This window comes from Salarias fasciatus, unplaced genomic scaffold (assembly GCF_902148845.1).
Source record: "Salarias fasciatus unplaced genomic scaffold, fSalaFa1.1, whole genome shotgun sequence".
Taxonomy (NCBI): Eukaryota; Metazoa; Chordata; class Actinopteri; order Blenniiformes; family Blenniidae; genus Salarias; species Salarias fasciatus.
Genome location: NW_021941374.1, coordinates 2,384,633 through 2,456,721, shown reverse-complemented (window position 1 = coordinate 2,456,721; position 72,089 = coordinate 2,384,633). Strand labels below are relative to the sequence as shown.

The 72,089-nt window shown below is 44.5% G+C and overlaps 3 long non-coding RNA genes and 2 other non-coding genes across 5 annotated transcripts; 2 read left to right on the top strand and 3 right to left on the bottom strand.

Moving 5' to 3' along the window:
* Positions 1 to 3,535: 3,535 nt before the first annotated feature.
* Positions 3,536 to 4,298, top strand: LOC115385045 (uncharacterized). Its single transcript, XR_003931015.1, has 3 exons — positions 3,536 to 3,598; positions 3,683 to 3,970; positions 4,249 to 4,298. It is a non-coding gene; the product is annotated as an uncharacterized LOC115385045 (long non-coding RNA).
* Positions 4,299 to 26,165: 21,867 nt separating this feature from the next.
* LOC115385043 (uncharacterized) lies at positions 26,166 to 32,709 on the bottom strand. The gene is made up of 3 exons (XR_003931013.1): positions 32,646 to 32,709; positions 32,276 to 32,563; positions 26,166 to 26,225 (listed from the first exon to the last, which is right to left on the bottom strand). It is a non-coding gene; the product is annotated as an uncharacterized LOC115385043 (long non-coding RNA).
* A 192-nt stretch (positions 32,710 to 32,901) lies between these two features.
* Positions 32,902 to 51,652, bottom strand: LOC115385041 (uncharacterized). Its single transcript, XR_003931011.1, has 4 exons — positions 51,325 to 51,652; positions 33,905 to 33,937; positions 33,539 to 33,832; positions 32,902 to 32,960 (listed from the first exon to the last, which is right to left on the bottom strand). It is a non-coding gene; the product is annotated as an uncharacterized LOC115385041 (long non-coding RNA).
* A 19,178-nt stretch (positions 51,653 to 70,830) lies between these two features.
* trnad-guc (transfer RNA aspartic acid (anticodon GUC)) lies at positions 70,831 to 70,902 on the bottom strand. The gene has a single exon. It is a non-coding gene; the product is annotated as a tRNA-Asp (tRNA).
* Positions 70,903 to 71,036: 134 nt separating this feature from the next.
* On the top strand, positions 71,037 to 71,107 carry trnag-gcc (transfer RNA glycine (anticodon GCC)). The gene has a single exon. It is a non-coding gene; the product is annotated as a tRNA-Gly (tRNA).
* Positions 71,108 to 72,089: the final 982 nt, after the last annotated feature.

The window sequence follows — 72,089 nt, the reverse complement described above, 5'->3', positions numbered from 1 at the left end:
TAAAAAGAATTTGTTTATAGCTTAGCAAGCTACATTTCCAGGCCTTCAGAGATTGTTCTGATTTAGATTTACGCCACAGTCTTTCTAATTGCCGAGTTTTTTGTTTGAGAACACGGGTTTCAGAATTAAACCATGGAGCAACGCGCCTGGGTCGATTGGTTTTCAGCTGCAACGGGGCCACTACGTCAAGGGCAGATTTTAGTGAGTGCATAGCACTGTCAACAAACTGATCACTATTATCACCACTGGTCAATAAGCTCATTTCTGTGAGTTCACAAGATAATGCAGCAAATGCAGGCTGGATCAATTCTTTGTACCGAGCCACAGATTTTTCAGATAATGTCCGTATCAGCTGAATTTTATCTTTTTGAGCACAGTAGTCTTCAATCAAAACCTGAAAAGTAATTAAAAAATGGTCTGAGAGTATGGGGTTCTGAGGGAGAACATTTAGGTCACTGACTTCTATCCCATATGTTAAGACCAGATCCAGGGTGTGCTTGTGACTATGAGTGGATTCATCAACATTTTGAGTGAAACCGATACTATCTAATACTGCAATAAACGCATTACTCAAACTGTCACCAGAATCATCCACATGGATATTAAAGTCACCTATTATAAGGATCTTGTTATGAGTCAATACTATATTGCTTAAAAACTCTGAGAACTCAGTTAAAAAGTCAGAGTAAGGACCAGGAGGTCGATACACAATAATTAATAGCACAGCTTTTTGATTCTTCCAATTTGGACAAGTAAGCGTTAGTATTAAGCTTTCAAAAGAGTTGAATTTAACATTAGTTTTGGGTTTAAAAAGAAGACTGGAGTGGGAAATCACTGCCACACCTCCACCTTGACCTGTTGATCTAGCTGTTTGGAAATTAACATAGGTTGGAGGGGTACATTCATTGAGCCTCACATAATCATCTTGCTGGAGCCAAGTTTCTGTTAGAGCAAGGAGATCAATGTTATTGTCACCGATAAGGTCATTAACTAACAGAGATTTAGTGGAGATTGCTCTAATGTTTAGTAGACCACATTTTATGTATTTCCTACTGGAAAAGTTATTCTGTCTTGTACAGATGTTAAGCTTTTTACCCATTGACTTTTTTTTAATGCTTTGAGCACTTTGGACAGACTCAGTCTCTGTTAGCCTAGGTAAACCTCCATGCTTGACTTGTAAAAATCCGGGAGAAGGATTAGTGACGAGATCAACAAGATCAACAGAGGAGCGTTCTACACGACTGCTCTGCGCCCGGGGCTCATAGCTGGATTGTCAATTTAGAGTTCGAAGCCGATCAGCCATATTGTGAGCTAAAAGGGCTGCACCATCCAAAGTTGGGTGGATGCCGTCCCTGCGGATGAGCCCAGGCTTTCCCCAGAAGGTGCACCAGTTGTTTAGAAAAATAACTCTGTTTTCCTCACTCCATCTAGACAACCAGCGATTGAATGATGAACGTCGGCTATACATTTCATCATTGACCAAATTGGGCAGGGGACCAGAGAATATTACGGCATCAGACATCGACTTAGCCAATTCACACACCGAGGCTACTTGTAATTTGAGCACCTCTGATTGTCTCCGCCGGGCATCATTACCGCCTGCGTGAATCACGACTCGACGGAATCTCCTACCTTCCTGTTTTAAAAGCCTAAGGTTCCCCTCGATGTCCCCCACTCTGGCCCCTGGGTAACACCTAACCTTCACCGCTGGCAGCTTCACGTCTCTAACTATAGAGCTGCCAATCACCAGCGTGTCCAGTTCAGCCGGCGTGTCGTCGCTGAGGGGAGAGAACCTATTGCAGACGTGAAGCGGTTCTTGGAGTGCTACGTGGCGGTGCTTAGCACTAGCCTTCCTCCGGACTGTCACAAACCGGTCCTGGTCTTGTCCCGGCTGCTCGGGACACGCTGCGGGGCTAGGCTTGCTAACACTCCTCTCACTGCGGGAACGGGCTGCGAGCCCTGCCGCTACCTCGCTATAGCTAGCGCTGCCCTGCCCCTCACATCTGCGCAGCCGCTCCTCTAACTCGGTTACCCTGGCCTCCAGCGCTGTCAATACACTGCACTTTACGCAAATACCCCTATCGTCAAGGGAGGCAGGGTTCTGACTCAACATACGGCACACTGAGTAGGAAAGAAAAGAAGACAGAGGGGAGGACGCCATAGCGGTCCCGGCGGACCAAGCTAGTTAGCACGCTAAGCTAGTTAGCACGCCGGTGGCGCTAACGGCGGAGAAGAAATGTAATTCACGAGAGATCGCTTGGTCAATCGGGGGCGAAGTAACCACGGGGGCGTAAATAACCCCGATTTTTGATTGCTTCGTGAATTAACAGTAATAGCAAGAGAGAGACAGCAAGCACTTCAGTCGCTCGCAGGCTTCAGCAAGCTTCACCAACACGGAAAACACTCACCGGAGTGACGTCAGACGCTTTGGGTGTCTGTTGACACGATCTTTCAGTCAGGAAGTCCAAGATTCAGCTCCAGGTGGGAGCTGGGACACAGTTTCTCTGACTGAATGGTCTGAAAGAGGAACTGGAGTCCAGACGGATTTACAGATGTTGTGCTGCTGTCCAGGTTTTGTTGGGTGTGATGGAAGTTTCATAGCCGCCACAATGTCCACTGATCAGTTGGGGATGGAGGAAATCTGGAGAGTTCACAGTGTTCAGAACCATTTGGTTCATATGTGTGAGGACCAGTTGTTCTAAGCACTTGATGGTGCTGATGTGAGCACCACTGGTCTAGAGTCATTCAGGGAGGATGTGTGTGTTTTGTTGCGGGGCAGTGAAGTGATGGATGAGTTGAAAATATGAGGCTGGACTGTCTGAGATAGACATGTTGAATATGTCTTCACACACACCTGCTAGATCGTCTCTGAAGGACTTCAGGACTCTCGAAACAAAACCATCTGATGCTGAACCTGTGGTTTAGTTTGCTCTGAGTTCTACTGTTTCCCCCAAGTTTCTCCTGTTTCCATTGTGTTTCTGATGATTCATATTAGTTTCTACTGTTTCCTCTCAATATCTATTGTTTCCTCGAAGTTTCTACCATTTCTTCGGAGTTCAACTGAATCCTCTGAGTGTCTCCTGTTTCCTCTAAATTTCTACTTTTCCATTGAGTTTTTTTTTCCTCTGAGCTTCTCCTGTTTCTTCTGAGTTTCTCCTGTTGCCTCAGTATCAACTGTTTCTTCTCAGTTTCTAGTGTTTCCATTGTGTTTCTACTGTTTTCCTCTGATGTCTCCTCTGAGTTTCTGCCATTTCTTCTGGTTGACCTGCTGTAATGTGTCCAGACTCAGTGCGGCTGCTGAATGGATCCAGTCGTTGTTCAGGCAGACTGCAGGTGAAGACTAACCCGTCTGACCAGACCTGGTCCTCAGTGTGTGAAGCAGACCTGGACCTGCAGGATGCACAGGTGGTGTGTCGGGAGCTGGGCTGCGGGGCTCCTTCAGTCCTGCAGGGGGCGCTCTATGGAGACGTGCACACTCCCAGGTGGAGCCCAGAGTTCCAGTGTGGAGGCCATGAGTCTGCTCTGCTGAACTGTAGAAGCTCAGGCTCAGCTAGAAGCAGCTGCTCACCTGGTAAAGCTGCTGGACTCACCTGCTCAGGTAGAAGAGGAGCTGCAGCTTCCACCCCTCTTCTCTTCACACTCACTTCATCCTCTCACTCCTCTCTCTCTGCTCTGGGTTCAGAGGTCAATGAGATCAGGTTGGTGGGAGGAGCCAGTCGCTGTGCAGGAAGTCTGGAGCTGAAATTTCTTGGTCAACAGAGACCTGTGGATCCCCGTTTCTTCACCCTGAAGACAGCAGCTCTCATCTGTGAACATCTGAACTGTGGCTCTACTGTTTCTTTTGAACCAACTGATGTGTCACATCAGTCTGTGTGGATTATCCATTCATATTATGTTCAATCCCATTCTGATCTGTGGAACTCTGTGACATCAATTAACTCCCCTTTCAGCTTGAAACTCACCTGCTCAGGTATGTTCCACTGACTTTAAAAAAATGTATATTTTCTTCATTTTCTTCCTGATCTCACAGCAGATTTATTTTCTGCTGCTTCTCTGCTCCTTCAATTTGTTACTCAAACCATAGATCAGCTGACTGCTTTCCAACAAAATCATGTTGTCAGAAAAAAAACCTTGAATCCACAAAGATCTGAGGAGAAAATACTACAACTGCTGGAGATGAACTGAACTTCTACTGTCTCCTCTGAGTTTCTCCTCTCTCCTCTGGTTGACCTCCTGTCCTGTGTCCAGACTCAGTGCGGCTGCTGAATGGATCCAGTCGTTGTTCAGGCAGACTGCAGGTGAAGACTAACCCGTCTGACCAGACCTGGTCCTCAGTGTGTGAAGCAGACCTGGACCTGCAGGATGCACAGGTGGTGTGTCGGGAGCTGGGCTGCGGGGCTCCTTCAGTCCTGCAGGGGGCGCTCTATGGAGACGTGCACACTCCCAGGTGGAGCCCAGAGTTCCAGTGTGGAGGCCATGAGTCTGCTCTGCTGGACTGTAGAAGCTCAGGCTCAGCTAGAAGCAGCTGCTCACCTGGTAAAGCTGCTGGACTCACCTGCTCAGGTAGAAGAGGAACTGCAGCTTCCACTCCTCTTGTCTTCACCCTCACTTCATCCTCTCTCTCTTCTCTCTCTGCTCTGGGTTCAGAGGTCGATGAGTTCAGGTTGGTGGGAGGAGCCAGTCGCTGTGCAGGTTCTCTGCAGATCAGGAGCTATGGAGTTTGGAGACTAACACATATCTCTAAGTGGTCTTTGGAGAAAGCAGCTTTTTTTTGTTCATATCTTCAGTGCGGCTCTGCCGTGTCTGCAGATGAGACATATTCAGACAACTCCACACTTTCAGTGACGATCATGGATGACTGCTTTAAGTCTGGATCTGATTTCATTAAGTGTGCAGTCTTCTTTAAAAGTCTCAGTACTAATCTCATCTGCTCAGGTAAGCTTATCGGTGGTGTGTTCCTCACTCTGCACAGTCAGAATAACAATTCTTTCAAAACAACTGTGTGTGTGTGTGTGTGTGTGTGTGTGTGTGTGTGTGTGTGTGTGTGTGTGTGTGTGTGTGTTCCAGACCTGCTGCTTCATCCAGTCATCTCCGTGTCCTCCTCCTCCTCCATGCTCGGGGTCTCTGAGGCCCAGCAGCAGGGGCTCCAGGTGATCTGGGGCTCCAACTTCACCATCAGCTGCTCCATCCAGCCACAGTACCCAGGAGGCTCCTTCCAGCTCACCTTCACCTCCTCCAACACTTCCTACAACTCCACCCAGCCGGCTGTCAATCACTCTGCACACTTCCTGTTTCCTGCCGCAGAGCCCGCCCACCAGGGAAACTACAGCTGTGTTTATCATCTCCATGTTTTTGGACACGACTTCTCCTCAGAGAGCCGCCTGCTGTCTCTGTCTATGTTCGGTAAGAAGAAGCTGAGAACTCCCTTATATGATGTTTGTCCATCAGTGGTGGTGTGCAGGACCACCCACTGCTATTAACTTGGGATGATAACTGAGCGTGAAGAGAGATTCAGTGGCAGCAGTCACAGACAACCCAGTCTCATGACATGAGTCACGTCAATTAATCTATCGAATCATGTCCAGGAGCATGTTTTGTACAATTATTTCCTACTTTTATTTCTCTGATTTGTAGCCCGGCCAGAAATAGTGTGAGATCTCATGAAATTCTCCAAGTCCTGTGAGATCTTGTATTCTCAAAATACTGCCACCCCTGCTCCTAAAATAAGTGGGTTTTTGTCTATTGACCATCTATAGATGGTTTCAATGCATTGTTCCAGGCAGATATGGACACCCAGATGATCTCGTACCAACACCTGCCAAACAGATGTGCATCTGAGATGCTCGCAGAATGTTATTGTGCATATGGGACCACCCGGTTGTCAGTCTGTGTTGTTTTGACTGCGGTTCCCATAATGTTTTGCGACTTGATCACATGAGCAAACAACCTCTGCTTGCTTGTAGCTAAGCTAGCCGGTTCAAACAGAAAGGCAACCATAAAGCCTGTAGATTCTCCTGCTCCACCCTCTCAGTCACCATCCTCACACCATCTGTTGCTGCGATGGCAGTCCATCCTCCAGTCTCCCCACCGGGGAGCTCAGCCTGGCCAGCGGCCGCCAGTGGAGCTCCTCACCAGAGCAGCCAGTGATGCAGGTAGCACCGCAACTTCACCTCACCGAGGCCAGCTGGGCCCCGCTCGGTGGAATCACTGAGGAGGAGCGCACCTCAGTCAAACTCTCTTCAAAGCTGAAGTTCCAGGCCTGCTTCAACTGCTCCCACTGGAGTCTTTGAAGCTGCAGCTACGGTCTCAGTGAGCTAATAGACACTGTGACGTCTTACATCAGCTTTTGTGAGGCTTGTGCGTGCAGACAAAGACCATCTGCACACACAATAACAATAAGACCTGGTGTTCACAGCAAACGTCCGGAAGCTGCGCCAATCCAAGGAGGAGGCCTCCTGGAGTGGAGATGAGGTCCTGAGATCTGAGGCCTCCTTCCTTTGTTAGCCATTAGCAAAAAAGGCTTCACATGGCCGGGGCAGGGTGCAGCCTGACCAGTCACGGTTCATTACCTCCTTTCAGAGGCAGGCTGCAGTTTCAAAGGTGTATCCATGTTCATGCAGTCCACATGGGTCTTCATTACACCCTGGACATCATGATGACTCCTCAGGGACATACGCAAGGATCCTATTCGTGGACCTCAGCTCGGTGTTCAACACCGTCATCCCTGAGATCTTCCAGCAAAGTCTGACCTGAACTACCAGTGTTCTGACTGACGCAGCAAGTAGACGGAAGCAGCAGGTGAGGCTGGGGAGCTTTACATCCAGCACTCTGTCCATCAGCACTGGCAGCCCTCGTGGCTGTATCCTCTTCCCACTGCTCTTCTCCATCAATATCAATGACTACATCTCCAGAGACCCGCCTGTGAAACTCCTGAAATATGCAGATGAGAGAGTCAGAACCAGTTTCTTCCCCCAGGCCATTACCCCTGATGAACTCTCAGTGAACATCTCAGGATCCACTGTGAAAACAAACACTACAATACTGCACTACCCAAGAACCCTGCCTGTTGCACAGCACCAGCACTGTGAACATTGCGTTAAAGAGGTTATTTTACATTTTGTTGTTTTCTTTTTTGTTCATAATGGTCATATTATTTTAAAAACAGTGACTTCTTGTTCTCAGAATATTTATAGTCATATAGAGAGTGAGCAAAAAACCGAACTCAATTTCCTTGGTTGTCATGTACCATGGCCATTAAAGCTGATTCTGATTCTGACTGAGCCGAAGGGAATCATGGAGGGTGGAGGGCATCATGTGGCATGTGGGGCTGGAGGGCATCGTGTGTGTGTGTGTGTGTGTGTGTGTGTGTGTGTGTGTGTGTGTGTGAGACTTGGAGTCCAACCAGAAGAGCTGGAGGAAGATGGAAGGGACAGACATGTCTGGAGGGTTTTGGTCTCTATAGCGCCACCCAGATCTGATCCAGACCAAGAGGGAGCCCAGATGGAAGACTCTGATTGTCTCACTACCAGCAGTCCACAGACAGATGGCTGATTGTTCTCTGTGTGTTCAGATCCAGCAGGTGTGATCATCAGAGCGGTGGTCCTGCCGCTGTCTCTCCTGCTGCTCTGTGGTTGGACTGTGCGTCTGTGCTGAAGCTCTGGGTGGAGTCTAACTCTCCATCACTCCTGTGTGTCGTCATGTCTCTGCAGGCCCTCAGGAGGAAGACCAGCAGACCGGGTGGACAGTGAGCTGAATGCAGTGGAGGGATGAAGTCAGTCCTCTGAACCATCCTGCTGTGGAAGACAAGATGATTTTTTAATTCTCTCAATATTTAGTAATCTTTATTACAATCATTAACTGTGATAATGCAATACCTTTACAAACCTGCATTCATCCCCACATTCAGCTGCACCTCCTAGAATCCCATCCTGACCAGACCACTCAGTAAAAAATAATGAGTTCAGATTGAAGTCAGAAGAAATAAAGGAGTTTAATGCAATGTTCTGCAATGCAATGTTCTGTACATTCTCATCACACATTTCTATTGTCATCAGTGAAATCTTGTGTTTCTTGTTTGTTCTGGTGACTTTACACAGGCCTCACACCAATCTGTGTCATCAATTCCTTCCAGTAGATTCATTCTCCAGGCTTTTAACTGATCTAATGTTGAGTCAGGGATGTAATCCACTGACATGTATAGTATTTGGATCATTGGCCTCTTCCTTCATTTGTGTTTATTTCCTCACGTTTTGTTGGAGGTGGCAGACACATGATCTGTTTGTATTTAGAAGATATGTAGCTTTTCAACCGTCAATAATCTCCCTTAACTGATGCATATGAGATGATAATAAATCTAAGAAAGAAACGTTTTATTATTCCAGTGGCTCTCTGCCTGTTTTTCACTCTCGGCTCTCCAATAGCTGTCTTTAAAGGTTTAATAATTACCATTATCTTTGCCAGTTTTGACTTCATGTTCCAACATTTTGAGTGTTTTCCTATATGAGTGTATAATAGGAATACACTTTCAGATCAGCAGTAACACACTAGTCTACTTTCTATAAAACACTGCTGTCTTTCATTTTCACTGTTTTTATTCAGTTCCACACAAGGCACATTTCCCCACTAACCAGAAAATGAAATACTTAGTTTAAAGTCATTACATTTTCCAAATGCATTAAATTCAATTAAAGGAAAAATAAAACAACTGTAAACAGAAAAACACAATTGCATGGAAGTGGGCTTATGGATCCTGCAGTCTGATGGCGTCTGACCACAGGACCTCATCAACATCAGAGCACCCCCAGAGCTGTTCCACTGCCTGCAGAAGAGGCAAACAGGCATGTAGTTATTGTCATATACGCACCATCTCCAAGAGGAAAAGAAATTCCTCTGTAGGATGTAGAAGTAGCAAGTAAAGGCTCATGTATACAACTTCAAATTGGTCATGATTGGAAAACCAGTTCTGGACCTGAGCAGCCTGATGTAAACTGCCATTATCCAAAACAACAACAGGCCTGGGCTGCTCTGGTCTGTCCTGTACCGCTTCATGAAGTGCATCTCGAGATGTGATTGTATGTTGTGCATTGTAGAGACGATGTTTGGCACGATGGTGCAGTAGCAGTTCACCGCACTGCCCCAGGAGCACCTGAGCCTCTGATCCCACACCATGACAAACACGTTAACACTGAATGTTTCACAAAACACAAGGCACTTCAGCCACCCTGCAGTACACATGGAACAGTACTGTAAATACTCCAGATACAGTCTGAGTAGAGAGTTGAAGACATACCTGTTTTCCAGTCAGAATGTCCTTATTAAGGATGATACTGTGAAACAGTTTAGATGAGGGTGGACTCTCTGCCCAGCTTCCCTCATAGTCAGGCCATGGTTTATGACATGGTCCACCACAGCTGCTCTTATGTCATTTCAGATAATGGTCCGTGTTCAGTTTTATGAGTCAGTATTTTTTGTGTGTTTTCCCATTGGTACCCTGAGATTTCAATTTGAAACTGTCTTATGTATGAAACAGTTTGTAGAGTGCAGAAATAAGTGTGATGCCAGAGAATTGTGACTAAAGTGCAATACTTTAAGGCAGGGTTCGGCAACCCACGGCTCCGGAGCTGCATGTGGCTCTTTAGCGCCCCCCAGTGGCTCCCTGGAGCCTCTTCAAAAATGTATGAAAATGGAAAAATGTGGGGGGATGTATTTTTTGTTTTAATATGGTTTCTGTAGGAGGACAAACATGAAAAACATTCTTAGCGTTTTACAATGCTGTAAAGGTGTGCATAATAAATATAAATTTCAACATTTCTGTCAACGAAGATTTACGTCACAGCGCCGTGCCAGGCAGGTGGCTGCTGTAAACAAACCGGCGGGTCTGTCATGGGCCATGGATCCCTAAGGAAAAAAGACAAAGATAGATATTCACGGAAGAATAGACTGAATCATTTGCTTTCATTGCCAATGTGGAAGGATTGCCTGCATGTTTGCTTTGTAACAAGAAATTAGTAATTTGGAAAGACATTTTCAGGGAAGGCATGCTACATTAGCAGTTCACAGAGAGAGAAAAAGCGCTTCTGAAGAAATTAGAGGAGCGCAAAGATGGATTTAAGAAGTATTGCATCTCCAAACTCCACTACTGCTGCAAGTTTTGTTGCAACCCAAGAGATAATAACGCGAGGAAAACCACCTCTCTCCGCAAAGACGGTGAAAGAAAATGCAGGCGCAAATACCCCCCCGCCTCAGAGGAGAGCTGCAGTCCTGTGTGAAGATTGAAGTTTCATTTTACATGCCCAATGTTGAGAAGCTGTCCAGTGATGTCCGAAAACAGAAGTCACATTAAATGGGTGAGAACACAATCCTGTCAAAGGCACATATTTATCATCAAAGTGCCTGTTTTTAAAAAGAGATTTCCGATTGTTGTCAGTATTCTGAATGACACGCAGGGATATTATTGTGTTTTATTGCTCAGGTCCGAGGATTGCTGCTGGTGTTGTGCTGTCTGTTGCTGAGAGAGGAGGAGGAAGAGAGGAGGATGCTGCTGCGCTGCACCCTTCACTGAGTTAGTTATTTGCAGTAAACTAAAGAGAAGATGATAATGCACAGAAATTGAACTTAAACTGCTTTATCTTAACTTTATGCTTTACATTTTCAGAAAGCTATTCTACTGTGTTTTACTTTTTTAAGCAAGCTGCCTTTTAATTGCAGGCTGTTTTATTACTCGTTTGCAATTGTGGCCTTTTCATTTGTGTCTGTTGGGACAAGGTACCTTTTGTTAGTTTGATTTCCTGTCAAACTGACATCATCAGATTCCAATAAACGGGTCATTATATAACCTATTTACCTTTTCAAAAGGCTGCTGTTCTTTTTGTGTAGTTGCAAACTGTGTTTTAACTGCAGGTTATTTATTGCACTGTTACCCAGATATACAAATGTTACAGATATACAAATATTACAAATGTAAAAAATATACAACATAAATGTCACAAAGGATTAATATTCTTTTTTTAAGTGTGAAAGAATTTTGAATAACAATGTAAAAAGGTGAATTGTACACTTTAGTGTGACTGTATTGCAGGAATTGAGTGGATATGACTCAGTGAACAGCAGCAGAGACACAGCTGCATTGTATTGTTGAGCAGTAGTTTCATGGGAGAGTTTAGGATGGTGATGGCTCTTGGAAAGAAGCAGTTTTGCAGTCTGTCTGTCTTCACTTTAATGCATCTGTAAAGCCTCTCAAAGGGCAACAGGTCAACGAGCTGAGAACTGGATGTGATCTGTCCTTGATGAGGTTCTGAGTTCTGCTGAGGCACCAGGTACAGTCGATATGAGGGAGGGGGGGGGGACAGCCAGCAGGCCAGTGTTACTGATATATGCCATAGAGGTTTTAGAATATACAATCATGTTAACCCAGATTACCAGTATTTTTGCTTAGAAATTAATAAATCAGAGACCCCATGTGGCCAAAGACCAAAACCAACCATGAACCCAACCTGGATGAGCAGCTCCTCAAATCCTCACCAGGTCAAATTGTCTCTTTTAACCAAGTTGAAACTAAGAAAAGGCCGGTTGTTTGCAGTGCTGTCAACAAAGCAAATGGTGCAAACTTTGAGAAAAGGAAAATATAAAACATGCTTTGTCTTATTTCACACTCCATGTGTATTCATTCATAGCTTTGATACCTACACTGAACTCCTATCATGTAGACAGTCATGAAAATAAAGAAAAGAAAAAAACACTGAACGAGAAATGTGTCCAAACTTTAGACTGGTCGTGCTCCTCAATGTCAAACAACCACTGCAGCTTCCTGTCTTTGTTGTCACTACTGGAAATATCCTGATTAGTTATATATTAGTTATATAATTTCCTGTCATTTTTCACAAACAAAATTGCTGCTCTCAGATTAGCTTCTTTGTCCGTAGAGGACCCACCGGCTCCATCAGTCTGTCATTCCAGCTTCGACTGTTTTGAACCTGTGTCTCTAACTGAACTGACTAAAATAGTTCAGCAGCTGAAACCCTCTTCTTGTCCTCTGGACATCGTCCCAAGTCGCTTGTTTAAGGATGTGTTTGATTGCATTAGTCCTTGTATTCTGCAAATGGTGAATGTCTCTTTAATGTCTGGATGTTTTCCGTCATCACTGAAACATGCTGTTATACAGTCACTCATCAAAAAGATGAACCTGGATCCAAATGTGTTGTCTAACTTTAGACCCATCTCAAAGCTGCCCTTTGTATCCAAAGTTTTGGAGAAAGCTGCCTATAACCAATTGCAGACTTACCTTGATTTAAACAAAATTGGAGAAAAGTTCCAATCAGGGTTCAAACTGCGACACAGCACTGAAACTGCCCTTTTAAAAGTTTTTAACGACCTTCTTTTAACTGTTGACGCAGGAAAATCTGCTGTCCTTCTGCTTTTAGACTTGTCCGCCGCTTTTGATACTGTGGACCACAGCATCCTCCTGGCCCGCCTGAAGACACATGTAGGCATCAAGGGTTCAGCACTAAACTGGTTTCGATCCTATCTCTCTGATCGAAGCTTCTCTGTAAATCTGGGCCAATACTCATCCTCTGTGTCTTCCCTGAATTATGGCGTTCCCCAGGGTTCAATACTAGCACCTGTCCTGTTTGCTCTATACATGCTCCCTTTGGGTTTTATCTTCAAAAAACATAAATTCTGCTTTCATTGCTTTGCAGACGACATCCAGGTTTATTTACCTGTTACGTCCAGTAACTGTCAATCTGCAGTAAAAAAACTGCAGGACTGTCTCAGTGACGTCCAGACATGGATGAGTGCTAACTTCCTGAACCTAAATAAGGACAAAACTGAGATTTTGGTGTTTGGTCCCAATAATCCCCTGCAAGGACAAGACAGTGCTATTGGTCCTCTGTCCTCCTTCTGCCGTCCTTTTGTGAGAAACTTGGGGGTGATGGTCGACCCTTTGTTTAAGTTTGACAAACACATCAGTTCTGTCATCAAGACCAGCTTCTTCCATCTGAGGACTCTGGACAAAATCAGATCTTATCTTCCCCTGGCTGATTTTGAAAGAGTGATCCATGCTTTTATAACTTCTCCTTTGGATTATTGTAATGCGTTGTATGTTGGGTTGGACCAGGGCGCCCTGCAGCGCCTGCAAAGTGTACAGAATGCTGCTGCCCGGCTCCTGACTAAAACAAAGAAGCGGGAGCACATCACCCCTGTGCTGTGCACTTTACACTGGCTGCCTGTCCGCTTCCGAGTGGAATTTAAAGTTTTATTAATCACTTTTAAGTGTTTTCACTCCTTGGGCCCCCCATACCTGACTGATATGTTGCAGCCCTACATGCCGACCAGAGACTTGAGGTCAGCTGACCAGCTCCGGTTGGTTGTCCCGAAAGCCAGGCTCAAAACCAGGGGTGACAGAGCCTTCTCTGTAGCTGCGCCCCCCCTCTGGAACAACCTCCCCCTAGATGTCAGGTCCTCCCAGTCTGTGGGACAGTTTAAATCCAGACTAAAAACACACCTCTTCTCGAAGGCCTTTAAACACTAGCAAAACCGGAGTATATTCTTGGTGTCTTATTTGTCTTTCTGTGTTTTTTTTTTTTTTTTTTTTTTTTAAATTATGTTTAGCTGAGCCTGTTACTTTATTTAGTTATTTTATCCTTTTCTTTTGCTTCTGTATTGCTGTGCAGCACTTTGGTCAACGGAAGTTGTTTTTTAAATGTGCTATATAAATAAAATTGAATTGAATTGAATTGAATTGAATATATCAAAGTTTCAGACTTTGCACATGGCAATTTCTACATTTAGACAAACTCCATAACTCCTGTTAGAGCTTAAACTCTTTTTGCAGGCAACTGACACTCCAAAGGAGTGAGATAAAAGATAGAATTTATTAATTTATTGAATGTTCATGTGATTAGAAATATGCAAAAGATAAATAAACACATGCAAATTGGTAGGGGGAGAGTTTGGGATTGAGTCTTTGACTTTAGAAAGACTCCATCTACATAAATCCATACCACCACCCTACACACCACCAGGATGACACAGTCTGAGAGCATGGGTTCACACTGCTGACATGAGACGACCATCAGAATGGATACTGACCATTCCCAAGCACATTAAGAGGACTAATACTGACTCATCCCAGATATTATTATGGTCCGGAACAAGGGAAATGTAGTACTGTTATATTTGTTGTGCCTGCACTGGTAAGAAGAAATTCTCCAATCTCATTGTACACTGTACAACCACAAAAACGAATATTGTGATTCTGATGGCTCCAGTTTCGTGTTCATATATGTGGAAATGAAGTTCTAGAAGTTCTGTTTGAAATATGTATTGGAGACAGATTTTGTACTGGTTTAATGATATTTATGTGGTGAAACATGAAAATAAAAATATAACAATAATCTTTTTTTATTTGTAGTGTATCTATCCACATTTCTATTGATTAAGATATTGATCACGGAACACGGAGTGATGAGGAGATCCACGTAGGGCGACTCCTGCTGGTCATTTTTTTAACTACTTTCCTGAAGTCAGGTGTAAAAAAAAAAAAAAAATGCAGTTTAGCGTCTAACAATCAGGACAAAAGAGCAGTACAGCACAGAGTGAGCTTGTGTGTTTAACACTAATGCAACTGCAGTACTGACAGGAGGCTGGAGCGTCAGTCAGACAGTCATACATCGTTTTAAGACAGACCTTTACTCTGAAGAGCACGGTGCAAACATGAGCCAATCAGGAGCGAGAAGTGTTAAGCCCCGCCCACCTGTCAAAAATGAAAAAAACAGTGGAAAATCCGTTTTGTCAGTCAGAACGGAAAAACGAGAAATTGAGTTAAATTCTCGTTTTTTCGTTTTTGCCCAAAAACGAAAAAACGAGAAAACGACCTGTTTATTGGAATCTGATGATGTCAATTTGACAGGAAATCAAACTAACAAAACGTACCTTGTCCGTACAGCAGGGTCGTCATGTGGTGTTTCATTCTCTCCAGGATGCTGCAGAGAAAATAAACATTCAGTCAAGATGCTCATTATGTATTTGTAGCTTACTTACTCATTCTGATAGTAGGCTAATATAGCTATTAAACACTTACAGCTGTGTTGCCTTCATATAAGGCTTATATAAGACTTTTAATTTTTTGCGGCTCCAGACAGATTTGTTTTTTGGGTACCCTTTGAACACTTAAGGTTGCTGACCCCTGGCTTAGTCCAAGTGAAAGCAATACTGACGCCCTCAGGCCGTGACAGAGGGGTCATTCAACTAGTTGTAAGTCCATGTATCATCCCAAAATTTATTAAAATGTTTTATTAAGGTTGAAAAATTCCTTAGTGTCGCTTTAAGAGAGCAAAAAAGTTAGAAGTGAATTTTCTGCCAGACTTTGCTGAAGGGACAACCCAAAGTGACTATGACATGAACAGTCAGATGAAGACAAGAAAGGTTGAATGGAAGCAGATAGATGAAATGATGAAAAACACCCTTCCCTTTGTGCTGCAAAGAGCTAGTGGAAGATGAACCACCTGTGGCAGAAGTCAAACACAGATGGCCAGCCTTATTCTCTGAACTTGTTTTCTCAAAGCAAACTTTACTACAGGGATTTGATTCTCATTTTGTTATTTACCCACATCAACAGATTGTAGCAGAATTTGTTCGCCTGACATCTGTTGACCTGAAGGGCTCCCTTTGTGCTGGGCTGGACCAGCATCTCAAGAGGTTCTTGGAGATGTATAAAGCAGAGACTAACAATGTGGGTCTGAGGAGGCTTCTGGAAAATCTTAAAGACAATGTAAGTTTTGGAATGTTAATTATTCCCTGCATTTTTTTTTTATCTTGCAGCCCATATGTTTGACATTTCAAAATAATATTATCATATTTTTGATGATATTTGAAAAACATAAAGATAGGGTTTTATCGTCTTAAGAATATAACCAGAGTTCACCCGTTTCTGTCTCAGCCAGCACGGAGGTGTTAATGCAAGCTTTTATCTCCTCTTGTTTATATTGCAATGCCCCGCTCTCTGGTCTTCCCAAAACGAACTTATTAAATCTTCAATTATTGCAGAGTTCCTTACTCAGTCCTCGGTGCCCAGCTATGACTCTGTTTTATAATAGTTTGTGTGCATGGATGGGTGTGTGTGTGTGGATGTGTGTCTATGTTGATGAGTGTGTGTCTCTGTATGTCCCTGTTTGTATTTAGGGGGGTGGGATGGCCTCTGTTTCTTTTGTCTTATCTTCTTATTTGTTGTTGTAGTTAGTTTTTTTTTTTTTTTTTTTGGTACACAAAGTTTGATTTCATTTCATTACTGGTTCAAGGTAATGGTTTAACGATGCACACAGCTTGTTTCATGCAGGGTGTTTCTTGTCACCATTGATCTATGGTCAACTTACTTGTTCTGTTTGTCATCAGAGCTCAATCAGCAAGAAGAGGTCCATTGTTCTGATGGGCCTTCCCCATTTTCTGAAGGATGAACCTTCACACTTTGTCCAGATTGTCGAGGTAAGCATTTCTTTTCTGTGGTCTGTGTTATAGAAATACATAGTCATAGTTCACTATGCCTTTAACCACCTGAACATACATACCATACTTCCAAAAATATTAGCCAGGGATACTAACTTTTGCTTTCCTTGTATTTTTTGTAGGTCACAGACGATGAGAACAAGTACACAAAGGGAGTGAAAGTGGGCGTCGTTATTGTCAAAGAGGGAGATGACATTATCAATGCTGCGGTGGTCCTTGAGGAGGCAGTGTATGGCAAGCCGTTTTAACATGTAATGCCCAGACTGGATATTCGCTAAAGATATCTGTAATTCAGTTCTTCCTAGTTGAAAAGAACAATAGAGATATCAAAAACTCTATTTCTCCTATCCGTAATTATCATTTCAGATATTCACAAATACATTCTTCCGAGGAGAAATGATGTCACTTTTGCCATTCATGTGTATGGGTTACGTCATTCCGCCTATCCATAATTTAGTTGTAGATATCCGCAATATGAGTTACAGATATCTGCAACTGAATTACAGATATCCAGAATTCCAGTTGCAGATATCTGCATCTGAATTACGGATAGTCAAAATTCCAATTCGAAATATCTCCAACCCCTCCTCAATGACAGATATCTACATGTTTCTTTATGGATATCCATAACTCAGTTTTGACTAGGCGGAATTTGTTGTAGATATCTTTAAATACACTAACACCTAGTCAAAGTGATGTTGTAGATATCTCAAATGGGAATTACAGATAGGCAAAACTTGATTGTAGATATCTAAAATTATGTTAGAGATATCTTTAATTAATTTTGATTAGGGCTATCAAATGATTAAAATTTTTAATCAGATTAATCACAGCATACAAATTAATTAATCATGATTAATCACAAATAATCGCAATTTCCAACTACCGTATTGGCCCGAATATAAGACGATGTTTTTTTTCCAGAAATTCCATCCTCAAAAGTGGGGTGGTGTTATAATCGCGGACTTACGGTAGATGGTCAATACCCATCCGCACCGCTAGATGGAGCCAAAGTATCACTGACCAGAGAGCGAGTGGAGCGATGAAATGAGATCAAATGATCTGATGAAAAATGGCGGATCATCTGGAACAAAGGGGCTGAACGCTGGACAACTGAGCAACAACAGAGGAGAAGTTATGATACCAACTTTAAACTGATGGTGATCAACGCAGCAGAGTCATCAAACTACTGCCAAGCCGCCAGGAGGTCTGGTGGAGCAGAGCCTCGTTCTTATTGGAGAGCACAGAAAAAACACTACAGATGCTAACGCTATGAGAAAAGCTTTCCGTGGTCCTGAGAGACGCTTCAGAGAGACTGATAGAAGGGAGAGAGAATACGTCTCTGAAAGACGGAAAGACCACCACCAGAGTCTGATTCAGCTGAAGGACCTGGACAGTTATTTACATCATTTATGCAGTTTGGACCCCTTGAGGCTTCTTATTTTTTCATTTTATATCTCGTGAAATGTTATCTCAGTAGTGAGTTTTTGAGTTTATAATAATTGTATAATAAAAGTTTCTTTTATGGGTGACCTTATTGTCTTCAGAATTTTTTTTTTTCACAAAATGATCTTTGAAAAATAGGGGTCGTGTTATAATTGGAGTCGTCTTATATTCGGGCCAATACGGTATGTCTGAAATACACCCTTTTCTCCTGTACTATTGCATTAACAAAAAACGACAGGACATGATTATATATAAATATGTAAAACGTGATGTGTTTTATATTTAAGGCTCCTAATAAAATAAATATTCAAAAAACTAAAACATGCACACCATAACATATTGTCTGTGTGTGTGCAGCGCTCCCTCTGCAGTCCCTCTAAAGTTGGCTTTTGGCAGGAGTTACATTTTAAGGTCTGTAACAAATGTAGTATCACAAGAAAAGTAAAACTAAGAGATACCACACTTTTTTCTTGGACAATTAAACAGGGCATTCTTAGCCAGTGTTTTTTTTTTTAGTGTGGAAAACAGAAAACTGCTTCAACATTTTTTTAATCAAACTAGTAGAATCCATGGGGCCAGCCGGCTTATTTCCCTCCATACTGCTTTCTTCTTCTGTTTTGACAAATGAGTTGACGCCAGGGCTCCTCTGCCTCCTGTCTGCTGCCCGTCCATGCTCCACATGTCCGCGTGGGTGTGCGTTGGTCTGCATGACGTAAAAATCGTCATGAATTCCTGTCTGCTAGGGTCCGCGCGGACCGATCTGCGGACGTCTGCGCAGCTGCCAGACTGTAGTTTGGGAGAAAGCGCGTGCGCATCGGTGGTGCGCGGACACTCCAAAGCAGACGCGGAAACGCGTACATGTGAAGCATGGACGACCCAAGGCTGAGGTGAGCTGCTTCTTCTTCTTCGGTTGCTGGCAGCTTGCATTCCATGCGGGTGCACTACCGCCACCCGCTGGTAGAGGTGAGGCTTGTCATGATGCGCATGCGTTAAACTGCGTTAAAAATTTTAATCAGATTATTTACATAAATTAATTAACGCGTTATTTTTGACAGCCCTAATTTTGATAGCGATATCTAACACTGCAGATATCTGTAATTACAATTCTGCCTAGGCGAAATGTAATTAAATATATCTTGAAGTGAGAGACAAAAAAAAAAAAAAAGCAGACATGCAGAGAAATACAGCAGAAATATAGTTTGCTTCTGTCCAGCTGATCAGCTGTTGCAGCTTCCGGCGTTCCAGGTCATCACCACTGTTCATCAGCAGAAGGCTTGGGGGAGGGAGGGTGATGGGTGCTGTGTGTGGAATTAGTTCATGAGTTAATTGTATGTGTGTGAGTAGGTCCGTCCTTCGTCTCTGTTATTTCCTTTTGTGTCCCAGCCTGCAGATGGTACTTGCCATGGAAATGACTTCGACAGGAGCAGTCCAGAGGTTAGGCAGGTGGAATTGGGAGAGAAAGGGAAGATATAGTTAAGTAATCTTTTGACCTTGGGTCTTTCAGGGGGTTGTTCTAAATTGCAAGGGGCGCAAGATGCAATCAGTTGGTATCTTGTTTTGGTGTGGAAGGAGCTTCCTCTGCTCGGTTCCCAACTTCTCAGACAGCAGTTGCGTTAACCCTTTTGGTGGTGACATCCAACTTGCGTCTCAAATCGTTCACAACCCCAGTGAAATTGTCAATCTTTCGATTGAGTTCACCAGAATGGTCAGCAATCCGTGTATCACTCGTTCAATTGATATTCAATTAAGAATCAAAAAACAAAATATTGAAAAATGCGCTGACAGAGCAATGCCGATGTGAATGAATGAACTGAGGGAATGATTGGGTTCTCCACTTAATATTTAAAGTGGAGATGAATGTTAAACAGAGGAATGAAGGGAAACTGCACAAAGTCACGTTGGACTATACGCGAGATTTGGAAGAGTGAGGAGCCGATTCTCGGCTGAAGAATCTGCGTGTGTGTTCTGCTCCAGAGCGACACCGCACACTAGACGATCAGGAGAGGAAGATCCGGTGCGATCTGTCCTCTGTTGTCTTCTAGTGTGTGGTCTCTGAATCGGGAAAGACTGAAAAAATCCTGTAGTGTGTGCTAGCCTTAAACTGACCCACAGGCCGACGTGACCCGCCCACTTTCCCGCTGGCAAAAATCAAAACACAAACGATAGAACTTCCGGGTCACGGAGATAGAAGAAATTGAAAAATCACATTAAAGTCTGCTCTGTGGCCGTATTTCAACTTTCCTTTATTTGATCTGCATTAACATACGGGATATTGAAAAACAAACCAATTTCTGTTTATTTGTTTTCATTTTAAAAACAAAAAAAGGGAAAACGACTTATTTTTTTTAACATTTTGTTTTTTGATTCTTAATTGAATATCAATTGAACGAATGATACACAGATTGTCAGCGTCAGCTTTTGCTTTTGATTTGAAAAGACCATCATCTGTTGGACGTCTTGGTTGTGGTCTTCTTAATCTTCCAGAAGCTCAGGCCGCAGCACAGGCCGATCAACAGCAGGTCTGTCATCATAAATCTCCACATATGGACATCTTCCACATCCTCCACACACAGGGGCGCCAGGCACATGACCCCTCTCCACTTGCCCCGGGTGTCGATCACATATCCAGCATGCCGGGTCCCGACCAAGCAGGAAGGATCCCCTTCACCTTTGCCCTTTGTTGAAATGATCGTATCAATTGTGTTGAGAGACCAGTTGATCAATTCCATGACTGGTGTGTTGATATGTTCAAAAATTCCAAAGTCAAGTGATTGCTCAAGTCAAATAGAAGAGACAAAGCTTCGCAGCAAGCAGAAAGACCAGGGAGGAGAGCAGCAAGGAGAGAACGATAGGAAAAGCATCCAAAATTCTTAATAATTCCCATCCCCACTGACAAGCTCAACCATGACATTCATCCACAAGTAGTGAACATGAATTAAAAACCACTGAGATTACCTATAAAGACCATTACAGCATTATAATAAGCATACTCACAAATATCCATCCATCCACCCATTTTATACCACATATCCGGGACCGGTTCACAAGGTCAGCAGTCTCAGCAGAGATGCCCAGACTTCCCTGTCCCCAGACACTTCCTCTAGGTCTTCCGGGAGGATCCTAAGGTGTTCCCAGGCCAGCCGAGAGACATAGGGCCAATTCCAATTCTCCCCTTTAACCCTCAATCTCAACCCTCAATCTTAAAAATTGTTGTTATTACTATTATTGCGTGTATATAATACACACACCTGTATCTGAGTCATCAGTGCTGTCGTGTGTCTGAACAGTCTTCTCCTTCGCACCGCTTTTCTTCTTTCTACGGACAATCTTAAAAAGATTCCCAAAGCCCACGCAGCTGGAGTTTCCAAGTACATTGTTCTTCTTGTTTATTTCTGGGTTTACTTTCTTCTTCTACGTCACGTAGTGCTGCGATTTATCTGATATAGTGCTGCCCTCTTCAGTCTAAGGGCGTAACTGCGTTTAAGTGGTGTTGCATTTCCAAGTCAAATTATATCCCTCAACTCTCATTTTTGAGGGTCCCTCAAATTGAGCTTTGAGCTTGAATGTTGAGACTGAGGGTTAAGATGGGAATTGGAATTTTCCCATAGTCTCTTAAGCGTGTCCTAGGTCTTCCCCGGGGTCTCCTCCTGGTGGGACATGCCCGGAAAACCTCCGCAGGGAGGCGTCCAGGAAGCATCCTGAAGAGGTGTCCGAGCCACCTCAGCTGGCCCCTCTCGATGTGGAGGAGTCGCGGCTCTACTCCGAGCTCCTCCCTGGTGATAGGTCCTCCCCCGATCCCTAAGGGAGCGCCCAGCCACCCTACGTAGGAAGCTCATTTAAGCCACTTCGGGATCCGGCATCTTGTCTTTTCAGTCATGACCCAAAGCTCATGACCATAGGTGAGGGTGGGGACATAGATTGACTGGTAAATCGAGAGCTTCACCTTTCGGCTCAGTTCCTTCTTCACCACAACGGACTGATACAACGACGGCATCACTGCAAACGCTGCACTGATCCGCCCGTCAATCTCACCTCCATCCGTTCCCCACTGTGAACAAGACCCCAAGATACTTAAACTCCTCCACTTGGGCCAGAGTCTCTCCACCGGCCTGGAGAGGGCATGACACCTTCTTCCAGTCGAGGACCATGGCCTCGGATTTGGAGGTGCTGATCCTCATCCCTGTCACTTCTCACTCGGCTGCGAACCGCCACAGTGCATGCTGTAAGTCCGGGTTCGCTGAAGCCAACAGGACAACATCATCTGCAAAAAGCAAAGATGAAATCCTGTGGTCCCTGAACCGGACCCCCTCCGGCCCCTGGCTGCACCTAGAAATTCTGTCCATAAAAATTATGAACAGAACTGGTGACAAAGGCCAGCCCTGCCAGAGTCCAACATGCACCGGGAACAGGTCCGACTTACTACCGGCAAAGCAGACCAGACTCCTACTCCGGTCATACCAAGGAGCGGTGCAAATTAATATGTGGTCAATATAAGGCTACACTGCCACAAAAAGATTAAATTAATCCAGATTAACAGTTAAAACTATATTTTCAAGAAGACACACTCAAAAAGATGGAACATGAAGTCAAAACTGGTAAAGATAATGGTAATTAACAAACCTTTAAAGACAGTTACGGTAATGGAGGGCCAACAGTGAAAAACAGGTAGGGAGCCGCTGGAACAATGAAAGGATGACAGTGGTTTCTTTGGTCGATTTATTACCACCTCATATGCATCAGTTAAGAAACACTTTTTCAAATACTTGCAGTTCAAAAGCTACATATCCTCTAAATACAAATAGATCATGTGTCTGCTACCTCCAACAAAACTTGAAGAAATAAACACAAATGAGGGAAGAGGCCAGTGATCTTAATGCCAGATGTTTGTGGATTACAGCCCTGACTCAACATTAGATCAGTTAAAAGCCTCTACAAGAAGACATTGATGAAACAGATTGGTGTGAAGAGTGTCTAAGGTAACCACAACACACAAACACAAGATTTCACTGATGACAATAGAAATGTGTGATGAGAATGTACAGAACTCCATTAAACGCCAGCATGTGACTGCTAACACCCTGGATGGATGAAACAAATGTAGAAAGGAAAAAGGAACCCTGTTCCATTGTCTGTGGGAACGCAATAAGATTCATCATTTCTGGAAAAAGCTCAACAAATGATTGTATGCTTGTCAGACATGGATCATGCTAAAGATACCATCCAATGCCAAACTACGTGCAAAGGGAAGATCCCCAAAAACTTTGGACAAAGCTCCAAACAGTGAAAAGTTGTGGACTTTGGACTCCTTCAGGCCAGGAGAGCTATCACACTCTGTTGGATGAGTATAGACCAGGGGTCCTCAAATACAGATCTTGAAGGTCCACATTTGTTTTTTATATACAAGCATGGGTCCGGGCTTCAGCGCCCTGTTGGGGGGGTGGGGTGCGAGGGATGCCCGGGCAGTGCCGAACAGTGCTGAGCAGTGCGGTGCAACGGAGCGCACGCCACACGCAGAGCGGCGCGGAGCTCACATGGAACACAGAGCGTTTAAAGAAAGATTATTTTTTTCTTTTTTTTTTTCCATACATTTGCCCTGGTTCCGCAGCAAGGTGTGCCCGGTATAGACCCTCTCCAGTGAAAATGATGACAAGGGAACATTCCAGGAGTGTTGGACTTAAAAGACTGACAAACATCACAAAGGGCAAGCCAAAGGGATGTTTTGAAGTTTGGGAACCAAACATGAAGGTGATTGCAGATGAAGACATGATGTGATTCCAGAGCATCTCTGAGACACATCCTGATCCTTGTTTCTTCTGACTTCAATCTGAACTCATTATTTTTACTGACTGGTTTGGTCAGGATGAGTTTCTGGGAGGTGCAGCTGAATGTGGGGATGAATGCAGGTTTGTAAAGGTATTGCATTATCACAGTTAATGATTGTAATAAAATGACTAAAATATTAAGAGAATTAAAAAAAAACATCTTGTCTTCCACAGCAGGATGGTTCAGAGGACTGACTTCATCCCTCCACTGCATTCAGCTCACTGTCCGCCCGGTCTGCTGGTCTGCTGGTCTTCCTCCTGAGGGCCTGCAGAGACATGACGACACACAGGAGTGATGGAGAGTTTGGCTTCACCCAGAGCTTCAGCACAGACTCACAGTCCAACCACAGAGCAGCAGGAGAGACAGCGGCAGGACCACCGCTCTGATGATCACAGCTGCTGGATCTGAACACACAGAGAACAATCAGCCATCTGTCTGAGGACTGCTGGTAGTGAGACCATCAGAGTCCTCCATCTGGGCTCCCTCTTGGTCTGGACAAGGTCTGGGTGGCGCTATAGAGACCAAACCCCTCCAGACATGTCTGTCCCTTCCATCTTCCTCCAGCTCTTCTGGTTGGACTCCAAGTCTCTCCCAGACCAAACTAGAAAGTCCTGGACCCCCCTCGGGGCCTCCTCCCAGTGGGACCTGCCTGCTAAACCTCTGAAGGGGGGGACCAGGGGACCAGGGGACATCCTGACCAGATGAACCTCCTCAAGTGGCTCCATCAGTAAACAGAGAGCTCTGCATTCCAGCTCAGCTCCTCTTTGATATGGAATAATGCTTTGTTTTCAAAGTATTCAGGAACACAGTGTGAAGGCCGCTCTGTTTTGTCTGAAGTCACTTGGAAACAGCGTCTGCTAGTCTCGTGAGATCTAGCTATATGAGATGGCGTGGCCGGAAGTCTTGCCAGAGTCGGGTTGGATTCTCCCCGGAGCAACAGCCTTGCTCTCAATCAGCTGATTTGTGTATGCTTCCTCTGCAATCCTCAATAAATCCTCCTTGTGCAGCGTCAACACCTTGACTCGTCATCTTTGGCTCTGATTCACCAAAAATTCCACAACACTCTTCACCACAACAGTCCAGTACAGAGACTGAATAACTGCAGCTGTCTGTCTGGATCTGTGGACCATCTCTCCATCACTGCTCCATCACTGCTGCAAAGAGCAGAGATGCAAACCTCCACCCACAAGAAGTCCCCCACCCCCCATGATCACCTCCACCTTCCCAGAGGAAGTTTATCTGAAATTAAAATGTAAAAACGATACATTTTCTCTTGAGCCGTGATGTAAAGGAGCCTCAGCTTCTTCTTACCGAACACAGACAGAGACAGCAGGCGGCTCTCTGAGGAGAAGTTGTATCCAAAGTCATGAAGGTGATAAACACAGCTGTAGTTTCCCCGGTGGGCGGGCTCTGCGGCAGGAAACAGGAAGTGTGCAGAGTGATTGACAGCCGGCTGGGTGGAGTTGTAGGAAGTGTTGGAGGAGGTGAAGCTGAGCTGGAAGGAGCCTCCTGGGTACTGTGGCTGGATGGAGCAGCTGATGGTGAAGGTGGAGCCCCGGATCACCTGGAGCCCACGCTGCTGGGCCTCAGAGACCACGAGCATGAAGGAGGAGGAGGACACGGAGATGGCTGGACGAAGCAGGAGGTCTGGAACACACACACACACACACACACACACACACACACACACACACATAAATACACACGCACACACACAAGTAATTTCAATTTTGACTGTGCAGAGTGACGAACACACCACCGATGAGCTTACCTGAGCAGATGAGATTATTTCCAGTGTAACCATCAGAGAAAAAAGAACACTTCTGGAAATCAGATCCAGACTGAAAGCAGTCATCCGTGATCATCATTGAAAGTGTGGAGCTGACTGAATGTGTCTCATCTGCAGACACGGCAGAGCCGCAGTGAAGATGTGAACAAAAAAATGCTGCTTTCTCCAAAGACCAATCAATGATATGTGTTGGTCTCCAGACTCCAGAGCTTCTGATCTGAAGAGAACCTGCACAGCGACTGTTTTCTCCCACCAGCCTGAACTCATCCCCTGAACCTAGAGCAGAGAGAGAAGAGAGAGGATGAAGTGAGAGTGAAGAGAAGAGGAATGGAAGCTGCAGCTCCTCTTCTACCTGAGCAGGTGAGTCCAGCAGCTTTACCAGGTGAGCAGCTGCTTCTAGCTGAGCCTGACCTTCTACAGTCCAGCAGAGCAGACTCATGGCCTCCACACTGGAACTCTGGGCTCCACCTGGGCATCTGCACGTCTCCATAGAGCGCCCCCTGCAGGACTGAAGGAGCCCCGCAGCCCAGCTCCCGACACACCACCTGTGCATCCTGCAGGTCCAGGTCTGCTTCACACACTGAGGACCAGGTCTGGTCAGACGGGTTAGTCTTCACCTGCAGTCTGCCTGAACAATGACTGGATCCATTCAGCAGCCGCACCGAGTCTGAACACAGGACAGGGTTGGGGAGAAACGGATTACATGTAACAGAGTTACGCAAATTGGATACAAAAGAAATATAACTGTAATCCTTTACAGTACTTAAAAAAAGTGTAACTGGTTTCAGGTATATCTGATAAAATCATGGATTACTGAGCAGGATTACACTTGAAAATCAAATGGAATATTCAAGACATATGAACTGTCCACAGACACTGCAACACTTTACAGCACTTTTAACATCAGTGTCTTGCTCAACACTGATAGAGCAGACTCTTGCTCCAGACTGCATTTGAATTGACTGTTCTTCCCTGTGCCCACCCGTAAGTAAGTAAAATTTATTTATATTGCGTTTTTCACAGATCATCAGTCACAAAGTGCTTCACACTGGTAGAAAAACAATCATATGAAGATCAGAAATATAAAGATAAAAGAACATTCAACAGAGCATGTAATATATAAGATATAATACATTGCACTGTACATACAAGCAGTGATAGAAATCATATAGACAGTCCATGGTACTGCCAAGACACTCTGTGTCACTGGGTCCAGAATGCCTTCTGAAACAGATGCGTTTTTCAAAGGCATCCACTGAGTCCAAGGAGTGCAGGCCTGGAGGAAACTGGTTCCGGAGGCGAGGTGCGGTGGATGTGAATGAGCAGTCACCCCTAGTTCAAAACGAGTCTGGGGAACTCTCATCAGGTTCTGTGCCGATGACCTCAGGCTTTGGGCCGAGCTGTAGGGCTTTGTTATGACCGTCACCGTATTGTCTCGCATTTTCCCTCCCTGAGTGTGTTTCATGTGTCTGAGTGAGTGTGGTTTCCCAGGTTGCTGCTGCTGCAAGAACCAACCAATTGCCTCATCGCCTGCACCTGTGGAGCCTGGCAAGAGAGCAGCTCGTTAGCCAATCCTGCAAAGCCATACAGTTTGGTCGCAGTATATAGAATATGGGTCTTGATTTCACATCAACATTACTGAGTGTGTTTATGTTGTTTCTTTACCATTCCTGGTATACTGTTCATTACCATTGTTGGTATACTTGTATTCAAGTCTGTATATGTTATCGGTTACCAATGGTAACGCCACCTTGTTTCAAATTTTTCATTATGTAGATCCAAATCAATGAATTATTAGTTTCCGTGTGTATATACAACTACGAAAGTGATAATTTTTCTGATTATATTATATTAAGGATAATCGGGGGTGGTATTAAATAAGTTTTCTTCTTCCCACTCCCTTTCAGGCATAATGAAATCTTCTGTTATTTAGTTATTTGTTACATTGTTTATTGCTTTTGTTAATATGCTTCCTTTACCTTGTGCATTATTGTACAGCAATTGCCTGAAATGAACGAATAAATACAAATACAAAATACAAGCCATAAAAATAAAAGCAGCTGGCAGGACACTGACCGGCAGCAAGCTGCAACCAACCATGCTCATGTGCCTCTTGTTGTCAGTCATACTTCATTAGTTAGTGTGACACTCAGTTCTGTGTTTTTGGTTTCAGGAATCTTTGCTGTATTTCCCTTAGTTTTAGTTACCTTTTGGCCTTTGTGTTTGTGAATTGACAACTCTAGTTTAGAGTCTATTTTTGTTCCCGTTTAATCTTACTTGTGTTAATAAATAACTATCTTTACCTGTTAACACCTGCGGCCTTTATGTTACTGCCTTTTCCCCTTCTCCTAATGAGATGTTCATAACAGTTTGATAAAGTCTCTGATGTACATGGGAACCTGTATGGCTCGGAAGGTCAGCACCAGGATTTTAAACTGGACACGTAACACAGCAGGGAGTCAGTGGATGGATTTTAAAACAGGTGTAATGTGGGGGTTCACCTTAGTTAGGAGACACAACTGATAAAAACTCGCTCAGACCACGCTATCAATCTGTTTGTCAAATCTAAAATCACTGTCAAATAGAACACCGAGATTTCTTACAGTGGATTTAAAATGATCAAGACATCAAACCAAAATCTCCAGGCAAGGAGTCACCAAATAAGTTTTTGCTTCATTGAGATGAAGGAAATTCTAACATAACCACCGTTCTATGTCAGATATACAGTCCGTTACTTGTTTGACAGCATCACTCCTGTGTGATGACACAGGCAAATTCATTTGCAGGTCATCTGCATAACAGTGAAATGATAATTTGTGATGCGCAATTATTGATCCCAAAGGCAACATATAGACAGAAAACAAAATAGGACCCAAAATAGAGCCCTGAGGCACTCCATAGGTTAAAGGGGCAACAGAAGAAGACAAATTGCTGATCCTAACAGAGAAACTTCTATTTGATAACTAGGTTTTTAAACCATTTTAACAGTGTACCACAAATGCTGACCATCTCTAGGCATGACAAAAGAATAGTATGATCAATATTGTCAAATGCTGCTGTTTGATCTAAAAGTACTAGCGCAACAGGACATTTAGCGCTAATAGACAGGGCAATATCATTGTGAACCTTCAACAGAGCAGACACTGTGCTGTGTCTTGACCTAAAACCAGATTGAAATTTCTCAAGAATGGAGTTATAATGTGGGAACACATGGAGCTGTGCAAAAACAACTTTCTCAAGAACCTTTGAAATAAAAGACAAATTTGATACTAGTCTAAAATTAGATAAGATACTAGAATCAAGCTGAGGCTTTTTTAGCAGAGGTCTGACAACAGCATGCTTAAAAGCATCAGGGACACATCCATAGTTGAGAGATGTGTTGATTAAGATCAAGAGGGAGGGCCCCACAATGTTAAAAACCTCCTTCAGCAATTTGGTTGGGAAGATGTCCAAAGAGCAGTTGGTGGTCCTCATACTGTTTACAATGTCTGTGAGGGACGGAAGTGAGGCAGGTTCAAAGTGATTGAACACTGCCGAGTGTGAGCCCGTCAAATCAGACTGGTCTGGACAGTTACCACTGCTGCACAGGGCTCTCACAGACTTCACTTTGTCCACGAAGAAGTGCAGAAAGTCCTCGCAGGTAGAAACAGTGGCATCCATTAGAGATGATGTATGAGGGCTCACCACAGAGCTGATGGTACTGAACAACACTCCAGGACAGTGAGAACTTGCAGAGATAATATTGGACAGGTATTGGGACTTTGCCTCTGTCACTGCCCTCTGATACTGGGTGAGACTATCCCTCAACGTCTCCAGTGATATGTGTAGTTTGTCTTTTTTCCATTGTCGTTTGGCCTGGCGGCAGTGCCGTCTTAGGGCCCGTGGAGAGTCATTCAACCAAGGGTCAGCTCTTGGTCTGGAGGACCTACGCTTGAAGGGAGCTATTAAATCCAACATGCTGGTGCAAGTGGAGTAGAAAGAAGACAACAGGCTATCTGGATCAATATTATCAGAAACAGGAAGCTCCATGTCTATGAAAGCAGCAGCAAACTCCCCTGCCGTTGAAGAGGTAATTATCCGACGGAAAGAGGCGGGGACAGGGGTGGAGGGGCGAGAACATCAAAGGTGACAATCGAATGATCGGAGATGGGCATGTCTGATATTTCCATTATAGATACAGACAAGCTATAGGAAATTATCAAATCCAGCGTGCGCCCGCCCTTATGTGTGGGTCCATTCACAGACTGAGTTAGATCAAAAGATGATAGCAGGCTTTTGAAATCATCTACCTGCTGACTGGATGGACAACAGATGTGTATGTTAAATCTCCACAGATCAGGATATGTTCATATTTGGGTGCAACTTCTGCTAAAAATTCAGAGAATTCCTGGATAAAAACCCTGTTGAATTTCGGAGGTCGATATACAACAGCACACAAGATTGGAGAAACAAGATCCAATATGAACAACTGCACAACTGCATGGTGAGGCCAAGGTATCTGGAGGGAATCCACGTGACAGGGTTGCATGCCGAAGACCATGCCAGGTAAATCCTTAGATGGAGAAGCACACCGCTTCGTTTGCCATGCTTTCTGCTGTGGTGTTTGCGGGGCAGCGGAGTGGGTAGGCGCTGCAGATAGTGAGGCAGAGATGCCAAGAATGGTGGAAGCATCTTTGATTGATCGCTGCAGCCAGAGATCGTGGATTTTGTCACGGAATTGCGAATATCCAGAAGGGTCTGGCGATCATACAACAGAAGCGGTGACACATGTTCAATAAAAACAGTTAAAAACAACAATAGGGTTAAATATACTGCGCAAAGGTAGACAGCCAGCCGGATACAGTGGCGCCATCTTGCCTGTTCATATGAACATGCAACACACAACATACATGGACATGTGGCAGGAGACAAGGTGGTCCAACAGCATAAAAAGCAAGTGAATCATCATTTCTACCTGTGATTATGAGGAGGAGGAAACCTGTGTGATGGAAATTTTTGGTGTAGCTGTCATTGTATTTTGATGCAACTTTAAGTAGACCTAAAGTCCTCGGCAGACACCCCCCTGGCCTGTGGACACCCATGACCGGGTGTACTCTCCAAAAGGTATCTATGGTTTCTATGCAATTCTTCTAAAGATGCACCGCCAGGCAAAGGGGGCTGAAGTGGCTTGGGTTGTTAGAGTTTTTGTTCCTTCGTCACTTCACCTGTTGAATAGGTGTCCCTCCCTGACTGAGTACAGCCTCTAAGACATGTTAATGACATTCTGTTGTACCCCTGGCCGCAGAGGTACAGGTGGGATAGCAGGAGAGGGCATAAATATCAGCCTGTATTTCAGAACTGCAGAGTTCCCACTGACCGGAGACAGTGGGCCTGTCCTTGCTGCAGCTGGAATAAAGTAATCAAGGAAGTCATCGTTGGTGCATTTATTTAAGAGAATTTCCACAATTTTATCGCTGTCCGATGGGCAGTGCTGCAGCCTCATGACGTCCGAGAGCATTGGCGAAGAGGGTCAAATGTCGCACTCCACTGGCGGATGAAGACAGCAGGCGTCCGAGCAAGGGTGAACAAAGGGCTGGATGTACCGCGGACAAACGGATCGCTAGGGAACGGGATCCCATAGTGGGATGGGGACTATTCCAGCAGCTGGACCGTCTCAGAGCCTTGAGTTTTACCAGGGTTCCAGGTCTTTTCCCGCGTCTCCTTGGGCGCTTCCGCCATGGGATGATGGTGGGCGCACGCAGCAGGTAAGCTGGCGCAGACCGCATGTGAGGAGGGAGACATGATGTTTGATCATCCAGATGAAGCTTCTGGTGTGCTTCTTGGGATGATCTATTGCTGAGGAGCATTTGACGATCATATATCAACAAAGTCGACGAGTCTTGGTAGAGTAAGCGTAGTAGTTCAACAGCAAGGAGCAGGTACAATAGGGCAGGCAGAGAGCAAGACAGGCTGGCGCCATGTGCGAGAAAAGTGAGTGGCACCAGGGGATGCAGGAAACCAAAGCAGCTCCGATAATTAATCTGTGAAGACCACCCTGCTTCCAGCTGAACAGTTCACCTGTATGGAGGACAGCTCTTCCTTCAGTGATTGCTTCCTGGGTGCTTGTCCACACTGACCACAGCAACAACCATTGTTGGTATGAACTGAGGCTGAATGCAGAGTTCAGCATGAATTTAGAATAGCAAGAGCATTTTGTGTTTGTGGTGAGTGGGAGTTGTAAGAATACTGAGTGGATGAGACACTGTATTTGTCCTTGTCTTTTTTCTACATTTACTGGTCTAAAATTAATTAAAACTGCTCTGGTACATCACTTTATTGTTTCAGTAGTTAGAGTAAGTTGATGGTAAGAGGTCAACCATAGGAAACAATAGAATATCAGACAAAACAATGGAAAATCTGAGGAAAAACTAGAAACTCAGGGAAGAGAGCAAAAAATCAGAGGAAATACAAAATCTCAGGAACAGTAGACATTCAGAGGAAACAGGAGAAACTCAGAGGAAACAGCAAAAACTCAGTTTAACTCCAGTAATTGTTTTTATCCTCAAATCTTTGTGGATTTGAGTTTCTTTTTTTTTCTGACAACATGATTTTGTTGGCAACCAATCAGCTGATCTCTGGTTCGAGTAACAAACTGAAGGAGCAGAGAAGCAGCAGAAAATAAATCTACTGTAAAACCAGGAAGAAAATTTTGATTTTTTTAAAGTCAGTAAAACATACCTGAACAGGTGAGTTTCAGGGTGCGAGGGTTACTCCATGATTCCACACAGTTCCACAGATTTGATTGAGATCGAACACAGTCTGGGTTGATACCAAACACAGATCGATCTGATGCATCAGTTGGGTCAACAGAAACAGCAGAGCCACAGTTCAGATGTTCACAGATGAGAGCTGCTGTCTCCAGGGTGAAGAAATCGTTCATCACAGGTCTCTGTTCTCCAAGATATTTCAGCTCCAGTCTTCCTGCACAGCGACTGGCTCCTCCCACCAACCTGAACTCATCGACCTCTGAACCCAGAGCAGAGAGAGAAGAGAGAGGATGAAGTGAGAGTGAAGAGAAGAGGAGTGGAAGCTGCAGCTCCTCTTCTACCTGAGCAGGTGAGTCCAGCAGCTTTACCAGGTGAGCAGCTGCTTCTAGCTGAGCCTGAGCTTCTACAGTCCAGCAGAGCAGACTCATGGCCTCCACACTGGAACTCTGGGCTCCACCTGGGAGTCTGCACGTCTCCATAGAGCGCCCCCTGCAGGACTGAAGGAGCCCCGCAGCCCAGCTCCCGACACACCACCTGTGCATCCTGCAGGTCCAGGTCTGCTTCACACACTGAGGACCAGATCTGGTCAGACGGGTTAGTCTTCACCTGCAGTCTGCCTGAACAACGACTGGATCCATTCAGCAGCCGCACCGAGTCTGAACACAGGACAGCAGGTCACTGTAGCTACAACCTCAAACACAAACACTGCAGCTCCAACCTCAGAAAACATTATACATACAACCACAAACACTGCAGCTACAGTCTCAAATGCAGGAGAGAAGACGGGATCATAACACACAAAAAATGTTTTGACAACAGTTTTTCTCTGTGGCAGGGAAACTGATGACAGCTGAGATGGAAATATTATTTTATGTGTATGAGCACACACACACACACACACACACACACACACACACACACACACACGTGTCATTCGTTGTCATTCCACAGCGTCTCAGGTCCTTTTTTGATTTTATTCTTGATTTCACTCTTGGTGAGTGTCTCTATTTAATTCTATTTTTAATAAAATATTTTGTTTTTCATTTTTTTAACTTGAGCTCCACAGAAACTCCTCACATGAAAGCCTGTGTGTCTGAGCTGTTGGTTAAAGTGAACAAATGGAAAATAAAAACCTTGAATCTTTAAAGATTGTTCTGCTCTGATGTTCTGTTAAAAGCTTTATGTCTGATTTCATGTTGAGAACATGTAGGAAATGAAACCACACTTGTCTTACCTGAGCACGAGAGATGAATGAAAGAGGAAGCATCAAATGACCTGAAGCAGTTCTTTAAATCTGATAGAGACTTGGAACATTCAGGTTTGACACTCCACACAGATCTGCTTGATGACTCAGATGTTCTTTTCATGGAAACAACAGAGCCACAGTCCAGACGTTCACAGACTGCAGTTGATAACTTCAGGTTCCAGAAATCGTCGCCCACCAGCCTCCATTCTCCGAGGTGTTTCAGCTCCACTCCACCTGAACAGCCAGAGCTTCCTCCCACCAACCTGAACTCATCATCAGCCTCTGAGCAAAGAGCACAAAGTCAGCAAGAACAAAGATTCACTTTCTTTTTTCATCTCTGAGGACTTTCTTTACCAGCTGTCTGGTTTCTGTCTTCAAGATGGACTCCTGTGGGGAAAAATAGAGTGTTCAGTATTAATCAGCTTTCAGTGATTCTCACTTCTGATCATGCAGCTTGAGTTCAGAGTCAACATTCCAGTGAAATATGTTTGATCTGAAGATTAACTGAAAGTATGAGGAGTCCAGCTCAGGTCAAGAGCATCCAGACTGGGCGAAGAGAGGTCAAAGTTTGAGAATTTGATTATTTCTAATAACAAACCGAGTCTGACCTGAAGTCTTAAAGTGTGGGACATAAAACACATTTTCAGTTTGGAATTGACACTAAGGCTCTGTTTACCTCACTTTTCAAGGGAAAGCCCATCATTGTGTTTTTGTTGTTCTCGTCCATCTACTGAGCATGAACAGAAGAGCTGTCGACCCCGGCTGTGCTGTGCATGTGCAACTGCAGAGTTTTCCCAGTCAACCAGGAGAAGCCCCAAGTATTTCCAAAAAGTCTCCCTTTCTCTCCTCTACAAGGAGACAGAGCCCAGTGTTTTCAACAACTTCCACCTTGGAAGCCATTTCCACAAACTTCTGTTTTCAGTGACTCCGAGCATCATTGTCGTGTAAACAGAAGCCCAAAAGTTTCCAAAACAAAAACTCAAGAATGACTTGTTTCCATTTGAAATGTTGCTATGTAAATGGGACCAGAGAAACTAAATCTGGGAATACGTCTGAAAACGAAAGTTATGAATGTAACTACGGTTCTATGATTCCCAGATGACTGCCAGAGGTGGTGCTCAAAGCACTGGAATGTTCCCTTCGCACATGCGTAGTTCGAGTATGTATACCAACAACAACACTTGTGAGCCCTGGGTAAATGGTAAATGGACTACACTTGTATAGCGCTTTTTACCCTGTATTACAGAGCCCAAAGCGCTTCACACTGCAATATCACATCAACCCTTTCACACCATACTCTACTCAGTGGTGGTAAGCTACTATTGTAGCCACAGCTGCCCTGGGGCAGACAGATGGAAGCGAGGCTGCCAATCTGCGCCATCAGCCCCTCCGACCACCACCAACCATTCACTCTCACAACTTTCATACTAGGCAAGGTGGGTGAAGTGTCTTGCCCAAGGACACAATGCCAGTTTTACGCCTGCGGGAGGAGGGATCGAACCGCCAACCTTCCAGTTATAAGACGACCCGCTCTACCAACTGAGCTACTGTCGCCCCTGGGTGACCCTGGAATTACTATAAATTCCGGTCAGTGAACCAGGTTCAGTTCCTACAGAATCTTCTTGCGTGACCACTAGGATTCTGAGTGACAGAGTGCTCTGGCGCTCATCTGGGATTCATAGAACCGTAGTTACATTCGTAACTCTCGTTCTATTTCATCCCGACTGACCGCCAGAGGCGGTGCTGAAAGTACTGGAATGACGTATGCCAACTTCCCAGAGACCAACCCCACTGAGAGCCTGTGCAGGGCTTAGAACCACCCACAGTGGATGCTGAGGCACAATGTTCAACTTGTAGAATCTGGAGAAGGTGTCGTCCAGGAGGCGGCAGCACACAGTTCATCCAGGGGCACCCCGTTCAGGGTGGCCCATGATGTAGACAGCACCCTGGTGGAATGGCAATGCACCCCCTGGGGCGAAGGCTGGCCCACAGCCTGGTAGGAATGGCGTATGATGTCCATCACCCAGTGGGACAGGCGCTGCTCAGACAGCGCAAAGCCCTTCATAGGGCCCCCGTAACAAACAGCTGGTCAGATGTCCGCACACTGCCGTCGCCGCCACGTAGCCCCTCAGGGCCCTGACTGGGCACAAGAGTGGCAGCCGGTCCCCCAAGCTGCTCGGCGGGGGATCATATTGGACAAGTCGAATAGGCTGGTTGCCCCCGGCCTCGACCAGACTTTAGGCAGGAATGCGGTGTTCCGGGTGGAGGTGCCAGTCCCCAACCGGGGGGCCCTGGCGGGAGAGGGAGTCCGCCAGTCAATTGACAGTCCCCAGCAGGTACGTCGCCTGCAGGCTGGCCAGACGTGAGGCCAGCCTGGAGTAGTAGCCAGGCAACCTGCAACAGGCCAATCTGGTCCCGCCCTGGTGGTTGATTTGATATACAGCCGAGGTGTTGTCGGATCGTATGACCACATGCTGTCCCCTCAGGTAAAAAGGAAAGTGTCTGAGGGCCAGATGCACTGCTCAGGTGATCTGCCCGGTCCCGGACCAACCATCGTTCTCGCACAGTTCTGTGCCACCAAACAGCGCCCCATCCCCCGAGACTGGTGTCCATGGTGATGGTCTCGTGGTGGCCTGGGGCTGCACCCAAGGGTACACCCCGTAACAGCCAAGCCCTGTCCCTCCAAGGGACCAGGGCTGAAAGACACCGCTGTGACACTCTGAGCCGCCGATGGTGATGCTGCAATGACAGCATCCCCAAATGGACTACCGCCGTCAGTGAAGTCAGCTTCCCCAAAAGCCACAGGAAGGTGCCATATCGCACGGTGGCATTCCATCGGAACAACCCGTGGAGACTTAGGACATCATCCATCCCGGGAGAGGAAGGCCAGGCCCTCATGGCCGCGGCATCCAAGGTCACCCCTAGGAAGGTTATCCTCTGAGCCGGCACCAGTCAGGACTTCAGACAGTTGACCCTGGGGCCCAACCGCCCCACATGAGCCAGGCGCTCGAAGGTATCCCAGGCCGCCTGTGTCTGTGATGGTGCACAGACCAGCCAGTCGTCTATGTATGTGAGCACCGTCAAGCATTCTTTGCTGCCTCTTGGCCAGGACTCCCTTGAAAAAGAGGTTCTTAATCTCAACGGGATTCTCCTGGTTAAATAAAGGTTAAATAAAATGAAAATGCCCCATGCCTGTAAGGGGGACAGGGCCGCCTTCACCACTTGGGTAAAAACCTGCGGTGAGAGGGAGAGACCGAATGGGAGCACCTGAAACTGCCAATGGTGGCCCCTGTAGGCAAACCGAAGGAACCACCTGTGCTGAGGTGCAATTGGGACATGGAGGTACGCGTCCCTCAGATCGACCGACGTGAACCAGTCCCCTGGCGAGATGGTCCGTAACACCTCCTTCAGCATTAGCATCTGGAATGGCAGCACCGTCAAGCAGCGGTTGAGGCCCCTCAGATCCAGTATAGGGTGAAAACCCCCAGTTTTCTTGGGCAGGAGAAACTGCACCGAGTAGAACCCCCCGGGTCCAACAGGGGGTCTACCGCCTCGATCACACCCTTGGCCAGGAGGTTGGCCAGCTCCTGGTCCAAGGCTAGAGCCTTCACTTTGTCTCCTCCAGGCTGGACTACTGCAATGCACTCCTCATCGGGATCTCTGGAAGAAGCCTTCAACGGCTTCAGTCGATCCAGAACTGTGCTGCCAGGATCCTGATGAGGGTGCCAAAAAGACACCATATCACTCCCATTCTCCATAACCTTCACTGGCTCCCGGTTAGGTTCAGGCTGGAATACAAAATCTGCCTCCTGACCCATCAGTGTGTCTATGGTAGTGCACCAGTGTACCTTAAAGTGTACCTTAAAGAACTTCTCTCTCCACATGACCCGACCAGACGCCTCCGCTCCGCCAACATCAATTTGCTGAAGGTCCCCAAAACCAAACTGTGTTCCATGGGGGACAGGGCTTTTCAGGCTGCAGCACCCCGACTGTGGAATGCCCTACCTGTCCACCTGAGGGCACCACAGTCGGTGGACTCATGTAAATCTTGCCTGAAAACGTTTTTGTTTTTGAAAGCTTTTGAATGATTTTACTGTTTTCTGTTGCATTTTATGAGTGTAAGTATGAGTGTTTTTAATGATTTAGCCTGTATTTGTTACTTTTAATCGTCACTGTTGTTTTAAATTCCATTGTAGCACTTTGAGATTTGTTTTACAAATGTAAAGTGCATGACAAATAAAATTCATTATTATTATTATTATTATTCACTGGGTCCCTGATGACTGTCACGGTAGCCTGGTTGGGGTTGGGGGGCCGGCATCAGAACTGCAGCCTGAAACCCTGGGACAAGGTGGAAACCACCCAGGGGTCTGTAGCCGTAGTCGCTCAGAGCCTCAGCTGCTGGTTGAAAAAAGATCCGACGCCCGGCCCCCAGCCCCCTGGCTGCCCGGCCCCTAGGGGCACCAGAGGGGCGACAAGAGGACCTGCTGGTGTGGTAGCCGGCGGAGCGGCCAGCGGGGCCAGTGTTAGGGGTACGCCTAGAGGATGCGGGGGTGGGGGGACCAAAGGCCCCCGCCGACCCCTGCGGTGCCTGTCCAGAAGCAAAGTTCCCCGCTTGGTGGGGCCCGGGAGGTGGGTGAAAGCGTGACCATCTCGAGGAGCCCACGGAAGCCCTCTGCGGGGCATGGCCCACCAACTGCCGCCAGTACCTCTACTGCGGCCGAACCAAAGAGCTGCCCAGGTTCCACCACTAACCCCCAGAGCGCATCTCCGAGACGCCTCCAATAGGGCTGGAAAAAATTTCGATAGCAATATATACCGCGGTATGTTTTTGTTCAATAACGGCGATATGAGTTTTAAACAAATTTTTGATATAGTGCTATATGCATTTCACAATCATTAACTCAATTTCAATCAATCAATCAATTTATTTTTGTATAGCCCAGTATCACAACAACAGTTGCCTCAGAGGGCTTCAAGATGTTACATTTGTCGGTAAAAGTAAAAACAGTGAATAAGCATAATGGTAATATGTCAATATTTACAGTAACGAGACAGAACGAAGCAACCACCGCCTTCGACCCTCACATCCGGCAAGAAAAACTCCAAAAACCCAGTGGGAAAAGAAGAAATCTTGGGGAGAACCACAGTATGGAGGGATCCCTCTCCCAGGGACGGACAGCTTTGGCAACAGCTAGCATGAGACAATAAGAAGTAAAGCCTAGGACTATGTTGAGGACAGTCCGTTGGACGGTCCAGCACAAGAACCACGGATCCCAGCAGTAGAACCGAAGCCAGTCCACGGGCAGGACCGACAGGGGTGTCCTCCCGGTCCGGACGGAGCTTGTTCATAGGCCTTCGTAATAGTGGAGTCAGCAACTGAAACTGGAGAAGACTCCCCCTCGAAGGGGGGGACAACAGGTGAAAAGCAATGAACGGACTAAAGGGAATAACATTCAGACATTAGAGGAGGACAGGGCTCAGTGCACCGTACTTCCCACAGCATTCTAGCTCCTGGGGCAGCTTTGTGGATACTTAACCTGTTTAAACTAGTATTTAGTTAGTATAGTTTAGTTTAGTTTAATTTAGTTTGGTTTAGTTTAATTTTGTTTAGTGTAATTTGGTTTGGTTTGGTTTAGTTTAATTTAATTCAATTTAGTTTAGTTTAGTTTAGTTTAGTTTAGTTTAGTTTGGTTTACTGTAGTTTGGTTTGGTTTACTTTAGTTTGGTTTGGTTTGTTTTAGTTTAGTTTAGTTTAGTTTAGTTTAGTTTGGTTTACTGTAGTTTGGTTTGGTTTGTTTTAGTTTAGTTTAGTTTAGTTTGGTTTACTTTAGTTTGGTTTGGTTTGTTTTAGTTTAGTTTAGTTTAGTTTAGTTTAGTTTAGTTTAGTTTAGTTTAGTTTAGTTTAGAATCCCTAGCTGACCTGATCATAGGCTGCATCGAAGAGAAACGTCTTGAGCCTAACCTTAAATGTGGAGACTGTGTCTGCCTCTTTGACACCACTTGGAAGCTGGTTCCATAAAAATGGTGCCTGATAGCTAAAGGCTCTTCCACCTAGTGTCCATTTAGAGACTCTAGGAGTCACCAGTAACCCTGCATTTTGAGAGCGAAGTGCTCTGATTGGTTGATAAGGCGTTAAAGCATCTTGGAGATAGGTTGGAGCCATCCCATTTAGGATTTTGTAAGTGAGGAGAAGGATTTTAAATCTAACTCTAAACTCGACTGGAAGCCAGTGAAGAGATTTTAGAACGGGAGTAATGTGTTCACGTCTTCTAGTTCCAGTTAATAATCTGGCGGCTGCATTTTGAACCAACTGAAAGTTTTTTAATACACTTTTTGGGCAGGCTGCGAGAAGGGAGTTGCAGTAGTCCAATCTCGCAGAAACAAATGCATGGATGAGTTTTTCTGCATCGCTTCTAGGTAAAATGTTTCTTATTTTAGCTATGTTGCGCAAGTGGAAATATGCTGTTTTACAAGCCAGGTTGATGTGTGCTTTAAATGAGATATCCTGATCAAATAAGACCCCGAGGTTCCTCACAGTAGAGGAGGAGGATACACTGACGTTATCTAAGGTAATAATCTGTTTGGATAGACACTCTCTCAGTTTATGGGGGCCTAGTATAATGACCTCTGTTTTGCCAGGATTCAGACGGAGATAGTTCGTAGTCATCCAGTTTTTAATTTCTCTGATACAGTCACTGAGTCTGTCTATTTGATTAGTTTGATCAGGTTTCATAGATAAATACAGTTGTGTGTCATCTGCATAGCAATGAAAATTGATATCGTGACTTCTAATTATGTTCCCTAAAGGAAGCATATATAACAGAAATAAAATTGGCCCGAGCACGGACCCTTGAGGAACCCCATAACTGACCTGGGAGCACGGTGAGGACTGTTGGTTAACGTGAACAAATTGGTACCTATTAGATAAATAGGATTTGAACCAGCAGAGGGCTTTTCCTCTGATGCCAACCTCACATTCTAACCTCTGCAGGAGAATATTGTGGTCGATTGTATCAAAAGCTGCACTGAGGTCTAGGAGAACCAGGATTGAGACTAGACCTGCGTCAGCCGCCAATAGCAAGTCATTAGTGACTTTAACTAACGCAGTCTCAGTGCTGTGATAAGCTCTATATCCTGACTGAAATTTCTCAAATAAACTATTGTCCTGTAGGTGGCGGTAAAGCTGTTTAACCACAACTTTTTCCAGGACTTTTGAAATAAAAGGCAGATTTGATATCGGTCTGTAGTTAGCTAGAATATCAGGATCGAGATTAGGTTTTTTCAGCAGTGGTTTGATTACTGCGAATTTAAATGACTGTGGCACATAGCCATTTTCTAGAGAGGTATTTATTATAGTTATGATCGTATTTAAGATAACTGGAAGGATATCTTTGAAAAGCTTAGTTGGAATTGGATCTAGGAGACAGGTTGAGGTTTTAGAAGACATTACAATTGAAGTAATCTCAGCCCCATTTACTAATGAGAAACTATCTAGTATTTCAGGTATTTCAGGTGGAGGCAGTGGCTGGATTCCCTGAGCTTGATCTGAGGAAAGCGCTTCACTGATTTTACCTCTAATGGTTATGATTTTATCATTAAAGAATTTAAGAAAGTCATGGCAGTTTAAAGATTCTGGGATTACTGGTTCCACTACAGTATGACTGGTTGTCAGTCTGGCTACAGTGTTGAATAGAAACCGAGGGTTATTTTTGTTTATTTCTATTAAACGAGAGTAATATAATGTCTTGGCTTTAAAGAGAATTTGTTTATAGCTTAGCAAGCTACATTTCCAGGCCTTCAGAGATTGTTCTGATTTAGATTTACGCCACAGTCTTTCTAATTGCCGAGTTTTTTGTTTGAGAACACGGGTTTCAGAATTAAACCATGGAGCAACGCGCCTGGGTCGATTGGTTTTCAGCTGCAACGGGGCCACTACGTCAAGGGCAGATTTTAGTGAGTGCATAGCACTGTCAACAAACTGATCACTATTATCACCACTGGCCAATAAGCTCATTTCTGTGAGTTCACAAGATAATGCAGCAAATGCAGGCTGGATCAATTCTTTGTACCGAGCCACAGATTTTTCAGATAATGTCCGTATCAGCTTAATTTTATCTTTTTGAGCACAGTAGTCTTCAATCAAAACCTGAAAAGTAATTAAAAAATGGTCTGAGAGAATAGGGTTCTGAGGGAGAACATTTAGGTCACTGACTTCTATCCCATATGTTAAGACCAGATCCAGGGTGTGCTTGTGACTATGAGTGGATTCATCAACATTTTGAGTGAAACCGATACTATCTAATACTGCAATAAACGCATTACTCAAACTATCACCAGAATCATCCACATGGATGTTAAAGTCACCTATTATAAGGATCTTGTTATGAGTCAATACTATATTGCTTAAAAACTCTGAGAACTCAGTTAAAAAGTCAGAGTAAGGACCAGGAGGTCGATACACAATAATTAATAGCACAGCTTTTTGATTCTTCCAATTTGGACAAGTAAGCGTTAGTATTAAGCTTTCAAAAGAGTTGAATTTAACATTAGTTTTGGGTTTAAGAAGAAGACTGGAGTGGGAAATCACTGCCACACCTCCACCTCGACCTGTTGATCTAGCTGTTTGGAAATTAACATAGGTTGGAGGGGTACATTCATTGAGCCTCACATAATCATCTTGCTGGAGCCAAGTTTCTGTTAGAGCAAGGAGATCAATGTTATTGTCACCGATAAGGTCATTAACTAACAGAGATTTAGTGGAGATTGCTCTAATGTTTAGTAGACCACATTTTATGTATTTCCTACTGGAAAAGTTATTTTGTCTTGTACAGATGTTAAGCTTTTTACCCATTGACTTTTTTTTAATGCTTTGAGCACTTTGGACAGACTCAGTCTCTGTTAGCCTAGGTAAACCTCCATGCTTGACTTGTAAAAATCCGGGAGCAGGATTAGTGACGGGATCAACAAGATCAACAGAGGAGTGTTCTACACGACTGCTCTGCGCCCGGGGCTCATAGCTGGATTGTCAATTTAGAGTTCGAAGCCGATCAGCCATATTGTGAGCTAAAAGGGCTGCACCATCCAAAGTTGGGTGGATGCCGTCCCTGCGGATGAGCCCAGGCTTTCCCCAGAAGGTGCACCAGTTGTTTAGAAAAATAACTCCGTTTTCCTCACTCCATCTAGACAACCAGCGATTGAATGATGAAAGTCGGCTATACATTTCATCATTGACCAAATTGGGCAGGGGACCAGAGAATATTACGGCATCAGACATCGACTTAGCCAATTCACACACCGAGGCTACTTGTAATTTGAGCACCTCTGATTGTCTCCGCCGGGCATCATTACCGCCTGCGTGAATCACGACTCGACGGAATCTCCTACCTTCCTGTTTTAAAAGCCTAAGGTTCCCCTCGATGTCCCCCACTCTGGCCCCCGGGTAACACCTAACCTTCACCGCTGGCAGCTTCACGTCTCTAACTATAGAGCTGCCAATCACCAGCGTGTCCAGTTCAGCCGGCGTGTCGTCGCTGAGGGGAGAGAACCTATTGCAGACGTGAAGCGGTTCTTGGAGTGCTACGTGGCGGTGCTTAGCACTAGCCTTCCTCCGGACTGTCACAAACCGGTCCTGGTCTTGTCCCGGCTGCTCGGGACACACTGCGGGGCTAGGCTTGCTAACACTCCTCTCACTGCGGGAACGGGCTGCGAGCCCTGCCGCTACCTCGCTATAGCTAGCGCTGCCCTGCCCCTCACATCTGCGCAGCCGCTCCTCTAACTCGGTTACCCTGGCCTCCAGCGCTGTCAATACACTGCACTTTACGCAAATACCCCTATCGTCAAGGGAGGCAGGGTTCTGACTCAACATACGGCACACTGAGCAGGAAAGAAAAGAAGACAGAGGGGAGGACGCCATAGCGGTCCCGGCGGACCAAGCTAGTTAGCACGCTAAGCTAGTTAGCACGCCGGTGGCGCTAACGGCGGAGAAGAAATGTAATTCACGAGAGATCGCTTGGTCAATCGGGGGCGAAGTAACCCCGGGGGCGTAAATAACCCCGATTTTTGATTGCTTCGTGAATTAACAGTAATAGCAAGAGAGAGACAGCAAGCACTTCAGTCGCTCGCAGGCTTCAGCAAGCTTCACCAACACGGAAAACACTCACCGGAGTGACGTCAGACGCTCAGGCTCTCCTAATCCTCTCCGCCTCTGTTTTGACGGCCGGGGCTCCTGAGCAGCTCAGGCTGTCCTTCAAACTTCAGTGGGTCTCGTCTCCTGCAGACTGGACCGGGTGGAACTGCTGTCTATGGCACCGCCGATTCAAGCCGAACAGAAAGCGCCGCAAGAGAGTGATCACTACTCGGCAGCACACCACAGCTGGCTGTCCTCAGCTCATGCTACAAGCTAAGCTCCACCGCAGTAAGTTTGAGCTCCAAAATGAGAACTTGTGATGTAAACGCGACTGAACAAGCTTCCACAAGCTAATTTGTGGCCACAAAATAATAAATTGTGCGCACGAGATACTGATTCGTGGCCACGAATAATATAATTCACGGAACAGTCCAGTAAAGTGAGCAGCATATTGATAGATGCAGACTTTTGGTCTCAATAACTCTTTAACAAAACGTCAGTAACACACAAAGGGTGCCTCCATCCCATCGTTGTGAGGTGGACTACATGCTACAAGCTCATTTTTATTAAAAGTGTCTGTCTATCAAGCATCAAAAACAATATTGATTTCCACGAGTAGCTGTAGTGCTGCGGGGTTAAGGGACCATCTACAATTTACAAGACGCTGCAACAGTGAAGACAAATATCACAAAAAAAAAAACAAAAACAAAAAAAAAACAGTAGTACAGGGATTTGCTGGAGTGTCACCATAATCACTACAACCTTAAGTAATTCTGTACTTAACCTGAGGCTCCATTCGTCCAGCAGGAGTGCAACTCCCTCCTCAGGAAAATCGTCTGAGGGAGGGACCACGAACACGGACAGGACCGGCAGGACCGGAAGAAGAAGCTGACAGGGCCAGGCTGGGCTGGCTGCGGAATCTCCAGCTGCAGCTGGGCCAGTGCCCCCCGAGCCCTACAATGACCGGAGGGACTCCTGCTCAGACACCACAGACCCGCGTTCAACGACCTCCTCCGAAAAATGCGAAGCAGACGCTGCCAAGGACATAACGCACTGTGGCCCACTGTGCATAGCGCATATAGCTGCAATCCATACATGGATTATCCCACAGCGCATCCCTGAGGTGAACAGGGCCAAAACAGCTGGGGCAGAGGTCGTGGCCATCAGCCTGCAGGGGGCTCCACAGGAAACACAATGGTGAGAGCCGTCCATCTCCGCACGACCAGGCAACCACCAGACAACGAGCAGAACCACAATCGACAGACAGAGCGGTCACCAGGCAGCTCTCCCTCCTCCTGCCTGACCGTCACGCCACGCGCACGCAGCCGGTCAGGGTACTGACAGCAGGGAAGCTGAGGGAAGGGGGCACAAGCCAAAGCAACCATATCTGTGTCCGTCGGAGGTACGGGCACCTGGAGTAGTAAACGTTAGCGCAGTAAGCCGAGGGAAGGGGGCAGACGCCACTGGCACGGCAAACGCAGAGGGAAGCTAGCAACCGGGCAGCACCACAAGAACAAACAGCCAACCGGGGACCTGCTCCCCACTGCTGCGCAGTGGGATCCATCAGAGTGTCAGGCACCTGGGACAGTGGTGCGGGAAACCGAGGGAAGAGAGCATACGCCATCTGCGCAGCAAACCAGTCGGTGCGAGGGAAAAGGATTGCCCCGCTGCTCCCTCGGGAGGGGAGCCACACGCTGAGCAACAAGTGTGGAGAAAAAGGTAGGGTGGCAGGCCAAACGTCGGCCACACAGCTCATTATACTAGGCCCCCATAAACTGAGAGGGTGTCTATCTGAGCAGATTATCACCTTAGATAACGTCGGTGTATCCTCCTCTTCTACTGTCAGGAACCTCGGGGTCTTATTTGACCAGGATATCTCCTTTAAAGCACATATCAATCTGGCTTGTAAAACAGCATATTTCCACTTGCACAACATAGCTAAAATAAGAAACATTCTACCGAGAAGCGATGCAGAAAAACTCATCCATGCATTTCTTTCTACTAGACTGGACTACTGCAACTCCCTTCTTGCAGCCTGCCCAAAAAGTGCATTAAAAAACTTTCAGTTGGTTCAAAATGCGGCCGCCAGATTATTAATTATTATTATTATTAACTAGAAGAGGCGAACACATTACTCCCGTTCTAAAATCTCTTCACTGGCTTCCTGTCGAGTTTAGAGTTAGATTTAAAATCCTTCTCCTCACTTACAAAATCCTAAATGGGATGGCTCCGACCTATCTCCAAGATGCTTTAACGCCTTATCAACCAATCAGAGCACTTTGCTCTCAAAATGCAGGGTTACTGGTGACTCTTAGAGTCTCTAAATGTACATTAGGCGGAAGAGCCTTTAGCTATCGGGCACCGTTTTTATGGAACCAGCTTCCAAGTGGTGTCAAAGAGGCAGATACAGTCTCCACATTTAAGGTCAGGCTCAAGACGTTTCTCTTCAATGCAGCCTATAATCAGGTCAGTTAGGGACTCTAAACTACACTAAACTAAACTAAACTACAAACTATACTAACTAAATATTAGTTTAAATACTAAACTATCCACAAAGCTGCCCTAGGTGCTAGAATGGTGTGGGAAGTACCGTGCACTGAGCCCTATCCTCTAATGTCTGAACATTATTCCCTTTAGTCCGTTCATTGCTTTTCACTAGTTGTCCCCCCCTTCGAGGGGGAGTCTTCTCCAGTTTCAGTTGCTCACTCCAATATTACGAGGGCCTACAAACAAGCTCCGGCCGGACCGGGAGGACACTGCTGTCTGTACTGTGCCCGCGGACTGGCTTCGGTTCTACTTCTGGGATCCGTGGTTCTTGTGCTGGACCGTCCAACGGACTGTCCTCAACATAGTCCTAGGCTTTACTTCTTATTGTCTCATGCTAGCTGTTGCCAAAGCTGTCCGTCCCTGGGAGTGGGATCCCTCCATACTGTGGTTCTCCCCAAGATTTCTTCTTTTCCCACTGGGTTTTTGGAGTTTTTTCTTGCCGGATGTGAGGGTCTAAGGTGGTGGTTGCTTCGTTTTGTCTCGTTACTGTGAATTTGACATATTAACATTATGCTTATTGCCTGTTTTTATTGTGTTAACATTATAACATTACTTAGTTCAGTCATTGACGAGCTATTGTGGACTGTTCATGCCACCATGTTTATTGGTCTGATGTCAACGTTCTCACTCTGTTCTGTCTGTGGAATGTTTATATGGACACTACACTGTAATTCATTGTTATTATCAAAGTCATTATCAATCTTTGAAATGCTTACCAATCAATGTAAAATCTTGAAGCCCTCTGAGGCAACTGTTGTTGTGATACTGGGCTATACAAAAATAAATTGACTGATTGACAGCACGCCCGCTAACACACCAGCCCGCTACGCAAAGAGCATAGGCACACAATTAGAGTAAATCCACCCCAGCGGAGACACCGTAACCAGCGGGGACACCACAACCAGCCAACAGCGGAGATAGAGCGTAAGCACCACCACAGCGGATGTACCGCAAATAATGTAAGTACCACCATGGCCGGGGCACGCAAGCAGCGTAAGTACTGCCACAGTGGGACACCGCAGCAGCAGTGTAACGCAAACAGTTTAAGCACCACCACAGCCACCAAAACACAAACAGCATAGAATCACGGCAGCAGAGACACCGCACCACTGTGGAATTTCCGCACCGCAGTGGAGAACACAAACGGCGGGGATACCGCCCACAGTGTAGAACCGCTAATAACGTCTCACCACCAACACTGCTAACCATGTAGCACTGCTGTGCCGTAGCACCGCTAATGACGTAGCACTGCTAACAGCGCAGTACCGCTAAAGGCGTAATAACGCTGAAGGTGTAGTACCGCCAAGGTGTAGTGCCGCTAATTACGTAGCACTGCTAACAGCATAGTACCACTAAAGGAAGGAAGTCATGCCAGAGTCGGGTTGGATTCTCCCCGGAGCAACAGCCTTGCTCTCAATCAGCTGATTTGTGTGTGCTTCCTCTGCAATCCTCAATAAATCCTCCTTGTGCAGCGTCAACACCTTGACTCGTCATCTTTGGCTCTGATTCACCAAAAATTCCACAACACGTAGTATCCCTAAATGCGTAGCACTGCAAACAGCGTAGCACCGCAAACAACAAGCTACCGCACTCACTCCTCAAGGCCCAGCGCCGCAGCGGGGTCAACTACTGGGGAACCCTGACGCGGTTGACCAAACCGGACACGTACCGACAGCCCGGCAGCCTCGCTTGGCGGAGGAAGCACAACGGCGTGTCTGCGCCGAGGAGACGCACTCCGCATGGGCCGACGGCCGTAACAACCACCGGGAGCGTTCGCATCCCGATGCCACGTGTGCTCCCCTGATTACAGGTCGACCGACTCATCGGTTTGGCCGATCAATCGGCCCGATAGGATGTTTTACAAACTATTGGAATTAACGGCAAATGGCTCCGATAGTGGCCGATGGCTGTTTTTTTTTTTTTTTTTCGGCAGCACGAACTGCTCCTTCCCTCACCTGCTGCTCTCTGTCTCTCTGATCACCGAGGGGAGGGGCTGCTCTGCACACACAATGCACGGGACAGGGAGGGAGAGAGAGAGAGAGAGAGAGAGAGAGACACGGAGTGAGCAGCGCAGCAGTAGCAGAGAGAGGAGAAGGACGTGGAAACGCCGATTAGCATCAATGTAAGTGTATTAAAATCTTCACAAGTTGAAAATCAAAATACATAACCTTTTATTTGCATAAGTTCCACCTGTTCAGCAAGCATAAACATGCATCATACGTTAGCATAACAGTGATGTTTCCACAGCCAAGTTTTACACAACCACACATGCTTGTTAAGCTAACAGCTAGCAGCTCGTTGAAAACACCCTAAAAGAAAGCTGTCTCTGTGAGGGCAGTTCATCTTAGTTTGCCATGAATCTTAAAATTTGGCAATTTTAGCCGCTGTTTGAGACAAACCAGCTACCACCCCACCCCCCGATTTTTTCCCACAGATATTGTGGAGGTTATAGTGACTTTGCTATTGGAAACTTTACTATTCCTGCAGTGGGTTAGACAGGCTATATTTGGAAATGAATTCTGAATTTGTTCTTTCAAAAAAGATAGCCGAATTAAACAAACCATTCTTTAGTAGTGATAAAGAACACAACTGTTTAGAGCAGGGGTGGGGAACCCTGGTCCTGGAGGGCCGCAAACCTGCATGTTTTCCATGTGTCCCTGCTTCAACACAACTGATTGCAATGAGGCTCGTTATCTGGCTTACTGCTGGACTTGGCCATGAATCTTGATTCGTTTCAGGTGTGTTGAAGCAGGGAGACATGGAAAACATGCAGGTTTGCGGCCCTCCAGGACCAGGGTTCCCCACCCCTGGTTTAGAGTATATAAGATATAAGTTAAGGATAAAGGTTACAGCTTATGGGAGGATGAGAAAACCACAGTTCACATCCCTTCACTCTAGATGCCGTGTCTAAGTAGTGTTATTTTTTTATGGCATACAGTGTCATTCACAAAATGTGAAGTCACCCCCCCCGTACTAAAGTGTAACAAAACTATCCTTGTCAATTTTAATAGATACTGAATACACATAAGTTTCAATTAAATATATTGATTTTTATGTTTTCTTTGCAATTTTATACGTTTGGATAATGTTCAGTAGTGCTAATAAAGTCAGAGAGTGTTAATTTCCAACAGTGTAGAATTTTTTTCTTGGAGGGGTGGGGCTGGGCTATCGGCCAATTAATTGGCTATCGGCTTTTTCCTGCTCCAAACTATCATTATTATATCGGCCTCTAAAAATCCACTATCGGTCGACCTCTACCCCTGATAATAACCGCACCTTACCGCAATCCAGAGGTTGAAAGATCTCACCAGGAGATGACCACCGCGACAGCCAAGCGTCGGGGGCGTATGGACTCGGGTTACCTTCGGTTACATCCTTTGGAGGACGTTCCGCAGCTCCAACTTGATCAGTCGCAAGGCTCCCAGCAACCAAGCTAGAAATCGCCAAGATAGGCACGTCCTGATTCTCCAAGTCTTGAACCAGCGCGAGAAGAAAAAAAGAACTGAACCTGGCTCACTGACCAGAATTTATAGTAATTCCTGGGTCACCCAGGGTTCACAAGGGACGTTGTTGGTATACATACTGGAAGTACGCATGCGCGAAGGGAATATTCCAGTGCTTTAAGCACCGCCTCTGGTGGTCAGTAGGGATGAAATAGAACTATGATGTGGTTCAGGTTCCAGGCAGGTTTTGGATTCATAACAGGTTAGTTGTGTGCTGGTTTGGGGTTTTTCTCAGGGCTAGGATGGTATCGATATGACGATCAGCTATCTGCCACTGCAAACTGGTAAATTCCCAAAAGAAATGAAATCGGCTGAAGTTATTCCACTGGACAAAATTGGAGACAGACACCAGATCAATAATTACAGGCCCTCTTTACCCCCACAGTTTTTCCATGATCACATTCATTAAATGAATTTGTTGGCAAACAACAAGCTGATGTCTGAAAGTCAATGTGGATTCAGATCACAGAGATCCATATGACTGCATTAATAGCATGGAGGAAATCAGCAGCTCCACAGAAACAAAGAATGAAGCAGTTCTAGTGTTCATTGATCTGAAAAAAAATTATAAAATATTTGTGTTCATATGGGTCTTTTGCTTTGTTATGTTTGGAAAATATTATCTTATTTCTAAAAATGTTGCTAAAAGCACACAGTATGGTTTTCAAATGAGGGAAATGGACATGTGGTCATGGTTTTCCAAACAGGAGCTCAGCTGGGAGGTTGAGGCTGACCTGCCGCCTCACGCTGGTCCCCCTCATATCTGCCTGATCCAGGGGAGGAGAAGCCACGGCTCTCGTCTCATCCTTTCCTCTCCTCCTCTTCGTCATTTCAGTTACAAAATAAAATTAAGTTGTTCAATAAACTTGTCAGAGTTTTGTGGTAGTTTTAATCAGGCTATAATCAGTTATGGTGAACAGTAGAGAAACTTAATTCTGTGTTTTCTACACTGCTGCCCATCAAGAGGAGTTCAAATGTTGGCGCTATACACGGATACTGTTCAGAGGACAAATGAATTTGTACTTGGTAGTATGGGCAGCATGTCTCATTCTGTTGATGTAAGGATTTTTATTAAGTTAAAAACAGGTTAAATAGTCAGATGTTCATGTTACAAATTCATGTTGCTGTGAAAGTAAGTCATTGACATGAAAGTCATGTCTATTTACATGCTGCAGTGAAACTCAAGTCCAGAAAACATTGCAGTATTTGAATAAAGGGCAGATTTTATCATCATGTGATTTTATGTAGATTTTGGGGCAGTGACTTGAAGAGATGTGGTAACAAATGTGTTGATTTGGAAAGGAAACTGGGAGAGACAGAAATATGCTTAGTGAACTTTTGAATATGTCTTTAGAGACAATAAGAAAACACAGTGAGCTACTGGTTGAATATGAAAACGGACAATGTGAACAGAAAGTAAATGACATGTTTAATCCAGATAGCTGTGTGAGCCAGTGAAGAAGAAGCCACGGCTCTGGTTTCATCCTCTTTTCTTTCCACGGGAGCAGCAGCCTGCTACCCGTTACAGAAACCTCACATAGGTCACAGAGAATTCCCAGCAGAGAGAGAAGCAGCAGAGAGCAGCAGAGTCCTACCTGAGCTCCACAGCAGCAGCAGCAGCAGCTTCAGATGCTCCATGTTCCAGGTAGACCACGTCTCTCTGAGTCTGATCAGCAGCAACTGTCCCCAACATTTATCAGCCACTAGGAGGAGCTGGAGGTGGAGCTTCCACACACACACACTTCCTGTCTGACTTCCCGCTGTGTCATTGTATTTCTGTCATGTCAATTTGCTGTACTTAAAATGGAAAATCCACAAAGCACCGTTGAAAAGAAAGCAGAGGTTCAAAAAATTGAAGAATTGATAAAAGATGCTCCTAGAAAATAAAAGTGAGCACTGACAAGGACACTTAACCAGGTGACCAAGGCTTGTCCTGTCTGACAGTAACAACTCTGATACTTTGTGATCGAAAGTCCTGCATCTGCCTCTTGTAATAACTCCAACCTGTTTGTTCACACTGAGGCTGAAGGGCTGAAGGGAAGACTCCAGGGAGGATCCAGGGGCCTGAACCAGTCTTCAGAGGACACAGAGGACTGAGCTGCTGGCCAAGTTTCCCTACAGAAACAATGAAACGGATGTCCTGCAGCTTGTTATTGTGAGAATACTGTTTCCATGTGAAATAATGATGGAGAAGTTCAAACATTTTTGGAGATGTGAAGTTTCTTTACTTCTTACTAGAGAGAGAAAGGGTTTACAGGCAAAGCAACACAGCTTAGAATCTCAGAAAGACAGCCAACAAGAATGTTATTCTTCATTTTAACAATGACCTTTGAAAAAGCTTCTCTCCAAACCAAACACATTTTTCATCACCTTTGTGAAGCAGGTATGCATGTCCTGTCTATCATTTATTGTCTAAATTATTTTTCAAGGTATGTCGAGGAGCCACACTTGTTAAAGCAGAACTATGCAACTTTTTTACCTCAATAAATGTGTTTCAGAATCCCTGTGGGGGTAAACAAAGACGTGTCACGGTGATTCGCCTGTCCCTTCACTCCCCCCGGGGTCTGGGTCCTGAAAACAGCGCTTGCAATTTCAGAGGAGCGACCCGACTACATCTGAGAGAACAAACCTGCTTTACGGCGCTCATACGGGATTACAAGTATAAAAGCTGTTGGAGTGCGATATCTGTCATTGTGTTGCAATAGACGATCGTTGCATGATGTGTTGATTGGTTCTAATTTCCGTTTGGTGACTGAAAAATAAAGAGGAGTGGCACCTCCTCTCGTAGAAGTGAGCGCGAGTGAGTTCGCTGCACTGAGCTGAAATGTATGGAATGTACTGGTGTACAGTGTTGGAACTTGTCTCTGCAGTGACTGAAAAGTCTTGGAAATAATTTCAGGAAAAGAGGGCGAGTTCTGCATGGTTGCGGCCGTAACTGTCAAGATTCTTTTCAGGCAGGCAGTGGGCAGTCCCGTTCTCCCCCGGTCCTGCTAATTACTCTATGCATTCACCTGGGGACTGCCACTCTGCTTGCCTATTTAAACCTCTCCCTGCCACCTGCTCTGTGCCGGATCGTTATCTTTTCCAGACTCCAGTGCTTCTGCAGAAGGGCTATCACTGAGGGGCTGAACTCATTTTTGTATGAGTATTATTTGTGATTTATAGTCAGCAGATGGTCCAGACCTCACTGAGATTCCTGTGGTTTTCCTGACAGTAGTCACAGATGGCACTACTGACACGGCCCTCTTCAGCCCTGAGAGCATCTTTATTGTTGTGGGAGATGAAATACTTGTGAGTGGTCCCACAAATCTGGCTGACTCATTTCTCTACTATTTGGGTAGATCTATGCACTAGGCCTACAGTACCAAAAGAATCTCAAGCTTACATTCACACTTATCTGAAAAGTTGTGATGTGTCTTGAGGACAACAAACCACTGAAGGGGCATCTACTGACGCTGAAGAATGATTTTCTTCAATGAGTAAATCATTGAGAATGGGCTACTTGTTGAGCTGTGTATAGAGGAAGCTTTTTGGGTTTTTTTTCCCGTTTTACAAAATGTTATCATTTGCCTCTTCTTCCTCAGATATAAGATGCGCTGACTGTTGAATTCATGCACTATACATGTGTTATGTTCTGTTGCCTAATGCCTCCTTGATGCACTTCGTGATGTTGCCAGTTGAAGTACAGCTCAGTGGAAATTGGCACTTCATTTGAATGCTTTTTGTTTGCTTTTTTTTAAGTGAGTTGCAGCCCTCAAGGTACAGTAAGACACATGTTTTTATTTTCATTGAGTGAATCACTTCGAGTGGACTGTTTGTTAAACTGAGTATTGAAGAAGTGTTTCTTTTCTCCCCACTCTTTGCATATGTAACCATTTGCCTCTTTTACCTTCAGATTTAAGATGTTGCAGTTTGCCTTTTCTACCTCAGATATAATACAGTGATTCCTAATACATAAATGTCCCAACATTGATATAGAAGTTTATGCACTGAATTACTTGTTAGTAAAGTTTGTTAAATTCATGCACTTTATGTTCTGTTGCCAAATGCTTACCTTGATGCACTGCCTGATGTTGCCAGCTGAAGCATGGCTCAGTAGAAGCAAGTACTTGCAAAAAGAAAAAAAAAAACATAGTGTTACAATTCTCTACATTCTAATAGTTGTCATTGCTGTTGAGGATGGATTATACTTAAAATCTTATGAAATCAAATTGTGTCATGAATTCTTTGAGTTTTCATCATAATCTTTACAGGATAATGTGAGATGGAGACCCAAAATACTGAATCTACCCTCGGTAGCAATGGCCACTATCAGAATATGGAACTATTAACACGTACTGTACTTTAAAGTACATTTTGTTTGTAATTTCCTTTTACTTTTCTTTGGATTTATCAGAAGCACTTTGTTTTGACTGACTGCCCTTTTTAAAAAGCACGATTTGTTGAATAAAAAAGTTGTTGGATTGTCACTGTGGTATCACTTTCATGTTTTCTAACATTAGCTGATTAGAATTATGTAGTAGGCAGACATCAGTATTTGAGTTTAGATTTTTTTGTAATTTTGAGTACACCCCCTTTGAACTCATTGCCCTTTTTCTTAAATTCCATACTTTAAAGGGGCTGTATCATGCTTTTTTAGCTCGTCCAAACCCTAGAAATGGCATTAACATGGTAATAGTTTATTTTTGGCACAAAGGAAAAGTAATTTTGTGTGAAATAAAAGATTTTCTGGGGCTAATTCTGAAACCTGAAAGAGAAAACGCTCTGTTTCACTGAATCCCGCCTCTCCCCCTGTGGACTTTGACTGACAGCTACTTCAGCCAATCAGCGCTTCGTTAGCGTCTCTCAGGGTTAGCTTTAGCTCTTTAGCTCTAGCTTCTCTACACAGAAAGACACGCGAAAACGTCTTTTCCTGTTAGAAACTCACCAAGCGCAGACCCTTCAGACCCTTCAGACCCTTCAGACCCTCCAGACCCTTCAGACCCTCCAGACCCTTCAGACCCTTCAGACCCTCCAGACCCTTCAGACCCTTCAGACCCTTCAGACCCTTCAGACCCTTCAGACCCTCCAGACCCTTCAGACCCTTCAGACCCTCCAGACCCTTCAGACCCTTCAGACCCTCCAGACCCTTCAGACTCTTCAGACCCTTCAGACTCTTCAGACCCTTCAGACCCTCCAGACCCTTCAGACCCTCCAGACCCTCCAGACCCTCCAGACCCTTCAGACCCTTCAGACCCTCCAGACCCTTCAGACCCTTCAGACCCTCCAGACCCTTCAGACCCTCCAGACCCTTCAGACCCTTCAGACCCTCCAGACCCTTCAGACTCTTCAGACCCTTCAGACTCTTCAGACCCTTCAGACCCTTCAGACCCTCCAGACCCTTCAGACCCTTCAGACCCTCCAGACCCTTCAGACTCTTCAGACCCTTCAGACCCTTCAGACCCTCCAGACCCTTCAGACTCTTCAGACCCTTCAGACTCTTCAGACCCTTCAGACCCTTCAGACCCTCCAGACCCTTCAGACCCTTCAGACCCTCCAGACCCTTCAGACCCTCCAGACCCTTCAGACCCTTCAGACCCTTCAGACTCTTGCTCTTGCTTGACTGTTGCTTTCAGATGATGGTTAAAGTTTTTCTCCGTAATCAGAGTTAGAAAAAAGCAGCACCGCTGATTGCCGAGGGCCTGCGGGAGGGGGGCTCAGGGGAGCCATCTTCACTGTGTGATGTGAACGTGGGAAACAGAGCGTTTTCACGGTGCGGGAGGGGCTGCCTCTCTGAGCAGCACAACAAGGAGGAAAGCTCAAACATGCAGGCACGAAGGAAAAAAATGCTTTGGGGGTGTTTTTGGTGAGTACATAGCTATATAACAAGGTTAAAACATACAAAAAGTGAATTTTGCATGATGCAGCCCCTTTAAACATGAAGTTATAAAATTGGCATATTTTGAGAGGAACCAACATCAAATGGGACACAATTGTGAAGTGAAATGAAATTTATACAATATTTGAAACGTTTTTTTAGAAATGAAAAACTGAAAAGTGGGACACGTAATATTATTCACCCCTGTAATGACCGGGTAGGTCCCTACATGTTTCACCCGGCAGGGGTGATGAATTGTGTTCCTGCGCTGTCATTCTAATATGCTAGACTTGGGCCACTGGGGTTATTTAATCAAGGGACACATTTGGTGTCTGTAAAATCATAGGCTAAGACATGATCTGGACATTGGTAACTGGGGCAGGGATACTATTTAAGCGGAAGTGCACGTGCCGAGAGAGGGGAGTGACGTCACACACCGTCCTGAGGAACTCACCTGCCAGGATCAAGGCCGTGGAGCGTTTGCCAGGGTGGATCTGCACCAGAGTGGAATATAACTTGGTGTTTTTTTCGGGGGTGGGGGGGGTGGGGGGGGGGGGGGGTTCTACTGGATTAAACTGTCTTTTCCACCGAGCTACCAGGCTGGAGAGGAGGAGCTTCGGAGACCAGCAGTCTGAGGAGTGTTCCGGGTGTGAGTAATCCACAACACCGGTTCTTCACACCGGTCTCAGTCGGTCACCTGCAGGGACATGTGGCCCGAACATAGAGGGCCCTTTGAGGGGAAAAGATAGGACTTTGTGAGCCCTCTGAGTTTGTTTCTGGACATTCAACATTGTGCAGCGTTTTCTGTTAAAGTTTATAAGGAGGAGTGCTCGAGCGGCGGGTTGCTTGTTTTCTGTTGGGGGGGGTTGTCAGAATAAATGCTGCTTTTTGTTACCAATCTTAAGGTTTTTGTCTTCCTGTTAATCACCCCTGCTGATTGGTGTTTTCCGCCCGTGACCTCGTTAAGCATAGTGGCAAGATCACCTTGGAAGTGACAGGCAGATTGTGACACCCCCTTTTCTCAAAGTGGCTTCAGAAGTTGTCTGATTGTTTCCCCAATGATCAAATGTTGAGCTAATGACTAAATAGAGTCTATCTGAGTGCAATTCAATCTTAGAACAGATGTAGCTGGTCTGTCATGGTCCCAATGGTCTGTAAGAGAAACAAATGCAAAACTACACTCTTCTCTGTGCCACATAATCAGTCCTTCTGCTGAGGGGAGGTTTGAGGTGGCCTTTTCATAAGGCTACCTCCTGCACTGAAGTGCTTTCCTCTCCCTCACACTCTGGCCCCCAAACCCCCACCACAAAATAAAAATTCATTGTTTGGAAAGAATCTTCCTTCCTGGCTCTTCCCCCCGCCCAATAGATATGCATGAGCCAACAACCTGGCAGGTATCGGCTGCGTTTACAAAAGAAAAGCAGGCCAGTGAGTGGCCGCTGAGCTGTGCACTGAAAATCAGGGGGAAATTTTGGCCCCTCTGAGTTTCATAGGTAGAAAAGAAAAACCTGGGATTACAAAAAAAAATCATTGTGTTTGGAAAGAATCTTCCTTCCTGGCCGATTTGCCAAGTTTATACTGGGTAACACTTTACTTGAAGCCCCCCTGTATAACACATCATAAGTACATTTATAAAGCATTATAATGCCATTATAACACGTGTAGCTATAGTTATAAAAATTCATAGATGATCACAATGCCAGGACCTAACCCTAACCCTAACCCTATGCTGTATAGTGCTGTATAGTGAGTTATAAAGCATTGTGATCATGTAGGAGTGTTTATAACTACTTATAATGTCTTATACCGGGTGCTTAAAGTAAAGTGTTACCTTATATTGTTATGTTTGCAGTATGAAATTTAAGAAAAAGTCCAAAAATTCAAGGGAGATGAATACTTTTGCAAGGCGCTGTATGTGCTTGTAGAAAATATAACAGTGAGTCAGCATCTAATGTAAAACTGAAGTAAGAGGTTGACGCAGTTTCTTTTTAATTTCTTCCTGTGATTTATTGATGATGCAAAGAATTCAGTCTGCTTGGCTGATCCGGGCAGCTCCCGATGAATCTTATTCATTGTGCCAAGGATGGCGGTCTTCCGTCGGAGGACTTGTTTGCGAGTGCCAGAGACGTGAAGAAATGTGTCTGTTTACCGTTCTGCCTTTGTCCAGAAACGGCTCCATCAGCTTTATCACCACATCTTCTCCAACTCTCGCTCCCTTGGCACGGCTGGGGTCTTTCCCACATCGGGGATCATGCTGCACACATATTTAGTCTTCAGGTCACATGCCACCCAGAACTTTATCCCAAACTTGTGTTGTTTTGTTGCAATGTATTGCAAGAAACAGCAGTGAGACCTTGGTGGGAACAGCTGTTTGTCTGTGGTGGTGTGCCTGCCTGGACTGTAGGACCAAATGCAGTTTGCAACAAAGAAAGACAACTGGGTCCCAGTCAAACCCTGGGAGTGTCGTCACAATTTGTGATGGTTAAAAAAGTTCATTGTGTTTGGAAAGAACATGTCTCAACTAGTTTTGCCATGCCACATGCAGCACTGCAGGACCCACACAACAGCATCTGTGACGGCTCTGTCAAACCTCACAGAACAAGTAAGGGGCATTTGTATTGTCGAAAGCATTTTTTTATCACAAGATTTACCGCTTTTGTTTGCAATATAAGAGCATGTTTAACAGGTTGCAGTCTGTGCATGCAGGTGTAAGGCCCTTTTGTGCGATGTGCTGAGTAATGAACACGTGCTAACGGACACCAATATGTTTTCTTCACGCCTCTGGCCCATTTTACGTGGGTGTTTTTTTCAGTCCTATTGAAAACGGTGGTATTAAAAGGATCTGCGACCCACATTTAATCCTCGTATACAAGAGCCCCGGTTGAAGCGGATTATCTGACATGCGCAAAAGTTCTCAGGCGTCAGATGTAAGATAGCTCCGTGAGAGGCTGCCTGATGAGCGAGCAATTGGCTGCGGGCTTGCTCGTCCAGTGAGCGAGTGGGATGGAGAGAGTGTAGCGGGCTCCCCGCCTGCGGCGCTGCCGCCTGCAACACACTGCGGGCACCGGTCGCGGGGAGCCTGTCCTGGAACGATTTTAACAGCTTGCTGTTGAGCAATTTGTGTAGATCTTGTATCCGAACAAGTGTTTGCTTTCTCATTGTTTGTATTGAAACGTTTTCCTTAACCACTGTTTGTTTCTCTTCCTCGTTTTCGGTCTCGCGTTTCTTAATTCCCGCTTCCTTGTCACACATGCGCAGAACAAACAGTTCAACACGATCAGCCTCCCGGCGCAGTTTATATGAGGCATGTTTTTTTATTATTATTTGTTTATTATTAGGATTATTTGGAGAAAACTTGTGATGCAGCTCCTCGTTGAACCAAGTTTCAGTGATGTACGTCGTCTGTCAGCTTATGCTATTGCAGGAAAGTGCATGGTGATGTAAAAGTCATCTTTGTGTTCTCGGTCTTCCAAGATATGGACCAGACTGTGAGATTTCGAGTCCTCTTTGATCAGGAAGTCAAGAAAGTGACAGTCAACAGTGGAATACCCTAAACTGTAGCAGAGTTGGAGTCATTAAGCAGCATCTTTCTATTACCAGTGACATAAGTCTTCAGTACAAAGATGACTTTGACGACTTCTTCACACTCACATCCACAAGTGAAGTCAAAGATAAAGGCACACTCGAAGTCGTGTATGCACCAGAGAGCTTGGTGCTGACAGTTGTTCATCAGGAAAGTACTCCTGACACCTCTGATCTAATGGTCTCATGTGAGAGTGATACTTTTTCTCAGGACTCTGACAGTACTATCATTTTGAGTCCACCCCCTTTTGAAAGACAGTACCTGGCCAGCTGTGTTTCCTATTCCAACTTTCTCACACAACACAGAGCTGGCTTTAAAACAAGGCAACAACATTTTTCGAAGAGAAGGCATCCCACTCACATCTCCAAGTGTGAAATCTGATATCCTGGAGCGCCTGGCAGAGGCCATGTTTTCATACACAGCCTATCCCAATGATGCCCAAAAATGTGCTGTGGCACAGGCACTTGTTGTTAAGCATCCCTGCTTGAAGGAGCCTGGCTCTTTCAATGGAATTTACGGGTGGCAGCACAGCCTAAAATACAAATGTGGAAACTACCGGACCAAACGTAAGGCACTGGGAAGCCCTGAACTTCTGATAAACTTTGAACAACATGCCAGAAGATCAAAGACAAGTTGCCAAAAATATTTAAAAAATCCAAAGCAAGCAGAAGTGAATTATCTCCCTGCACATCCCCTTGGTGAAACTGATGGCACGCTTGAAAAACTGAGACTGGACCTGATGACAGCCAGCAAGAAAAGAGACAACACCAAGAACATTGCTTTTATGTTTGCCATTTCGAGCGGAAGTTTAAATTTCGTTCTGAATTTAACAGGAACCCAAATGAAGACAGGCTGCTAGTTCTGGTCAAAACTCTGGATGAGCTGGAGATTGGAGCTTTTTAGGGCATATTTGGGGCAGTCCGGTAATAGGGAATTGCAATAATCAAGCCTTGAAGTAACAATAATACGACTGGGTTTTCTGTATCACTATGAGACAGGATATCCCTAATTTATCAATATTACAGAGGTGGAAAAAAGCTGTTCTACAAACCTGCTTTATGAGTGGGCCAAAGGACTTAAATTTTTTAATAATGTTGTTTTCTATGTCATGAAGGGAACAGCAGAGACCACTGTGCATAAGGACTTGAACATGCACCACATGAAGATATACGTTTGCCATGAACCAGACACCGTGGGCGTCATCATTGAGGGAATCCTAGTCCTGACCAACGTTGGAAACCTTGCCAGAGCCTGCTGCTTCCTCTTTGGGATGACGTATGCACTCAATATGCAATATCCAACGAAACTTGCAAAAACATTTGCAGTGTTTCAAAGACTCTTGGTCGGACTGGACACACTGTGTCCAAAACCAACCTCCAAGTTTGTTGCTCTGAAAAACAAGCTGTTTTCATAGGCTGTCCATGAAACAGTGGTTTCACCACCTATTCAAAAGTGTTTCCGATGTTTAGCAGCCAGATGATTGAACTCACCATGTCATCTTAAAATGCTAGTGAATTTAGTAAATTTGTTTGTAAAATGTTAGTTACATTTATTCAAAGTGTTTAATACACTGAAATGGCTTGTGGCCATATTTGAATAAAAGCACAGGCAAGCTCCTGCACATCTTTCTTTTCCTTTTTTTGATGCAGGCTGACGTGTGTTGATCTGTGGATTTAATTCCCGTGTTTCTGATGTGACGGTGATCTTTTGCTTGTCCTGTATTCTGTTTTTGTGTCTTGGGTTTCTGGAAATTTCTTCGGTGAAGAGAGTTTATTGACTGATTTATGAAAAGTTATGAAGCCAACATGTTCATTGTTTCATTTGTTTTTCCAGTTTAAAAACAGGAACAGGAAGCAGATGTGAGGACCCCACCTCTGATGGAGGAAAGAATTCAGAGCAAGGAGGAAAAGCCCCTGGAGTGGAAACAGCTGCAGCAGTTCCAGAAGCAGCAGCTTCATGAACCAATGAGACAGAGTTCAGATGGAGCCTGAGGAAAGTCCTGGTGCAGCAAGCAAACTAAACGGAAGCTTGATTTTCTTCAGCACTTGGCTGATTATTTGTTTTTGTCCGTCTCCATCACTTGCCTTCCATTCCTCCCTCTCTACAACAACAGCCCATGTCAGCATCAGGACGTCTTTGTCTCCAGAGGAATATCAGATTAAATTTAGCTGTGTACTCCAGAAACAGCAGGGGGAAGAACACGTTTAACACGTTTCTCACTGCTATTCTGAGTTATTTGATCAGAACTCATGAGGCAAAATAATACTGTTAAAAGGGGAAATACTGTTGAGAAATTCTCTTTGAACTGGATGAAGGGACCCTTGAACTGTTTGTGTGTGTGACACACATTTCTGACACACTGGATGAACACTAAATATCAAAGGACAAACTTCCAGAAGTGTCACCATCAGTTGTTCCAACTGTGGAGTTAAGAAAATCCCTGCTGTATGTTTTTCATTTTCCTCTTGCCTGGTGGAAATCAAGCAGTTGTCTTCAGAGGGGGTGAAAACAGCCACAGATCAAACTGCAGCAGTCGCTGTTACTTCAGCGTCAGTTGAGCGATACCCTGGCTGAGGTCAGCAGTCCGTGACGCCTCCTCCTGCATCCTACACCACACACCCAACTCCCCCATGTTAAAGGAAAAGTTCGGTTTAAACAGCTTTCCCGTTGTTTATAGAATGAAGTAGAACAATATCCTCTCCCACAAGGCTTTTCTGATCCGAACAGAGCTTCGGGAGAAATTTAGATCCAAAATCGAGTGGCGGACATCCGTATAGGTCTAGCAGACGGGGCATGTGTAACGCTGCTCCTGAAATGGCTTTAATCGTCCAAAACCTCATTAGTGTCACCAATATTTCATCATGCTCCGCTCAGCCTCCGCTCAGCCTCTCCTCCATGACAGCCCGGTGTCGCCAGATAAATACTGTTGTGGTTTTGACCTCTGACCTGAAAGCTTTGTTTACGGGTGCCGTGCCATGCACAGTCCGGCTCTGGCAGCCGTTCCCCTCTTTCCTCTGCGCTCGCCTTTCGATGAGCTCTTCATCTGTACACTCTGGCTCCAAACTGTAAGGACACCCTTCATATTCAAAGTTCTCGTCCACAACATCTTCATGAAGTTGTTGTGTAGCCTCCGGTAGCCCCAGAAACAATGAGCCGTAGTTGACCCCCTATTTTTTTTTTAAAGGTAAGGTTAGGAGGAAAACGCAGGTTTTTCATCAATTTGGCTTCCATGTATAAATAACAATGTAAGTTAAAGTGCGTTGTGAACCCATGTGAACCCATGAAAACTGTGAGTGCAAATGTGTTTTAATGTGTTTGTTGTGAAAAAAATAAGTCATTGTTTCCCTTTGTTTCCCTTTGTAAAATACAATTACAAAAGTGTGTTTATTCATATATTTTTGCATTCTGTGTATTTTAAATGTTGATTATTTTTCTTACAAAATGTTTTAAAATAGTTAGGTTGCTTATTTTCTAAAAAATTCTCTAAATCACTGTTTAGTATTTATGATACTGTAGCGGCCGTGGGGACCGCTGGGGGTCGCTGCCCCAAGTGACTGTGCCGGTAGCCGCAAGGCACTATGGGTAGGGATTGTTTGGGCCGTTTTGGACCGTGCTGCATGTTTAATTGTGTTCATTTGTGTTTGCCGTGATTATAGTTGAGTTTAGTTTTGTGTTTTTGTGTGCTGTTGCCATTTTTCCGTTTCTTTGAGTTAAGTTTCGTTTGTGTTCTGTCGGACCGGGGGCTACGCTCTAAAAAATAATGTCATGAGTTTACTCAAAAAGGTATGTTTACTTTTTGCATATATCTTTTTCAGTTGTCCCAACTTGACTGTTAATTGAGTAATCAGTACTAGTCCAGCATAACAAGACCAACTTACACAGTCACATAACTATAAAGTTATATCAAGTTGAATTAAATTTTTTTTGGGGTATATTATTTAATTTTCACATGGGTTGTACTTGATGTATGTTTTAGGTGCGACAAAAAATTGAGTACAATGAACATGTTTTTATCACGTATCCAGGAGATAAATCAAGTAGTATTTACTTAATAATTAATACAAATTCAATGGAATGCTATTCTGCCATCATTCAAATTTAAGTTGTTGTAAATATATACAAAAAACATTTTCCACTCAGAAACATCCATGCAAAAAGTAAACATTTATTTATAGTATACACAACTCATTTTACTCAGAAGAAATGAAAAGACCCACAATTCACAAAATGAAAACTTTATTTTATAAAACATTTGAATGAATAAAGTACACAAATTAATAACAGTGTGTGTGTGTGCAAGTGAACTGTGCCATTTATGCTTATCCATCCAAAGTCCATCAGCGCAAATGGGGTGTCCATTTTGAGTTTTAGTGATGAGGTTCAAAGGGGTTTCCTAACAGCTTTTGCTTCAGAGATGTGACTTTTAGGCTGCTTTTCTGATTGTCGAGTTTCAGGAATACCTTCTGAAATACCTCACACGTGTACTTCAGCTCAGATTGAGGGCATAAATGAGGCCCATCAGCAAAGCACAGACCCCGGGCACATCCAGCCCCTGCAGGAGCTCTGTGCCCTCTATGACGATGGCCGCCCTGGCTGGATCAGATGCTGCAGCACCTCTGGTGACGAGAATCTTCATCATCCGACTGTGAACATCTCCAGTTTGGCTGTCAGAATCCTGAAAGCAAGAATATCAGAAACAATGAGTATCCATTTTCATTAAGCTGGCATTTTCATTTCCTCTACACAACGAAATGCCCAAAATGCCCTGGAAATGGTATCTATTAACTGCCAATCGAAATTTCTGAGAACAAGTCTGTCTACAATATCCTGTAGATGGTGCCTCCAGCTACAGCCGGGAAAAACAGACTGGTTTTGCTCTCATTTCTTGTTTTAACATAGTGGAAGGCAAATGCTCTGAGGAGTATTAGGGCCACCAGAAGTTAAAGGGATAATTTCCAACTTTTTTCTAGAATAAATTCATAAAAAAAAAAAAAAAAGAAAAAAAAATGCTCGATTTTTTTCAGCGGCCCTAATCATTTTCTGTGCAAATGCTGTAACAGTTCTCTGCAAAAAAAAAAAAAAGAAAAAAAAAGTTTAAATTACATTTTTATTTAGGATACGTGTAAAAATAAAATCGTTTTTTCATTTTTGATCAAGTGCTGAGCAACATGCAGCAGTGAAGAGAAACAAAGGACAGGATAGGAAAGACAGATACTGGTGATTGATTTACAAAGACATCATGAATGAAAATTTCTATTTCACTTCAGCTTCGAGGTGTTGGGAGGGGATTCACTCTCACTTACCACATATTCCAAAAGATTGCCCTCATCTTCTTCAAGGCAGACCACTAAGCAGCGAATAGCAACCTCTCTGCGAATTTCAACTGTGTTGATCTGATGGAGAATTGAAAGAAAAAAGTCAAATAGATGTTTTTTTTGTTGTTGTTTTTTTGTTTGACAGTGATTTAAGTTTCTTATTTTGTAATATACCTTAAGAAGTTCCATGATTTTTGTGGATCTTATATTTGGCAGCCCCTCCTCTTGACATCATCAACGGCATCAGTCTTGGTGTGCAGCGGTACAGATTCACCATAAACGTTGACTCCAGACTGGCAGTGGTTATGCTTTTATATTCTTCCTTGATCTGTGTGACACAACATGAAGAAACATGGTATATGAGATATAATGAAATCACTCAGATGAATCATTCTCCCACCAAACTGCCTGTTCCAATACAAAAAAACACAAAAACTAATCAGTGCTGGAAGAAATAGTGATGTCCAAATCCAAGATTTTCTTCTGTCAGGCAATTCTTTACTTTCTTTATCATAACACTTTCCACACTCAATATCTTCACCATCTGAATCATCCCCTGCATTAACAGGATTCACATACCTGTGCACAAGCTCAGTCTTGAAGTCATCCACTGAGTATGGAGTGTTTGTATCCTGTGAGAGGCAAAAGTACCATAAATGTTCATTTTGAAATGGCAATTTTCAAACACGCCTGTGACAGTTTCATGTTTTTTTTAAATGATGGCCAATATGCTCAAAGTACTCCCTCTCTGTGGTGATGGAGCTCAGGGTACAGCATGGGCATTGAAAAGACAAGACATCATTCACTTTGGCTGTTTGATGAGATGAGTGACTTCTTTTCATGTGTGATTTGAGGCTGGCCCATGTTTTAAAAGAGCAGTAGCATCCCCAATAGAGACAGGGCATAAGTTGCCCAGAATTCACATGTCACCTGTAGTGTTTTAAAAGCTCAGTCTTTCTGGGAGCTTCATATTTGCAAATTTTACAGCACCAGTTCATTGTGAAAACAATTCTTTGAAAATGTTCATAATGCTGCTGAACAATAAATCAGGCACAATGAATTGATCAAGTGGCCCGGCAGACACGTGGAAGGCGAACGGTCCTCCAGCGATATATGAAGACACCGACAGACGACTTTTCAGATGGTCCAAGTGAAAAAGATTAAATTCCAATGTAGACAGAGCCTCGACTTCCCACACTGACAGCAGCTAACTGTCTTGTCCCGCTCTACAGTCGATGCTTTTGACATGTACTTCTGAATTTCATCTTCTTCTTGAGGTTTATTGGTGGTTGGCCACCTTTCAATGGTCTTTACCGCCACCTACTGACACGCTGTGTTGGTCAGGATATCTATGGTCCATTACCCCGACTCTTTCTTTGCTCCAGGTAAATAACTGGAAAATAAATAAATACATTTATTGACCATTTCATTAACCAATAAATCAAAAATGAATTTGATGAATTAATAAAAAAACAAATAACATAACAAGAAATGATATTAAACTTATTCTATATTCCATCTCTGAACATTGTCATATACTCCTGCTTTTCAGAAACTCCACCACCATCTTCAATTTAGCCCCACTGCCCTAACTATGTTTCTCTTATAAATTCTTCTTCTTGTTTTGGTCTTCTAAAGTTACAGGTTTCAAAAGAATTATTTTAGCTGAACAAATATTTCATATTTCATTTAATATTTCATAGATGTTGGGATGATGCACTTTTGTGCATTGAAATTTGACAAGAAAATTAGTCTGGATATTTTTTTTATTTTCAAGTTTGTTTACCTGGATGAGTCAAGTTGGTTACTTAGTTAAACAAGTAGATGCTGCAAACTTAAATGCCTACATTCTAATTGCGTATTTATTTAAGCTGAATTGACCACACCCTTGTTTTATTCTTTAGAGTGTAGAGGGATAGCCAGGGGAGTGGCCTGGCCTGCATGCAGGTGGGGCGGGTGCGGTTCTAGCTGCTTAGTTGTAACAAAGCTCTGGACTGTTGAAATCTAAAGAAATCTCGTCATTTCTGTTTCAAGTCGCTGCTCCAGCATCAAAATACTGATTGTTATTTAAAATATTTTGTAATTTGTGAATATTAAGTTTCAATAAATAATTTTCTCAGTTTTGTGTGTCAGCATATAATTAGTCAATAAATAATGACCATAACAATATTATATAATTAATAATTAGAAATTAGCAACCGAATTGATTGAGTTAAAAGAACCAAACGGTGTTGATAAATTGAGCCTGTAGTTGGGTTATTTGAACAACGCAACTGGGTTGTTCAAATAACCCCACTGTTGGTTTAAGGAAACCAGCCCAACTTGTTGGGTTAAAATAACCCAGCATGTGTTCTGTCCAATATTTAACCAGTGTTGGGTTAAAAAATAACCCAAATTGGGTTGTTTTTAACCCAACATTTTTAAGTGTGTATCATTTAAAATCTTTAAAAGGGTCGTCTCAGTACTGTGGTTCACTCTAAAACCAGACTGATGTCTTTCTAAAACGTTATTTGTCATTAAAAAGTCAGTGACTTCGTTGAAAACCAGTCTTTCTAAAACTTTACTTAAAAACGGTCAGTGGTCTAAATTGCTCTTCTTCAGAAGGGGTTTCACCACCGCTGTTTTAAAGGCAGTGGGGAAGACACCCGTCTGAACAGAGCAGTTCATGATATTTAAAAGCTGTTCCTCGAAGAATCCATAAAATGATTTTAAGTGTGGTGTGGGAATGGGATCTAACCCCTAAATTCCACTGTGTGTGTTTGTGCTGTGCTCCGGACTGCTCCGCTCAGCTCTGCTCCGCTTTGTCAAAACCCTCCGCTCCGCTCTGCTCCGCTGCGTCTCTGTTCCACCCGGCTGGAGAAGCAGAGCAGCGCAGCGCTGTTTAGCATCGACCTCCAGAAGCTGAGCAGTCTGGGCCACACTGGCATCTTTCTCTGTACATCCTTGCAGAAAGGATGACTGGGCTCATATAAAACTTTATGATTCTCCACTTCCAAAACCAGCGTCTCTTCATCCTGGTTGTTGTGCTTCAACACACTGAATTTCGTGCGACAGGATGTTGACATTCGGGCCTTTCAGAATAAAATGCATACATGGTTCTGCATATGTGTTTTGTAGAAAACACGAAATTTATGGACAATAGCCTGCAAATGGGCCGTATATGCAGCTGTGTAAACATTCAGAAACGTTCAGCTACAGCTTGATTACAGACAAAATAGAAGTTTGTCATATAAAACTTGATAGTGTGTTTTAGTTTTTGTTTGCCCGCTTTTTAAAGTGTACATTTTAATCAGTATGGTATGTCTATTCATGATATATCTGAAAATTAATGTGAGGACAAATAAAACGTCTTTAAACAGTTTAAAGTTTTTAATAAAGACAAAATGATTTTATTTTGTATAAAGCTGGAGGTTGTTGGAGTTCTCTTTCCTGTTTGGTGCGTCTGAACTGTGGAAATTTATGCGTACAGAGACCTGGACGGACCAGACCGGAGAGGAAAATAGACCTTGGCTCTATTTTGGACTGACGGAGTGGAGCGGAGCGGACCCAGACGGAGCCGATCGCAGGCTGTGGAATCAGCTGCAGTCATTAAAATAGCAACGTACTTGCTGCGGCGGTCGGACCGGACGGAGCAGAGCGCAGCTGAGTGAACCGCACACAGTGGAATTTAGGGGTAAGGCTACGTTCAGACTGCAGGGCTTAATGCTCAGTTCGGACTTTTTTGTGAAATCCGATTTCCTCGCATCAACCAGGTCAAAACTCTCCAGTGTGTCCTCAGGCATGGACAACGGTTCAGCTGTGTTCACTGATAAAACTTGTTGGGGTAAAAGACTGGACCGGATGTCCATGATTTTCGTTCTGAAGTGGTCTGCAACTGTTGGCACCTTAAAAGCTTTATTAAAATTGTGCCCATTAAAATGTTGAAGGTGGAGAAGAGGAACCGGGGTTGGTTTGTGAAACTCTGACTGATTTTGCTAGCTGGCTATCAGTATTATTCGTTCCAACAACACAACCGCACTGAAAATGAAAGACAACAAGATCAATGTATTCCATGTTGCCAGTGGTGGTCAAAGTACTGAATTTCATTACTTGAGTAAATGTACAGATAGTACCAGTGAAATATTACTCCAATTAAAGTAAAAGTTGGCAAATCAAAAATTTACTTAAGTAAAAAAAGTAAATTGTTTAATACTGTGAATCATAATTCAGCACTTTCGAAATGTTTATATACATACATATACGTATATATATATATATATATATATATATATATATAGAATTAAAGACTGCTCCTGTTCATTTAATGCAGACATAAATCAAGAAAGAAGAAAGATTAAGAACCGAGGAAATGTATGTAAACAGAAATTCATTTATATTTTGTCAATTATCAGCCAGTGGTAATCACAATCACATAACCCAACTTCAACTTTGTGCAACACATTGTAAAATAAGGCTAAAAGACAAATAAAGCCAGTGAAGGGTCTTCTGCATCCGTAAATAAAACAATTCACCAAATGGCACCACCAGAACAACACAAGTCGTCATCTTCAGGTCCTTGAAACTTTCATCCAGCATACAGCTGGCGCCTCGCTTGACCCAGACAGCAACACTTCCTGTTGACAATCCATGTGTCAGTGCCACCTACTGGTCCGGAGTTTGAATAACACTGCTTTGTGGTTGATTTTAAAACAAAGTAACGAGTAACGAGAGCCTTTTTTGAAATGTAGTGGAGTAGAAAGTATGATATTTATTTGCCAAACGTAGTGGAGTAAAAGTAAAAAGTACTCAGGAAAAATTATACTCAAGTTAAGTACAGATCCTCATAAAATTTACTTAAGTACAGTACTTAAGTAAATTTACTTCGTTACTGACGACCTCTGCATGTTGCATTCCAGGATAAGACTAAAAACCCTTTATGAAATATGAATGAAAAATATTACTAGCAAAATGATTGAAGTATTCATTGTGCAGAAAAGTGCTCCCTGTCAGTGCTTTGCCATTATATCGGATGTTTTTGGATTATTATTCTGTATATTACTACTAGGGATGGGACGAGATCTCGGGAGATCGAATGCCGCGAGATTGAGTACGTTTATATAAAGGCAAAAACTCTTTATTAACTGGAATATTGACGGAATAATACATTACATGGCGCACAGCCATAGAAACACGTGCAAAACCCCGAATATGCTCATATTCATATTCAAAAACCCGGTCGAAAGGGACATGAAATACTGTTCAGCGCATGTTCTATCCGCAAGGAATCTTGGTCTTTTGAGAACACAAACTACTTGTGATCCAGTTTAATTGATACGACGTAAAGAAAATGTGCGGAAACGATCGTTCAGTTCTTCTCTTTTACTGAAGAAACGCTGCATCGCATCAATGAACATTTTACCACGTCTTGCCGGCTCACACTGTTTTTCTAACAACATGCAGAGAGAGCCTGCAGCGGCTGCAGCCCTTCTTCCTCTGTGGTGTCTGTGTAAAAAAAGGTTGAACATGCAAACAGCGCACCTAGTGGCCTTCAGGACCAACAAGTGAAGAGATCAGCCAAATCTCAACTCCTCAGATCCCACAGAATCTGCTCCCAGCGGACTGATCCTTCTGAATCCACAAAGGTGCTGTTTGCAGCTGTGTCCACAAGAGGGCACTGCCACTGTGTCCTCGGGAAGAGCCTGAAATCGTTTGTCCAGATGAAACCTCCTGATGTGTCTCCGATCTCAGTCCTCAATAGCACAGAGTCCCTGTCCACACTGTGGCTGGACAGAATGCTCAGGGAGAACGTTGGGAACCTGCTCCAGGCCAGGCAGCTCCTGAGGGATGACAGAATATCTGGAGCCTTCAGGACCAACAAGTGAAGAGATCACCTGGTCCAGAGCGATGGACAAATGAAGCCTCATGAACTCATGAGCCCATCAGGGCTTCCTGGTTGTGTAGCTCGTCTCTTCCTCCTCTGCCGTAAACCTGCATGTTTTTGTGTTTGATTCAGGGAGTCTGGGTCTGAGTCTGAGTCTGAGTCTGATTCAGGCATTTGGTGTTTCAGTGATAAATGTTCTCCTGCCAAGCTGGAGACTGTGGTTGGTGCAATGACTGTCATTAGTGTCTTAGCAGAGTTCCGAAAGAAGACATTTGTTAATTAGCATCTGGCAACGGCCGAAAGACAGTCGTGAGGTTTCTTAATGTTAGATCAGCTTTGTATGACTGTAAATCATGTGGAGAACAATGGAAAGCTCTTAGAAGAACACAAGGGTGTGAGCCCAAGGTGTCAGAGGCACAGAAAACACCATGAAAATCCAGTGAGGGACAGGAAGAAGGCCAACGTTGATGGGTGATAAGAAAGACACTCCCCGTCGGGGAATTGAACCCCGGTCTCCCGCGTGACAGGCGGGGATACTCACCACTATACTAACGAGGAGAGGTGCCTTGCTGTCCACTGAGTCCAACCGGCCTGACCGGAGGAGTTATGGTCACGGTGTTGGGGGCAGGGGCTCAGAGGTCACTGCGGTTGGACCAGATGTCTTCTCATGGTGAAATTTTGTCCGCATACTGGCATTGGTGGTTCAGTGGTAGAATTCTCGCCTGCCACGCGGGAGGCCCAGGCTCGATTCCCGGCCAATGCAGCAGGGCTTTTAATCTGCCTCAGCTGGACCTGTTGAAGTTCCTGAGTGATCCAGGTCTTCAATGACAAGGCAGTCATGCCCAGGATGAAAAGCAGAGTCTACATCTGCTGGTCATACTGAAAGAGGAATATGCAGAGTGCAGTTATTGTCCTGTCGTCAACAGTTTTCATTCTGAAGAAAAGTACAACTGGTAAGTACCTTCCTGGTTCTAGTAGTCTGTCTCTGCTTAATGCTTTCAGTCGTTGGTCACCACTTCCCGCTTGTGGCAGTCCGTCATTACTTGGTGGTTCCTGCAAGCCGTCTCTTCTTCCTGGTTCCTGCGGCCTGTGGCCACTTGCTTCTGGTAGCTTGTCACAACTTCCTGGTTCCAGGAGTCCATCACTACTTCATTTTTCTGGTAGTCTGTCACCATGTCCTGGTTCATGTAGTCAGTCACAACTTCCTGGTTCCAGTACTTCATTCTCTGGCAGTCCTGGTCTTTGAGATAAAGTTGTAAATCTGATAAAAGTCGACGCTCCTCTCTCTCTGACTGATAAACACACAACAACAACTGCTTTCCTTAACTCTGAGGAAGGAGCGAAACAGCGCCCCCATTTTTGCTCTAGTGGTCAAAACGAGTATTGAATCTGTACTGAAAGACACTCCCATTGAAAATGAATGGGGGAAGTTAAGGGAGTTCAGCTGAGCCACATGCGGCCGCCGTGCAGACCGGGGTTCGATTCCCCAACGGGGAGCGTGTCTGTTTCCATTGAAGTGACTGGCTGCTGTCAACAGCTTTTCTTGTCCGTGTCCTGTGCTTCATAGTTGGTACTGAGTCAAGTTGTGGGTGACAGCTGTCGGCGGAAGGTCACTCCTTCCTGGTTCCTGAAGTCTGTCACTCCATCCCAGTTGATGGTTGATGTAATCCAGGCTTGTTACATGATTACATAATCCTAGAGTTAGGGTTACTGTAACCCTAACCCTAATCTAATTATATATGATG